This window comes from Megalopta genalis, chromosome 12 (genome assembly GCF_051020955.1).
Source record: "Megalopta genalis isolate 19385.01 chromosome 12, iyMegGena1_principal, whole genome shotgun sequence".
NCBI lineage: Eukaryota > Metazoa > Arthropoda > Insecta > Hymenoptera > Halictidae > Megalopta > Megalopta genalis.
The window spans coordinates 6,363,749-6,435,505 of NC_135024.1; the positions used below are offsets into that span (position 1 = coordinate 6,363,749).

General features: G+C 47.0%; 3 protein-coding genes, 1 long non-coding RNA gene and 1 other non-coding gene across 12 annotated transcripts in view; 4 read left to right on the forward strand and 1 right to left on the reverse strand.

Moving 5' to 3' along the window:
* The first annotated feature begins 8,629 nt into the window (after positions 1–8,629).
* Positions 8,630–21,684, forward strand: LOC117217476 (BTB/POZ domain-containing protein 9). 5 transcript variants are annotated; one of them, XM_033465103.2, is made up of 10 exons: positions 8,630–9,106; positions 11,029–11,249; positions 16,265–16,385; positions 17,113–17,278; positions 19,530–19,723; positions 19,935–20,152; positions 20,215–20,397; positions 20,464–20,542; positions 20,625–20,803; positions 21,180–21,684. In XM_033465103.2, the coding sequence occupies exons 2-10, from the start codon at positions 11,053–11,055 to the stop codon at positions 21,379–21,381; spliced, it is 1,539 nt and encodes a 512-aa protein (XP_033320994.1). In that variant the 5' UTR covers positions 8,630–9,106; positions 11,029–11,052; the 3' UTR covers positions 21,382–21,684. The 5 variants fall into 5 exon arrangements, with proteins under 5 accessions (XP_033320994.1, XP_033320996.1, XP_033320992.1 ...); XM_033465105.2 differs by having other exon boundaries at positions 11,046–11,249; XM_033465101.2 differs by lacking the exon at positions 8,630–9,106 and adding an exon at positions 9,234–9,629 and having other exon boundaries at positions 11,046–11,249.
* On the forward strand, positions 18,443–19,341 carry LOC117217477 (Small ribonucleoprotein particle protein SmE). Its single transcript, XM_033465107.2, has one exon. The coding sequence runs from the start codon at positions 18,536–18,538 to the stop codon at positions 18,818–18,820; it is 285 nt and encodes a 94-aa protein (XP_033320998.1). The 5' UTR covers positions 18,443–18,535; the 3' UTR covers positions 18,821–19,341.
* A 1,600-nt stretch (positions 21,685–23,284) lies between the features above and the next one.
* LOC117217470 (knirps-related protein) lies at positions 23,285–51,742 on the reverse strand. Of its 4 annotated transcripts, none has more exons than XM_033465095.2 (3): positions 51,492–51,742; positions 31,244–31,321; positions 23,285–27,099 (listed from the first exon to the last, which is right to left on the reverse strand). In XM_033465095.2, exons 2-3 carry the CDS (start codon positions 31,319–31,321, stop codon positions 25,903–25,905), a joined length of 1,275 nt encoding a protein of 424 aa, XP_033320986.2. In that variant the 5' UTR covers positions 51,492–51,742; the 3' UTR covers positions 23,285–25,902. The 4 variants fall into 4 exon arrangements, with proteins under 4 accessions (XP_033320986.2, XP_033320987.2, XP_033320989.2 ...); XM_033465096.2 differs by lacking the exon at positions 51,492–51,742 and adding an exon at positions 36,264–37,075; XM_033465098.2 differs by lacking the exon at positions 51,492–51,742 and adding an exon at positions 34,525–35,691.
* On the forward strand, positions 40,870–40,941 carry TRNAP-CGG (transfer RNA proline (anticodon CGG)). Its single transcript has one exon. It is a non-coding gene; the product is annotated as a tRNA-Pro (tRNA).
* Positions 51,743–68,283: 16,541 nt separating the features above from the next.
* Positions 68,284–71,757, forward strand: part of LOC143260392 (uncharacterized) — a 5,007-nt gene continuing 1,533 nt past the window's right edge. Inside the window, exon 1 of the long non-coding RNA XR_013034538.1 lies at positions 68,284–68,821. This is a non-coding gene — a long non-coding RNA (uncharacterized LOC143260392). The remainder of the gene's footprint in view (positions 68,822–71,757) is intronic.

A 71,757-nucleotide genomic window follows, 5' to 3' on the forward strand; every position in this document is an offset into this window, starting at 1 on the left:
TCACTAACAAACGATATTATTACACGATACAATACAAAACCATGTTATGCTTACGATAAAATCAAGTCCTGTTACCGTCGACGTATGTACAATTCATCGCGTTACAGAACGACTGTTTCGTTCTTTTTGTCTGGTTCAGAAACAACAAAGCGCGATCAATAAATTGACCCGCAAACCAGCTTGTGTGCAACGCTCCACACGCGAACAGAAAGCACGAACAGAACAATCGTGTCAATAGCATCTGTATCTTCGCTGCTACGATATCACGGAGCAGGTTACGTAACATCGATAAAACATCAGATATTTCAACAAATCCAATAAAAGTCCTAATAGCTGCAGACGGGGCTGTACATTTGTTAACCGTGAAGGACGATGGTAGATAGAGAGAATCGGGCGGAAGACTGCTACGGCGGGGAGGGGGAGGGGAGGGGGCGGCCGAGGCTCGGCAGGGGTGAGTTAAGCTACTTTTCTGATGGCGGACGATGCACGGCACACGGTCCGCCCGTGGAAACGGCACAAAGTGGACGGTTTCTGAAAAGATAATGGAGCGGACGGGATACGTGAATGTAAGTGGAGTTGCAGGAAAGCGTGTCGAGCATTGTTCCGCGTATTACACATTCCCTGTGTCGCGTCTTTAGAAAAAAAAACCCTCCGCCTGCGTTTCTCCGTAAGGCAGAGATAGGTTGTGTACACGACGGAAGGTCCGCAATACACGCCTTTTTTCCCTATCTCTCCGCCGTGACGCGAGTTTTGTGTTTACACCACGCAAAAACTGTTGGGGGAATGATGCTGTCGGGTGCCGCGCGCGTTCACAAGGTGAATAGGAAGCGACGAGTTCCTCCTGGTTCGACTGCCGTGCAACTGCTCCAAAGAAAAACTGCCCTAAGCAACGTCCGCGGATCCAATTCATCGCGTAAAATCGTGATAGCGAATCTCTGCCGACCGGCCGGGAAACGGCACCCTCTGCCGCGCGTCGATGTTGCCAGTGAGACGAAAAGAAAAAAAAGAAAACACAACCCTAACGGTCCTACAGAAGTTCCGACAGCAGCGACACCCGGGGATTACTAAGCAATTTTGGTCGAAACCGGCTCAGAGATGCTTGCGAAAAGTCACTGCATCCGCGTTGATACAAATGAAAAGCGATGGTTCGGATAATAGAGATTAAGTAGGGAAACCGAGGGTTGAGTCGGTCTATCTGTGCCCGCGTCCGATAGGGCGGTAGTCCGGATAAAAGAGGCTACAGTATCATTCGCGTTTTCTACAGCGTGTGCGCGATGAAACCTTTCGCTGTGCCAGATGGTAAATGAAATAGAGATCGACGCGAAAGACGAAAGTTTCTCGAAGAGATCTTGTTGAAGATATCCTTTTTAACCGCCTTGCTTCTCGTCCAAGGCGGTGCAACCGGGTTGACGAGTGTAAATCGAAAACTGTGCCTTCCACTTTCAGCAAACCGTTTCAGGAAGTAACGTTTTCTCTTTGCGTCTTTCACGAGGCGAGGCAAAGCGCGGCAGGGCCGGGTAAAAAAGATATACACCCCTTTAAAATCTAAATTGCTTCTGATATTGCCGAGAGATGAGAAACTAAAGAAACATTTTCTGAATGCTGTTACGTCCCCGGGGAAACGAGATACCGAGTCGTGGGCTTTCTGTAATGCCAATTCAATTTATTATAGAAGTGGACAAGAAATTGCCGGTGAAAATACGTAAGACGCGAGGCGAATTCTATTAGGGGTTGTTTACGGGGCTTCATGCACCTAGCTCGTTTCAGAATACGTATCTTTCCCTGCGTGCGGAACTGTCAAATACGAGCGGAGTAACGGAGCCGGTTATTCTGGACATGATTTGTTCTCGCGCATAATTAGCTTCATATTTGTCGAATAGAATAAATCAATCGAATTTATGCAAATTTTATTCAGAAGTGAACGAAATATCTACAGTAATTTCTCCCTAATTCGCGCCCAGATTGCGCACGAAAGTGGACAATATTGAAAGAGAAGATGAGCCTCGCGGCTCGATTTTATAGTTACTGACTATAAAACAACTATAAAAACGAGACGCGAGGCACGAATAATCGTATGCGTCGTGACAACAAAATGGATTGTTCGTTTTAGAAACAGACGTATAATCTGTTCAACGGTGTCCTTTGCAGTGGCGCCCCAATCAATTCCACATTGTCTACAACGATGAGCTAATCAAAACCAAGAAAGGATCGAACGTTCAACCGCTTCAGTGTCATTGAGAGATCAAGCGATAAATTTAACGGCACGTTGGCTGCCGACGCGTCAAGTGGCGCGCGGTTTAAGCGGCAGCTGAAGGGAGCACTGTTGATCAACGTGACACCCGAGGAATTTAAATGATCCCAGTAATTAAGGAACCTCGATCGGCAGTTCGCGAGCCGGAATTATTTGCTGGCGTCGCGCGATTTCTTCAGCCGTGGGGTGCCGTGACTGGCCGATTATTAAGCTCGCCTCTAGTCAACGACAATGGCGTCACTAATAATTACTGTTCACAATTGATATTGAGCAGCGCGCGTCAATGTGCCCGCGACTCGCGGACCGTGCAGTTTTCCATAGATCCGCGCGAGCTCCTTTCAAGCCGAAGCCATGGCGGACGGGCACAAAAGAGACGGAATGAAAGTAGTTTACAGAAATGCTGGCTTCCTCAGGGTCAATTTACGCGAAACAGCGACGGAACGGTGTAGCCCGTGCCTCGCTCCCCCTCCTGTCCCGGGACCAAGCCTTTTATTCATAGTCGGCGAAATGAGATTCGCTCGAAGGAAATTCTTCCGTCTGTGACACCGTTGCGCGAATAAGAACCCCCCCGATTCACTCGTCCGCGTTAATTAAATGCTCATTTTATCCGACGATAATTAATCCGTGCCTTCTCGCGATCCCGTCACCGTATTGTACACGCGACACCATTATCTCCGCTCACGAAATCGTGTGGGCGAGCCTCGGGAATCGTTACACGCCTTTCCTGAGGTTCAGCAGCGTAACATCAATCGACAAACATTCTGTTAGGTGTACAAATTAATTCTCGTTTCTTTATAAATAATCAAATTACTGTTCAATCGCCGAAATAATCAGCATCGATAAATCTCCGTCAGTTTTCAGACAGTCGACGAATCCTCTTCAACAGTTTGAAGAAAGACGATGGTTTTGCTTTAATAAACTCGGCAACGCTTTCTTCGGCGTCTTCAGATGTTTGAAAGTGGGAATCGACCAAGAATTCGGAACAAATAGAGACATAATTGAAACTAGAAAATTAAAGTTGATCATATTGGATGGTATTTTAACTCTTCTTCAATCTGAACTCTCGAAAATTCATTCAAATATCGACTGTTGTCGCGCTTGTTTAGAATTGTACAAAACGAAACTATTTCGATAATTTTCTATTTATAAAGGGATACATATCAGTTCAACGCGATCGTTGTAATTAATTCGTGTTGCCGGTGTTAAAATGGTAGGGAAGTGAAGCGTAGAGACATCATAAAAATCGAAGAAACAGAAATATAAAACTTTGATACGCTTTCGTGTTTATAACGAAGCAGGAAGGGATGCAAACTCCGATAAGGTGACATTCGGAACTTCGCTAACTTCGAACTAAAAGTTCCAGACGTGCACGCGCACGCAACGAGGTGCAAATAATTTTTGAGATCGGTCACGAATAAACGCGTTCGCTGCCGCTTAGAATAAACAAAAATTTCATAGACGGAGCCCGTTGGCAGCCGGATTTACGCGAAACTGGGGCTTTCGAAGTGGCCGCAGGGCGCAGAGGCGTAATTTTCGTGTCGCCGTGCGAAATGTTACAAAAACTTGTCAATGTTCCCCCAGTTTACAGCAGTTTCCCGTCCGTCGATCCGAGAAAACCCGGCGGAGCGACACGGCACGGTGTCCGCGATTTCGCCGGCCGACAGGACTGTTTTTGACGCGTCCCATCGCGACGGACTTTTCGTTCCTGGAAATACGATTTCGCGCGGTGAAACGCGTCGCGTCGAATTATACCGCGCGACGGTGCGCACCGTGCGCATCGACGTCGCTATCGATCATCCCCCGTGGTTCCCGTTCCAATCGCGGGGAGAGAGGGGGGGGCCCGGCGATCGATGTTTTTTCCATCGGCGACAATTTGTAAGATTGCCCGTTCCGCCGCGCCGGGCAACATTTTGCGAGCGGACCGATTGAAAATTCGCGAAGGCAATTTCGACGTGTTTGGCCCCGGACAGAGGTGAGGACCGGGGCGGGGGGGGTCGAAAGGGATGTTTGCAGTGGTCGACTGCGAAATTTCAATTACGCGTGTACCCGGGCTGATTCGATTATCGGGACCGGCTTGATTACCGATTCAATTGTTGCAACGAGTGCACCGAGGAATTTGTTCCTGTTTGCACTAAAGCGCGGCCGGCTGCATCTATTATGCAGCGCGATCCTCGGCCCTGCTTGTTCGCACTCGCTGACACCTTTCCCCGTATTATAGCGTCGCGTCACACCGCTCTATCACACGGACATCCCGTGTAATTTTCTCTTCCCCGGGCATTCCGTGTCTCTCTCCACCACCGCCGACTTCTCGCTCGCTCTTTCTCTATCAAACACACTCTCTCTTTCTCTCTCTCTTTCTCACTCTCTCTCTCTCTCTCTCTCTCTCTCTCCTCCCGCTGCCTACTATTGCACCACCGCCGTGCTAGGCAGAACCGTTCTCCTCCACCTCCTCCCCTTCCTCCTCCGCCGCCGACCAACTTTTATTCTCTCCCGTTCACGATGCGTCGTATTTCCGAGGGCGTTAAACGACATAATGCGGCAATTTTGTTAGGCGCTGCCAGCGGATTCGCGGAGGTGCGAATAGCGGCGGTGGCTCTTATCCTAAAGGGCCATTAAGTGATCTTTCCCCGATTATTACTGTCGGCCGGGAGATTCCATTTCAGCCGACGGTGAAAAACTGGCCGGATAATGACGCCCAGGAAATTCGCGACTCACCGCCCGGAAGAGACACTTCACCATGCTAATGTGTGCCATATTATATGGGATTGTGTACAATCCGAAGTAACAGCGAATTTTCCGCGGCATCGCGCCGCCGCTGCGGAAACATTTGCCGCGACACGATCGTTCCGGTGGGACGAGTAAGCGCAGGAAATTTCGCCGACCGCTGCAGCCGAATGAGATGCAGTCCTGCTGCTGCCTTGATAATGGACTCGTGCCGCTCGAAAACTCGAGATAACTCGCGATAATTAATCGACCTTGTTATTGCAACAATATTCCCGACTCGTTTTACCTATCCGCGGTTTATAGAAGCCTTTATAAAACCGTGTACACTTGAAACTAATAGGATTTTGATACCGGTGCAGCGCTAACGATACGATACCAAAATCGTTGCAGCACCGAAATGTATGAATTCCAATACTGAAATAAACACCGGTATTTTTGGTGATACGACAGATGTTAATAAAATGATGGATTTTAATTAATACGTTTATTCGCGACTTCGTCGCTCGTAAACATGGTACATACGATCATGAACATGCTGGTAATTACTCTGTCTTCGATATCATAGCAATCGTGGTAACGTATGGCATTTTCAGTATTCGTTAACGTGAAGTCGATAATAAAATAATACTAATTCTAGAATACTTAACAATGTATTCTAATATTCTAGAATCATTTGTTAAGTATTCTAGAACTAGCATTATTTTGTTATCGACGTTATAATAAACGTAACGTCGATAATAAAATAATACTGGTTCTAGAATACTTAACAAATGGTTCTAGGATACTAGAATACATTGTTAAGTATTCTAGAACCAGTATTATTTTATTATGACTTTCGAAGTATTATTTTATTATCGACGTTATAATAAACGTAACGTCGATAATAAAATAATTCTAATTCTAGAATACTTAACAATGTATTCTAATATTCTAGAACCATTTGTTAAGTATTGTAGAACCAGTATTATTTTATTATCGACGTTACGTTAACGAATACTGAAAATGCCATACAGTACCACGTATAATACTTAAGAATACTGGTTCTAGAATACTTAACAATGTCGCTAATTACCTAGCAGTAGATGCGACGTTAAACCAGAAAACAAAAAGAAATATACTTAACAATATTTGGGAATTATAATGACGTAAAAAAGCCACAAAAATTACCGATAAATACCGGTCATTTATTTTGTTATCAACTATTCTTTACAACGTAAAATATACCACATACTATTGAGTTGAAAAAGCGACCAATTTGCAGTAAATATCTGAAAACATTTTCATATTCTAATGATTTTCACTAGAATATTTTTCAGTCCGGAAAAGAGAAGTTTAAATCTTTAGTTGCGTCACTGAGTTTTATTTTGCGAATCGACGTGTTTGAATTTAAAAGACAACGGTCACTAAAACGGGCGTAATTAATGATCGTTAGACAAGATCGAATTTATCGACGTGCGCGTTATCGTTCGATCGATACGACGATCGTTCCACCGTCGATCGATACTACAGCGGAGGAGCAGAGCGCGTCTGCATTACCATCAACCGAGCGTTCAGGAAGTTTTACCGTGGATCAATAAATCTTGAGCCGGGCTGCCGACGCGCGCGGCCGTAATTTATCATTTCCGCCGCGGAACGTAGCAATACCATAAGAACAAGTTAAATGAGAAACATAGAAAGTTAAGGCGCGTCGCTGCGGAATGGCGACGGGCATTACAAATTCCGCGCAGACCCCGGCCAGATTCCAAGATAATTGTGCCGGAACACCGGCGTGCTACCGTCCGGGCGGAAATGATAATTTCAGCGAAATTTCGGCCGTTTAAAGCCGGGAGATTCTCGGTTTCGGAGCAATCTGCGATCTAGAACAGACCGCGGGGCCGGCCGGTCCGATACTTTCGAAGTAAAAATTCACGAAACGACGCGCGCACACAACACCGATGGACTCCCGGCTCCGTCTGGAGATGAGCCCTTATTGGGTGCATTGTTTCCGCGGCGAGAGCCGGCTGGAATACGCCACGGCCATCGCCATGAAATTGAACCGAAAATACAATCTGCCAGCAGCAGTAACGGAAGCCGGAGTTCAAGCGTCTAAATCGCGACGTGATCCGGTGAAACTCCCGGAGAAATCACGTCGGATCCGGTCGCGGGAAGGGTGAGCAAGAGGCTGAGCGTGCACAGCGACGCAAATAAAAGGACGATCTCATTTTGCCGGGGAAAACTAGGGAGGCACTGCATTGCGGCAATATCGCGCGACCGAGCAAACCCACGACGGGGTCCCGGCGTGTCTCGAAAAACAAGGGTAGGTGCGGCCAACTGCGTGGCCGGGGAGGGGGGGAAGGTAAGAGATAAAGACGCGGAGAGGCAGGGAGAGAAAGGTAGCAGCAAGTGGGTCTTGCCGTTGATGCGATTTACGGGAGAACACCACCCTGACGATTCGAAAAAATCGATCCTTTTTCATCTTCTTAACCCTCTGCACTCGAGTGGTGACTCTGAAGCACCGCTAAAATTTGTTACGTCACGTTCTAAGATAATTTTCATATCAACGAAGTTTGGATTTAAAACGTTGTTAAGAGTGTAATTGTTGCGCGACTCCCAAGAGTCAATTTCATATGCATAAAATGCATTTTGTCGTATAAAATAAAAACACTATAAGTTAGAAAAATGATTTTATATTTACAGTTAAAATAGCTTCGAGTGCAAAGGGTTAATGTTGCAAGAGTGTAGAGTGTTATGTCAATGCGATATGACGAAATTCGAACATTTCGCGATCGAAGATAGAGTTTTAAAAAAATCTCACTTCATCTCGGAGGTAAAAGTTACCTCAAAACTTTTTTTATGTGCGTCAGAATTATTTCATATTTTACGTAGATCTTCTTTATAGAGTATTTTGCAATGCACCGGACGATCTTTTTGATATAACTATTTGATTTTTTATAAACAGTTGAAATTTTGTTTTCTGGAATAAAGACAACTTGTTCTTCGAACTGCGACCATTTCTACGATAATAAAATTTTTCGAAAACCCGTACGCTACATTTCATATAATAGTTTCCCGTTTATGAATCAATAATATATTTTCTTAATTCGGACAATAATTTTATAATTCAATCAACGATTTACGAGAAGGGGTTTCGTCAACGACGAATATCTTCGGCACATCGTACAATTTTTAATTGAAAAAAATTGGGAAACAAAGCTGAAGCTAAATCTTTCATTTAACAATCATCTATAAACAAAATTCGCAAGCTTCGCCGATCTCTCAACACCACAGGGTCGCGTCCCCGTTTAAGATGAACAAAGGGTGGAATGTGGATAAACAGAGACGGGCGGGGAAAAAAGTCGAAAGGATCTTCGTCGATCACGAGAGGCAAGGAGACGGACGCAGAGAAGCGTCCGTTGCTAGCTGGAATGAGGCAGCGGCGGCCGTGTATCCTTTTTGATCGTGCGATCGGTGCTCCAGAGAGGATCTGGCAACAACGGCTGGAGGGGGAGTGATCTTGCAGGAGCATTGGCCACGCGAGAACGCGAAGAAAGGACGGAATCGCCGTAGGTGGAACGAGGGCCGAGAACACCTGAGCTCACGGGAGGGAATGAGAGACAAGGAGGGAAAGGGTCTTGGCGTGGTTGCGGCGCGGCGGAGGCGCGGAGCGGAGCGGCGACGGGACAGGAGGCAGGCCTGGGTCCAGCTCTCGTAAAACTCGTCTCGTACTCGAGAAATAGCTCGCGGTGAACTTGGAAACTTCCGGGCCGAAACCGAGCATCCCGGCTTTTCCTCCGGTTTCGGTGCTTTTGTTTCTCTTTTTCTCTCTCCCTTCCCCCCCTCTCTCTCTCTCTCACTGTTCTCCCGGCCCGGCGAGGATCCGTCGTCTCTCCTCCGATGTGTGCTCGCGGTGGATCTCGCGGGAGTACGTTTGTGTTGTAGAACAACGACGAGGGACGCCTGGCGAGAGCGTGCGACGACACAGGGAACTTTGAGGAAACAATGTCTCGCCCCGTGGGAGCGCAGGACTCGGCGTGGATCGGCTGAAAATGCAGTGTGTCGACCGCGAAAATAATACTCGTCCACGTGTGTTTCGGCTCGCTTAGTCACCGGTCTCTCGAGGGCGTATCACGGCTCGTTCGTAAGCTTCGCCAGGTGAGAAATCCGGCCGTGGATGCTGTACCGTAGTTTCTCGCGCACCTCTCGAGGCCGTGTCGTCCGCGACTCCGCCGGCGTCGACCGTTGAAACGCGGTTCCAGTTGCGACGGGCCACCACCGGTCGTTGCCGAAACTCGGCGTGCCCGTGCACGCGGCGGCCGTGTTTGTTGTTTATTCGGGAGACGATATTGAACGCGGCGGACGCCAATCGACCACGCAAATCCAAAACAAACCGGGAGAGCCAGTCGCGGTCGAGATTCGTGCGCGGTAGCTGCGCGGATAATTTTTCGAGGTCGAAACACACGCCGGTGCCTCGTACACAGTGGTTCTCGTTGTTACGTATTCGACATCGCGATATGGAAGTGGCGTGAAACCGGTCCAGTGGAATTATAATATATCCGTTCGAGTGAGAAACGAATTCGGCGCGGCGCGAATTCGCGGCCACGACGTCACGGGAACGCGTCCGCGGATTTTTAACTGGCGACCTGCTCAGCCAGCGGATGGACAAACAAAACCTTCGGTCGGTGGATGGCTTTTTAATCGAATCACTGCGTCGGAATGCGAGATGCGACGGGGCAAATGACCGGCCGCCGATCGGCTCCATCCCTCTGCCTCCGCCTCTAGCCCCCGCGCGCGATTCGCGCGCGTCGCAATCGGCGCGTGACGCGCTCGAAAACTACAAAACCCGAACTAATTAAAAGGGAATCAGCCAGCCGCCGTGACACAAAATCTACGGCATCGATCGGTGCGACCGCGGGGCCGCGGGAAGCGTGTGGGGGAGGGCGGGCCGAGGGAGAGACAGAGGTCGTGTCGCGACGCCGCGCAAATCAAATATTAATCGCGCAATTAGCGCCGATTGTACGTTAATCGGTTTTGCTTTTTTTCCGCGCCCTCGCGCTCTCGCGTGGTCGCGCCTCGCCTATCGCGCGCACACGGCCACCCGGAAAATGTTCGAGACGATGACACGCGTCCGCCATTCACCGGCCCTGTCATCAGTCATGGGCTTGCTTCTGTTCGCGGCCTCGTTAATATCGGATTAACGCCCGTTGCTTCGGCTACCAAACCAACTAGCCGACTGTCGTTCGATGGCGGTCTGCCTATTAGAAAATGAAAAGAGCCTTTGCGCGCGGGATTGTCCCGACTCAATTGCCTGGCTCAGTGCGCGAGGGATCGTGATTTATGTTGGCATACCGGTGGAAATCGTTTTCAGACCATTGTACTATTGATTAGAGATTTTCATAGTCGCTTGAACAACTGGGAAAAATGAAAGCTTTCTTAACCCTTAACTATCGCATTTGTTAAAAACTTGTGTAACCGCTGTTAGCGGTCCCACCGACCGCTGATGTTTATTCCGTTATTATTGACACCGAAGTGTTGGATAAAAACGTTAAAATCTATTGTTCTTACATCATGTAGAGCTTCGAGTTCGATCTAGTAGAAGCAAGTGTTTTAGAAACGTTCTCTTTTTTACGTTGTTTCTTCCAATTCTGGATAAGAATTCTGAATAAGAATGGATAAGTAATTAGTAGCGGTCTCGCAGACCGGCGATATTAATCAAGCGTTAAGGGTTAGCTATGCTCGTTGTTAGACAAATTAAAGACAACTGTGCATATTTTGATTTCAAAGCCGCCATCGAAAAATCAGTTGAAACTCGAGAAACTAGAACGACAGAAACTCTCATGTGGCGTTATTCCGATTTTTATTATTGCTGGAACTGCGGATTTCGTGCGTCGATAACAAAAATTAGTGACTATGGGATGTGTGAAGATGTTAGAAAGAATTTAAGAAACAATTGTATGTAACTTCTTCTCCTGACGATCGATTCGAAGTACACTTTGCACAAGGATCCGCAGTTCGCTAATCCGTAAACGGTGTTCGAAGCTTGCCCGAATTAATGAGCTGTTTCGCATTGAATACAGTTGGTGATTTCCGATAGAAACACTATGGGAACCAGGGCCGTCGCAGTGGGAGCGGCGCCAGGTGCAGCGGGGGTGTCTGGCGAGGCTGGTTTAGCCGGCGTACCCAGACTCCTGGAGGACCTGGCTCGTCTATCGGAGGACAAAGATACAGCTGACATCGTCTTTCTGCTTGGACGGGACGAGACGCCGGTCTACGCTCACAGAATTATACTACAAGCGAGGTCAGTATTCGCCGGTTCGAAATTGTTCCGCCGGCAGTCGTCTTGTACCTCGGGCCAACGCAAATTAATTATGTGATATTTACGCGTGGACGTTTTCTCTCGGCGAGAGAACAAGCGCGATTCTCTTTTTCCCAACCGATATCTCTCGGCGTCTCCGGGGAGACAGGTACGTACAACGTCGTCGGGAACGGGACAAGCAACCGCGGAAATTTTATTAAACGAATCCGTTTGGGATCACCGTGGAACCGGATTAATTGTTAATCGCAATATTGATTAAAACAGCCGGCATCGTTCACGCGTCGCCGTGCCTCGGAGGCACGGAGCGAATCCGAGAAAGCGCGAGAAATCACGCGGAAGATTAATGCCCGGGATGTTCTTGTGTTTCCGGGCGGAGAGAATAGCCGAGATAGTAGCGGCGAAAAAAATAAATTTGCGAGAGAGACGGAGGGAGGGGGAGAAAGACAATGGGTGTCGGCACTTCCGGAAAATGGAGAATTAACGCAGGCACGTGGAATATTTACGCGGTCTTATCGCGATAGTTTTTCTTTCTTCCGGGGCGAATGCGGGATGAAGCTCGCGGACGTGCAACGAACCGCGAGCGTACACGTTCGAAAATATCTTTCGGCCCGGCAAGAAAACCGCGGGCTCGCTTAAAAATCCCGGCGAGTTTGCTCCGCGGCGTAACCGCGTTACGAAACTTTTCTCTCGTAGCCGGCACGGCGGAAAGGGCTGCGGTTAACTTTCCCCGGGTAATTGCGGGCCGGAGCTCGACGGAAGGGAAATGATAACTTCGTTAAAATCTTGAAGTCACCGGCACACCTATACATAATTCACCTGGCTTGGTAGCGGCTCGGGGCCGGAGGGTCGTTACGGAAGAACGAAGCCCGCGACTCGAAGCGGACTAGCTGATTTCCGCGAAACAATGTTCGACCCGGCGAGCCAGATACGAAAACCGTTGCTCGAACGGGCACGAGCGGACGCGAGCGGAGATCGCGCGGAGTCATCGAAGTTTCTTGCGTGCGGAAGGGGCGGCCGGGCTCGTGGTACCGATGAATTTTAATTAAGAGGCTCCGAGGATTGTTACGTCGAAATGAATCGATCGAACCTTCTAATTAGTTGGACAATAAGGGGGGAGTGGCGCGCGGTCGCGTCCCGGGAGCAATTTTCGCCGGGTGAATTCTAATTGTTGTAAGAAGGGAGGCCTCGGCCGGCATTAGGAGGGGGGGGGGGCAACAGCGTCGAAGCAGCGGCGACATTCCAACGGGACAGGCCGATGCTAATTGTAAAGTCAATTACGATATTCCCGTGAAACCCTTTTGATATCGGCGCGGGAGGGAACACGCCCGGTCCTTTTGTCGTCAGGCCGCTCTCTTTCCCTCTCCATCTCGGCCCCGTCGGCACCCGGCCTCGGAAAATTAAGTTACGCATGCTCGTGACAGGCGTCCGCAGGAGAAACGAATGGACAATACGCGACCGCACTCAAAACTCTACGCGGCGCTCTCCGGTCCGGTGAAAATCCTGACAAAGAGTCGCTAGCCCCCCCTCTTCGCAGCCCCTTATCCCCTTGTAATCCTTGTCATTTCGAAACGCCGCGGAAACGAGAACGACGCCGTTCAACGGCAGAAAGAAATTGAAAAACAAGCCCGTGCTTCGACCATTCGATGGCACTCCGAGCTAAATCCCAAAGCTGCGGGGCTGTCCTCCTAGCGACGCATTCGCTTTGCTTCCTGTGTTCGCGAATTCGCGATCCCCCGCGTGCCAGGTCTTTGTGCAACTTGCATACTTTCTTTTTTTTTTCTCGGTTCCAATGGTAGATGTCAAAGCAATGGTGTGTTCTCGCGATCCTAATGTGCTTCCGACCATTTCTACTTCTACTATCGTTGTTTTGCTTAACCCTCGGACGATACTCATTCTCATAACTGATGCAATTGTCGCTGTTTATGACCGTTCTCGGCATTATTCTTTTGTTCCTAATTTATTTCATTTAATTGCCAAAATGCAGTGATGATGTAAATACTTTGATGTAACTGCAATCCGAAGGTTACAGTAAAAGATGGATAATATTTATTATATGTTTATATTCTTATATAATTATTTTTCGTACATGATAAATAATGTGGCGGCTACCTCCAGACCCGCCAGCAGATGGCTGTTGTTAGAGAAAAGGAGGAGGGATGACGTTTCTTCCGCGGCCCGCTAGAGAACTCATCAGTAAGGCTATCCTTAGCGAGCCCTTGCTTAGACGTTGGGATATCGGTAGGAAGGACGAAGTCTGCATGTATACGAATCGAGGAGGATCGTTGCTTGCGGGAAGGTCTGCTGGCGGGTCTGGAGGTAGCCGCCACAATAAGATGGATATACATGAATTATCGGAACTTCAATTTGTACAGAACAATTTGTATAAAAGCAACAAGTGTAAAGTAATTCTTGAAAGGTAGTCCTACAGAAAGCGTCCAAATATTTATGGATACATAGTACTGCGTTTCTTCAGCTGCCCTTCAGCCGAAGACCACCCTTAGAGTTAGAGCAATTGAACAAAGTCCCTATAGAATTTCTATTCGTCACTTCATACTGTTCGCCGTTCTCAGCTGCGACCTGCAACCCCTCGACCATTAAATAGCCTTCGTAAAACTCGAATAAATTATTCCATCTTCGTACTGTGATCAGAAGCCAGGCCGCGATAGATGATTTGGTGGTTGCAAAGTCCTTCGGAGAATTTTTCGAGATTGCTTTCGGGGTGGCGGGCGCAGCTTCAGTTTCCCCTTAGCCAGGAGCCGATAATGGAGCATGGTGAGTGCCGGGCGTTTCAAAGTCACGGGAAACAAGGAGGCGTGACGCGAATTTGAGTCTCGTGCACCGGAAGCGAAGGCGGTTTTTGCGCGGAAATCGACGGAGCCGCTATATAATCGCACGCTTGGTCGTTAGTAGCGCAGCCTGCGGCGACATTCAACCCTTGCCGCCGTGAAACCAAGCAGCCGCGACCCTCGTTTTCCTGCGCCACTAGCCCCCTTCCCCTAACATCCTCTTTCCGCGTCGAGCTCGTGAACCTACGTTACCACCCCCGTGACACCTCGTCGTCACACCAGACGCGAGCGCCATGCCCTATTCTTTCCTCGGCGTCGCTCGTTGATATTTGGTTTTCTTTGATTCCGCGGCGGGCGTTCGCCTGTGATTAGGGAAAAGCTCCTCTCACTCTGCTTTCCTTCGGTTTCCTCGTTTTCCTTTCTCCCGTCTTCCTTTTTTCTTTTTTTTTTGTTTCACCGCGATCCTTTTCCGTCCGCCGACTTCTTGCGCGCCTCGCCCCTGCCCCCGCCGCATTATCACGACGAGGCACACGCCGCGTCTTTATCTCTCTACTTAAAATCTGCTCCGCGGGGTGCCGGGCGTTTCCTTTTTCTCCGGTCGAACCGCCCCGAAACGAACCCCGCGAGTTCAAAGATAAATTTTCACGAGCAATCGTTTGAAGTTCACGGCGGAGATTACGTTTCGCGGTGCCCGAACGTTTCCCGGCCTCTAATTTGTAGAAATCAACACGGTGAACTATAGCTTTGATATTATGCGCCGCAGCCCGCATCGTTACCAAACTGCACGCGAGAGCGTAAAAGTCGAGCTGTTTCGGTCTGTTAAAGGTGGAGCCCCGCAACCGCACCTCTGTGTAAATACACGCCGCGCCACGTTTCTGTGTGCGCGCGGTGCTGGTGTTTTTAATTTTTTTGAGCACTAGTTTTCCTCTGTCGACTCGGCAACCATGTTTCGGTAGCTCGGGCCACGATTTTCCGACTTTCCCCTCGCACGCCTCACTCTCTCTCTCTCTCTCTCTCGCTCGTACTCGTACTCGTACTCGCTCTTTCTTTCACTCTTTCTTCCTCTCTGTCGATGAAGCCGAGCGTTTGTTAACGCGTCGGTTATAATATCAAAGCAGCACAGGTTGCATGCCTTTTCCATTTGCGCCTGCTCTTTGACGGATTTTCTTTTGATTCGATACGAAACCCCACCCGGGCTGCACGGGTACGCTTTCGACTTTCCTGGCGACTCTCAGTTTTCAGCATCGCGGAATCTTTTCGCCACGGTCGTCGTGGTTAGTGGTATTAGAAACCATTGTCGTTTTATGCTGGCGGCCTCTGTGAGCGAGAAAGAATCCGTTTAAGGGCTTGTCCGCGTTTCCCGCCCTCAACCCTGCTTCTTCAAACCGCCCCCCTTTTGTTTCTTTCCGCTCGCGAACCGCAACGGCGTTTCTTTCCTCGCGCAAGCGAGTTTTGATATTTCACCCAGAATCCGATCTTGTGTGCGCACCGTTTCCCTCTTGCTTCTGAGCGGTCTCGACGGTGTTCCGCGGCGCGCGCCGGAAGGCAGTGGGTATGTGGGATATTTTTTAAGTAATTTCCGCGGACGCACGATGAAAAGTGTATTCCGAAGAGTGCATCGCGCGTGCGGCAGGCGCGCGGAAAGAGCTTGCATTCGTTCCACGAGAGACTTGTCGATGATGAAAGCCGCCCCCACCCCACCCCCGCTTTGTGTACCTAGTGGCGCAAGGTAGAGAATGGCTGCGGCCGGAAGAGAGGCGAGATCGAATGTTCTCCCAATGGGTCATGGGGGATCCGTTTCCAGCTCGAGGTGCCAGAAAAGATTCGCTCCGGCGGGTGTGCCGCCCGGCTCGCCGTAGGGAGTGAGGGTGCGAAGTGACTTTTTTTTCGAAGGTCGCCATTAAGCTTCTAGAGGAGAACGAAAACCAAAGCCTGGCCGCGCACGCAGCGAGTACGCTCTCGGTGGCAACGGAGCTTCCTGACGAAGTCAATTAAGCCCTTTTGTAACAAGAAACACTGGCAGAAGTGGGAGCGCTGCTGACGAAAGGCGAAGTGGTGGGTGTTCGTTAGAAGTGCCACGCAGCCACGCCAGGATCCTATAGCACGCTATTATACGCGACGAGCCTCTCTTACTTTATTTCTCTCGCGTTCTTCGCCGTCATGGTAATTAATGCTTTTTCAAAGTCGATGTCTTGCCATTGATTTTCCTAGGTGCAAGAACTTTACGGCGGCAAAGAGGATCGGCACGCCCGGAAACCCCACACCTGTACGCATGCCACACGCCCATCCAGAAACATTCCGACAGTTCATACATTACATTTACACCGGCAAGGTAAATAATTCAGTCGGAAAGGGTCCCGGCAAGTATTACCGTCGTTTGTATCTTCGAGACCGAGAGTCTAGTGGTCGGGAGAAGAATCATTCCGGAAGCTTTATGGGGGTTGAAATACGACGACCCGCCCATTCTTGGGAATCATTTTCACTAGTCTTCATTATAGTCCTGCGATGTTTTATTAACACGTTGCATGCCGTGTCAGTCGCACACGGGCGACACTAATTTTTAACAGGGTTTTCAAATTCATTTTTATTGTAATATATTGTACGTTTCTATAACGCAAAAGAGTTCAACTAATAATTTCCTGTAATAAATTTGAGCTTTCTAGTCTCGGTTTCGTTAATTAAATGACTTTAATATCGTAGAATTTTTGGATTTGAAATTTATCGCTCTTAACGTATTAATATAGTCTTATTTGAATCAGTGTCACATCTATTGTTAGAGAAAAATAGTTGTAGCGTCGTTGTCTATGCTTTGGTTCTGGTTCAGCTGTATGTCTTTGTCTATTGGTAGAGCACAAGTTTTCCTGTAAATCTTGAGAGTCGCTCGATTAACCTTTGACGCTTCTCGCAGCTTCCAGCGAATAAATTTTTCTCCCACTCAGGCTTTGAAGATATTAAATGTAGCTATGGTTATCGCCCCGCCATGAATAAGAGATCGCGAAAGTTTCGCGTAGCACTAAAGACACGACACGACCGAGATTCAACCAGTAACTTTTCTATAGATCATGCTACAGGACAGTGGCATCTTCGAGATGCTGTGCCTCGCCCAAGAGCTCGGAGTCGAGGAACTTTGGAGAAGTTGCGAGGAACACGTCTCCGCCACTCTCAGCCCCGGAAACGCGTGTGCTCTTTTGACTGCAGCCCTGGATGCTCAAGAACGGGTCCCTGGTAAGTTATTCATGGTATCCTGTTAAAAGTTCAAGCATCAAACAATTCCCATTGTCGAAGTTGCCGATTCGACTCCCTTTGGAGAACGTGACGCGAGGAACTTAAACTATTTGCTGCGGACTACGTTTAATGCCTCGAATTTTCGAGTGCGAAACGGTCGAACTTCTTAAGTGTTAAATCACCATTGTTTTTGAATGTGCCAACGTTTGAAGCGGTTGCGCGAATCTTCGCGTGTTTCTTTGTCGTTTCGTTGAAAATATTTATAATGCTGGAGCTGAAGAGTTTCTTGGTTTAAAAATCTTATTTTTCTTGGTAAATGCAGGACAGTTAAATAAGTTAAATATTTAATTTATTTACAAAGATTCTGTACGCGCATACGGTAAGTTATCGACTATAAGCTGCTCATGTTTGGCACGTTTACCACCAAAGCAGCACGTTATAGGAAAATACGGGGATAGTAAAATAATTTATATTGCTCTTCCCTTCCGGATTTTCTTCAATTTTACAACATGCTTCTGTTTTTGAGATTTGACGAAAAGTAGATGCATTTATATCCAGTCGAAAAAATGATTTTATTCATTTATAGTTAACGATCTAGTTTATATATCGAACATTAGTTGATTGTTTCGCAATTGAACAGTTCCTTTCTGTAATTTTACTGTTCAACCAATGTTGCATTATGTTTAAAGTAATCGCAAAGAATAATAATAACGAGTTACAGTAACCAGTTGTGATTTCATATACATCGTAATTATTAGTGCATTTTTATCTACGTAAATGTTTGCACATTCTGTTTCATCAAAATTAATGGTTAATTATTTACGTTAAATTAATATATTTCATTACCACTCTGGACTCTACTTTATCCATGGAGTTCTGGTGGTTAATGCAAAACGAGCATACAGATAGCGCTGTTTCCCTACTAGGGAAATTTTACAACGTCAGTGATAGCAATACTCAAACATTTGTTCCTGGAAACTTATATAGATATTTTGTTAAATTTTATCAAGGAGAAAATTTCCTTTCCGATCCCACCGAGTTCTAGTCTCAGTCCACGTTTAATTTTTCGGTTCGGAATGAACTTTTCGACATTAAAATACTTCTTAATTTTGAGAAAAATCTCCATAAGTGACTAGAGAGTGGTAACAACTGACAGCAGTTGGTAGGACCGTGACGCTACATCTTCCGGCGTCCGGCATTTACGAAGCACGCGTTTATCAAGCGTTGCCTGATATTTTTTGAAAAACCATAACAAAAATGTCGTACAAGGGACCGCAGAAAGTCCAGAAGGTGATGGTACAACCCATCAACCTTATATTTCGATATTTGCAAAACCGTTCGCGTGTGCAAGTTTGGCTGTTCGAGAATGTGAACCTTCGTATCGAGGGTCATATAGTTGGCTTCGACGAGTACATGAATTTGGTATTGGACGATGCTGAGGAGTACCATATGAAAACGAAGAACAGAAAACCGCTGGGACGCATTATGCTGAAGGGCGACAACATAACATTAATACAGAATACTAATCCAGGGGCGAATTAATTACCGAAGGATGACCTAACCTCGAAGGACATCTCCGGATAAACACAAGCGCATTATCTTGATCCCAGCGAGGATCTCGTGTGTGAATTGTATACACATGCAAAAAGTGATATTTGTTGGACACTATGCGAAGACATTGTTGACACTTCGAACACTAAACGTGGCGCGTAACTGAAGACGATTAGAATTAGATAATGACAAATTGATTAGTACAAATTGTCACCGGATATCACTGTCATCTTGGAATGGCAATATCGTACCCGAATAGAAAACTACCTTTTTGTAACGATTTCATACCTTTCAAGGAATCTAGAACATTTGTACGTTAAGAACTGTGCCCGCAGGGTATGTTTCTTCCAATAAAAACACTACGATCTGCGTTTTGCTCATATACAGAACTGTACTTTGTTTTATACTATTGATTTTCCTCAACAACTATGGATGTAAATATTACGCGATGAAACAGTTACTGTACCAAATATGGAATTGACTTATCCTTAATAAATATTTTTGAATCACAACGTTATTGGTAGCAATTTAATGTAGATCCTACGTAGTTGCTCCGATCGTCTGTACGTACTATTGCAACCCTTAGTACATACATCTCTTAATAAATATTCATTTCTCCATAGTCCGCATTATAGAAATTATCTCTAGTTTAGAATTCAATATACAATTTTGTAATAAAAATATATTTTATTTACTATAGGTGGTAAAGGAGCATGCTCATCTTTTATTGAGAGGTGCTTTGCTTTCATCGGAGAGAATGCAGTAGATACGGTGAAAACGACAGCATTCTGCAATCTGCCAAAGGATGCGCTGGTTAAACTCATATCTTCGGACTACTTGGGCCTGGAGGAAGAGGACGTTTGGAGAGCTGTTCTAAATTGGGCTAAATATCAGGTTCTTTCTCCTTCAGAATTCTATTCCATCTCTGAGTACATTGAATCCCTCGAGTTCCAAGAAGACTTGATGCTCTGAGCATGTGTATGTTGTGCAAGGTCACCGACCTTATGTCGCATACGATTACCGGGTCCTTGGGTCCTTAGGTTCTTGGATCAGAATTTAGAATAACGAGTTAAGAAACGCTTAACCGTGCGGACCACGCTCCTAGGCAGGGGTGACGCAGCCTACTCAGCACTGGACAGAGGAGGAGCGCGTGAGGGTTTGCCAGCACTTGTCAGGGGTGATTAATCACGTTCGACTGCTGCTGATCGACAGCCAGGTGTTCGCCGAGGAAGTAGAGCCAACCGGAGCTGTGCCAATAGAGCTATCCTTGGAGAGGTACGAATTTTTCAATCCCGATCGCTCAAGTGGCTCGAAATTCCTAAGGTACGGTTTGCCGGGAAATCTTGTCTTCCTCGGAGGCTTTCGATTTTTACGCTATGTTTTAGGTATAGATATGCAGCGTTGCCGAATAAGTACGCAGAGATCTGCGCGGACAAGCGGCTACAACCGAGAGTAAGTCCGTTCCTTTTCCCTGGATCGCAAATTCTCTCCCGGGACAAGATGGGCTTCCAGCGTCTTCTGAATCAGTGGTACGGATCACCGAAACAGAGCTGGCGTCTGGTGTACCGGTATGTTCACTTTGCACCTGATATTTGTGCGCGCATTACGATATTCTAAACGTTAATCTGTTTCAGAGCATCTAGTCATGGTTACTCGGCGACATCGTTTCACCGACACTGCGATGGTGTTTGTCCAACATATGTGATCGTATTGGTAAATAGTTCTACTTTTTGAATCGTTCCTTTTTGCAATATGAAGTTTGTACGATTTATTGATATTCTTGTTGATGATACAGGGTACTCGGGGAGAAATTTGTGGGGGTTTCAGTGATGCTCCATGGGGCAAGACAAATGCTAAGGGACATTACATTTTCTCTCAAAAAGCCTTTCTCTTTACTTTAACGAACAACCAAGACGTGCCTCCCACGAAATATGATATTGTGAAGAGACCATTCGCCATTTGCTATCATCCAGAGTGAGAATCATTGTCTCAGTGATCAGTCTGAGTAGAATACAGGGTGTCCTAAAATTATGGTATTTCCGGAAAATGAGGGGTTTCTGACGTCATTTAAAGCAACTTTTTCCTTAGCGAAAAACAGTGACCAATGAAAAGCGAGATCAGTTGGCGCGTGACGGGCGAGCCAATGAATGGAACCGAGCTCGCTTCTCATTGGTCAGTGTTTATTCGTTAATAACTCGTTAACGATACCTCGAAGAACATTTTTGTAAAGGAAAAAGTTACTTCAAATGATCTCAGGAACCCCACATTTCCCGGAAATACCATAATTTTGGGACACACTGTATAATCTAACAGATTTCTAGAACATTCCTAATCTGCTTTTTTCTTTCAGCATTGGACCAATTTTTGGAGCAGGAGCCGATCTGCTCATCTCCAGCAATTGCAATGTGAACATGGAGAGCTACAGTAATCTTCCTCACAGTTACGATGGAGAACATGCCTCCACCACTGTCCTCATGGGAGAGTACCATTTCTCTGTAGTAGACTACGAGGTCTTCACTCCTAATCATCCGGTCGACAAATCCGGTCATTAAGAAACATATAGGCCCTTCCTTTCATAGATTTGTGCATAGATATATTTGCATGTGTACAACGTGACATGGAAATGTACTGTTAAAATTGAACATGCAAAAGTGGAATTTCTTGTTCAGTTTAGAGACGAATTTAAACTTCAATGTTCACAAAGCATAATTAGCGAGAATATAATTTTTATACTTATCGGATACAGATATAAAATGCTATACTATACATGTATCTCTGGTTATTAATTTTACTTGTTTATACGATAAAATTTTATCGAACTGATGGGAAATAAATATTACATGATCTTTCGAGTATGTGGATTACTGTAGAACATTATATCGGGCCGTCTTGTTAATTAATCGAATTTACCATTTTCTAAGGAACTAATTCACAATCGATTGTGAATTCGCGAGCGAGGCGATCGTTAAATTGGTTATGTATGCGTTAACAAGCGAACGATCGAAATCGACCGATATTGGCTTGCAATTAAGGATTTGGCTCTGAACGGGATTAAAGTATGCCAAACAATCGTTCGTGTTCCGCATAGCAAGCGGACGAGGATGCTTGGTTACACAGACCGGTTCCCAAGGGGCTTGTTAAATCATGCGTTAAATTGTGAACAGATGTCTTGGAAATCTAATCTGTATTACAACGGCGCGCTCGAAAGTAAACGTGAAATGTGAAAATCTACGGAAAAATGCGAACTGCTGAATACGCATTAGGGGCTATCAAAGGCGCCGGTGACACGGATGTACGTTCGGTAAGTAAGATCGTGCTTGTTCCATGCACCGTTAGCCAAAAATTTCAACCTGTGTAGTCGGAGAGCCGTGTAACCACGCGCTCTGCGTACACTAATTAAGTGTTTCGAACAGAAATCTAGGAAAATCGAGAGGAACGATCGTCCCACGCTTTCTTTTAAAATCGTTCGAGTAAAATTCTCCCTTACCTTCTTGCCGCCATGTTCTCCTGATACGTCCAGATACTTATCCGCCAGTTTAAGCGATTATCCAAGAATGCAGCCCTCGAAACAGTCCACGCGATTATCTTAACACGTTGAATGCCACGGGGGTCACCGGTGACCGGCACTTAACTTGGCGGTGACGCCATGGGGGCCACCGGTGACCGGCGCGCCTAAATTAATAGAAATATATATAATTTAAAACAAATATGAATATCTAAAATTTGGTATTATTACCATCGTCAATTCAAACAGTGACCCCTGCCGCAATTAACATGTCAAACATGATTATACACTGTAACTTATCTATTGCAGATAATATTTCAACATTATGTGTATCGCATAAAAGAAAATTCATCGTGGCGCCACGGACTATTTCTGTAAAACCGGCGTGGCATTCAACGTGTTAATCACGCTCACCCTTTGTTTCGTACACTTTTTACGACGACTACTTATCGAATAAATAAAAATACTAAGCAAACCGCAGATGGTAACGTGTCGCATTGCAACCGTTGAACAGCTCATTTAGATTCGACTTTAATCGTAGTACGATAAGCGTGCACTTTTAGAAAATGCGAAAAAATTTTGAACTCGAGTAATTAGTGGATAAACGAATATCGCTTAAACGGGCGAGAGTTAAGTAAATAACGGATCTTTTTGTAAAAAATCTGGAGCCGCGGTGCAATGCGCTACGAACCGGATGCGCGCATGCATCTGCGCATATATCTTTCGAAAGATCTGCACATCGAATTGAATCTGAATTTGAATTTCGTGGCGCGCTTGATAGATGATTTTCTCGAAAAGATTACTATGTTTACACGCGTGTAATATTATATTTGTTTTCCTATATCATCTGCTCACTGCTTCCATTCGTATTCCTTCATGTGTATTTCAAAATGATTATAAAACTCCTGTCGAAACTTAATGGTATTTATTATTGAAAATGTATCTAAGACTTCGTATAAACATTAACATCTTTATTTCACTTTTCATTTCCAATTGTTATTAATCGTCTACTTAAAATTAATGGAGTACTGCAAGCGTTTGAAACGTAATCGTCCTGAAACATAAAATTTTAAAATTATACATCGAATCTCGAATCAGTTGCATATATCGACAAATGTTTCTTTTTTTCAATTGGCTTTTCTTCGTTGTTTGTACAAAACTGACGACAGCGCGTTTGGTCGTCCTAGTTTCGCGCGTTTAAGTAGTTCAACGTGGCAGTGTGTTGGCTTCCGTATCTCTAATGAATCGCTAATTCTACGATTTAATGGTCGACGCGTTTGCAAGTCGGTTTCTCGGCTAGCCTGAACGTCACCAAAAGCAGCGATACATCGAAACACGGGTTATTTTCCCTAATGAAAGTTTCCGAGTAGATTACTTTTTTTTTATTACCGAGTATTTACAAGTATAGGGCCCAGGGATTGGTGGATTTGTACTTTACTTGTAAAACAACAGCATGGCTTCGTAATTGGCCTAACAGTCTAGAGATTAGTTGTAGTAACGTGTGAACGCCGAGAGATTTAAATTAAAGGTATAATAATATATTTATATTTTAAAAACTCGCAATAGTGCCGCGGTCGATTTACAAAGTTATTTTAAACAACGAAATTATACTGTTCAGGATAATTCGAGGATCGTTCGCTCGAACATGGTAACAAATGATCGACAAAATTTACAATGATCGATATAAACTTAACATAACCTTAACATAACTTCGACATAACAACTTCGACATCGCTTCGACAAAATCTAATGTTCTCATACGCAATATCCTCCGCTTCGTTCGAAGATCATTCAATTACTCTGAACAGTGTAATTCGTTAGTTCATGTACAAGTAAGTACTGGCCCGGGTCCCATTCGCGTCTCATCTACACACTTTCATACCCTTCTTAATCGCTAATTGAGATACTTCGGTACGAATCAAGGGTCCTACAGTGTCCTCACGCGCCGCCCGTGGGACTTAATTAAATACCATACATCTACAATTGCACGTGTCCGAAATCAGTGTCTAAGATGCGATTAACAACATTCAACCAAAACATAAAATACTGGCCATTTATTGACTACCTGGATAATCCTTGATAACAAGTAGCTAACGAAGCATATGTGTATAGAAAGTCGTTAATAAAATCGTCGTTGCGTTGTGTCGTTGACAATAAAGAGACGTTCTCGTTCAACGTCATTAATGAATAAAATACTTTCGGGAAAACATTAACTGCCTACGTATGTACAAAATCTATATACAGGATCGTAAATACCATTACATGACAAAGCTCTACGACCGTTAATCTCACGAACATCGCCACAAAAACGTCTCACGTTTCATCAGAATCGAAGTTCATCGTCAATCATTCAACAAAACAAACAACAAAATCGGTTCCCTCGGAGCGAGGTTCCCGATTCCAAAACAAAAGGAGACGGAGCTAAACGCACATCAAATTCTCTATCATCTCGGGATCATCCCTGTTCCTTTCCCACGTGTGAGATCGCTCGGTATATTCTTAGTCATGGGACATTCTTCAGAAGTCCCCCGTCTCGTCGCCAACCGATCGGCGCTAACATTTTAGGGCCGGCGAGGCGTCATCGGGTTGGCGCGGACCGCGGCAGGTCCTGAAGCCGTGCTAAAAGCAAATCTGTGTTCGACGAGTCTAGGCTCGTCGGCGCGGACCAAGGAGGCGGGAAAAGTATCGTCCGCGCGGCTGGCAAAGCGGATTGCCGGGGTGGTTGCCGGCGAGTACAGGAATTTTACCGAAATTCCCGCGCCACACGGGTATTTCTCCGTGACGGACCCCGCGGATCTTCTCCCGCCGAGAACGGTCCTCGTATCGGCGAAGATTCTTCGCGGCGAGCGCGAATAGGCTTGGGACAACGGCAGAGAAGAGGCGGCGCGGAGCGGTGGCGACGGAGGCGTTTACATTGGCAGGCGTCGAACGCTTGTAAGATAAAGCGGTTGGCAACGTTCTACACGTGTACGCCGGTTTGTAACGCACGTTCCGAACACGTGCACCCCGCAGTTTGACGTGTTTATCAACCGATGCACCGGCTCCGTCGCTCTCCCGCTTCTGCGAACGCGTCACACGCCGCGCCGCGCCACGCCGCGCCGCGCGCTGCCATCTCGCTCCATCGCACGATTACCGCGGCCCGGGAACGAGCGCGCGCTCGTTAATTAAACCGGAGGACTCTCGTTAAAGTCGATTGGCTTTTGCGCAACCAGCCATCGATCGGCGACTAGCGATCCTCACCGTGATTACCCGGAATTGAGACGTTAATCCTTCATTCTTCCCTCGAGCCATGCCGAGTCGCGACGCTGTTTACGCGGATCGCGCGATTCCCGCGAGACCATTCGGGCGCGAACGATTTGTCCTTCGAACGCGCGATTCCTTTACCCTGGCACCCTAGAATCGGGCCAATACCAGCTGAAGCGTTCTATTCGGAATCGATACAACTGCTTCCAACTCTCGACACGCCGATCGCTTTCCGTCATTGCGTAAACAAACATCGGCTCGAAGCTTATTACACCGGCCTAACCGGGCTAACCGGGTCGTAGAGCTCGACCTGAAAGTCTTATCTCTATGATCTCGTTGTCAGGTCAATCGGTTTCCCCTTTTTCAGCGGCGGACTGCTCCGATCGCTCACGCTCCCCATATCGATTTCGTCGGCTTCCTCCGTCTTGTTCTTCATGGTCGTGGCCTTCATGGACAGGTCCATGGGATCGTCTTGTGGTGGCGTGCAGTCCGCTTCCGGTTCCGGGGAGCCGGTAGGCGAAGCGTCCTCGGAACCCTTGATAGGCAGCGGGGAGTTTCCCGGCTGCGTTCGTTGTCTTTTCAACACCGCGTCCAAGTAAAATCTCTTCGTGTACGTTTCTCCGGTGTCTATGTTTGGCGAAGAAGTTTGCCTGGACGCCAGCACGTTGTGATTGTGGGCGTATCTGTCGTTGTTGTTGTTATTATACTCGCAAACCTCCTTGCCGTCGACGTCGACCGTGCTGGTGGTGGTGGTCGTTGTGGCGGAGACAGCGTTCGTGATGTCCTCGATCGCAGGCGAGTGTCGAAGGAGATTCGAGGAATGGTTGGGTACAAGAGGGTGGGACGCGCCGTGTGAAGCGTACAAATGGTACGGAGAGAACATTGTGAGGCTTTGGGGCGGCAGGAAGGCAGGAGGTATCAGAGACATTCCGCTCAGATGGAAACCCAACGGCAAGGTCATCATTTCCTTGCTCAGCGCCGACAGATCGGCCACTGAGGGTTGCAGGTGCGAGTGCAACGGCCGGAAACCAGGGTGTCCCGAGAATGCGGCCCGCCGCTCGGATATCTCCACGGAGCTGTCGCTGTTATGCGACTCCGGGGAACTTATGCTCGGCGAACTCGAGTTCTTGTAGTCGTCTAGGCCGAGCATGAGCACATCGTCTTTCCGCTGCGCCGCGTGGATGCCGATGGGTGGGCTCATGGGTTTCCCCTGTTGATGAGCCAAGGATTGATTCGGCAGAGTTTGCTGGAAGTGGTGTTGCTGTTGCTGTTGTTGTTGTTGCTGCTGCTGCTGTTGTTGTTGTTGCTGTTGTTGTTGTTGTTCCTGTAGCAGACAGTGGATTTTGAACCAGTTCGACCTACGACCGTATCGCGAGCCGGACTTCGACATGCCGACCATGATGCATTTGCGCAGACGACATGCCTTGCAGGCGGTCCGATTCTTCTTGTTGATCACGCACTTGCCGCCGTTTTTGCACTCGGTGATGCTGCTTAGGTTGTTGTACGATCGACCGAAGAAGGACTGCAACAAATCGAGAACACGGTTCGTTACTGCTAATACGGTAATTAAGGTGACATCGTTCCATCCCGGCGGACGGAGAAGGACAGCGCGCGCGATTTACATGCAAATTGAGAGCTCAAACATTTAGCGAAAGATGAGCGACCGTTCGCGCGACTGCAGCGAAACGCGTAATGAGCACAGGGGAGTCGTCGCCGGATGGTAATAGCGTGCTGCTCTCGTTGTCTCATTCATGGCTATGCCACGGGGAACGGACCGGTGTAGGCGCGTGCGGCCTACTGTGCTCGTGCTAATTGCCCAAATGGTGCAATTCCGTGATTCCGACACCGACGCAGCGCGACGGCGGCGGCGGCAGCGGCTTTCGTGTTTCCAGCTAGATAGTTCCCTTTCATTCGCATAAATTCCCACGTCATTTCTTTCTGATTTGCCTAAGCGCGAGCCCGCGCCCCTTCGCGCCCCTCTCTCGCCCGTTCTACGCTCCGCGCGTCGTCTTCGCGTTCCACTTCGAATCGATTCTATCTGCACCGAAAAATACCGCTCGTTCCGTCGGACGGTATTGCGATCGCCGCGTTATCCTAAATAGACGAAGCGAGAAATCCCGACGAACGCGCGTTACGAAACCCCGGCCGATTTAAGACCTCGTTCTTTATAACAGCCATCGAGCGCCGATCGGCCTCGTGGCCCGCAGCGCACCGTGCATTTAAGCCGGTGCACCGAAACACCTACAGCTTCCTGTGCAACCCGCTAGAAAATTCTGCCCTTCGCGCGGCTAATGATCGGCTTTTAAAGGAGAGACACGACGCGACGCGGCGCGCGACGTCCCATCCACTTTCGCTTTTTCTGCTCGTACGCACGGCTATATTATTAATCGTTTCTGGTTCGTTTGTCCTGAAAACGAGCTCTTCCTGCGGCCCAGTGGTCCCGATGCGCGGGCTGCGTCGCCGGGGTCCGCCGTGTTCCACTTGTCTCAGTCATCGTCGTCGTCATCATCGTTGTCGTTGTCGTTGTCCTTATCGTCGTCGTCGTTGTTGTGCTCGTACTCGTCCTCGGTCACGTCGTTCGGTCTCGTCTCCCAACATCGACCGGGTCGACGAGGCGAGGGGAGGCCGGAGCCGGAGCGCGCGACGCTTCAGGAGCGATGACACAATCGAGAAAATGCTACCGTTATTACGTGCCTCGGATGGTACCTCCTCTCCTTCCTCTCTTTGGTCGCGGCACACGCTCCGGGATTATGCAAACGGCACGGCACGGCACTTTGAAACCCGCCGCAACGCCGCGCCGGCTGCCTTTTCATCGTCGAACCTTCCAGCGCGATTGTTACGGTTTCCTTTCGAAAACTCTGACCCGCCGATAAATAGACCGGCTAATTACGCCACGGTGAACTTTCCTAGCGCAAAGAAACGTATCTGTCTCTCTCTCTCTCTCTCTCTCACTCTCTTTCTATGTGTGTGACTCACGCCGCGTTGCGGGACGAGAAAAATAGAAACGAATGCGAAAAAACGGACAGCCTGAAATCCCCCCCCCCCCAACTAACGGATAACGAACCGTTGTCCTGCCGTTCCCATTGGTTTTTACGCGATTAACCGCGGAATCGGTCACCCGGTTCGGTTGCCGGACCCCGCCAAGGACCCGTCGCGCAGCGGATTCGCGTTCCTTGAGTTTCACCTTTGCGCGCAGCTAATCGTGGGACAGATCTACGGAAAGACATTGCTCGAGCAGCACGTGTGCGCGCGTTTCGTCAATTCGGCCGTTCGGGGAGCCTGGCTTCGAGGCGGTGCTTCCGGCGCTTCGCACTTGCCTGCCACAATTGTTTCCGCCCTAGTTCACCATTACGTCACCTCGACATTGTTTCGTTTCGTTATTTTCGTTTTCAGGCCCATCGTAGCATGTCAGCTCCCCCTCGCTCGTCTCGCCGCCCCCCGCCGACCGACGACTCCGTTCCCCTTTATGCTCGCATCGCGGCCCGCACGAGATACGGAATACCAACAATGCTGCTACCAATTCGACCGCGAATACAGCTCCGAATATGTACATACGCCGGTATTAATTGCTCGGCATCTGTCCCTTTCGATGTCTCAAGTTCATCCGTGATACAATTTCTATTATCTGCGTGACGCGATCACGCGCGTTATCGAGCTACAGAACTACGTTACACTCGCTCGTGTCGCGGTTTTGGCTGTTGTGTGTTAATTGAGTGGTAAATAATTGAGTGTTCACTCTGGGGAACTGTCAAAGGGTCTTACCTATAGTCTTACTTATAGTCTACTAGACTTACTTATAGTCTATAGAACTAGACTATAGTCTTATCTATAGTCTATAGAACTAGACTGTAGTCTTACCTATAGTCCATAGAACTAGACTATAGCCTTACCTATAGTCCATAGAACTAGACTATAGTCTTACCTATAGTCTAGAGAACTAGATTATAGTCTTACCTATAGTCTATAGAACTAGATTATAGTCTTACCTATAGTCTATAGAACTAGACTATAGTCTATAGAACTAGTCTATAGAACTAGACTATAGTCTATAGAACTAGTCTATAGAACTAGACTATAGTCTATAGAACTAGTCTATAGTCTTACCTATAGTCTATAGAACTAGACTATAGTCTTACCTATAGTCTATAGAACTATACTATAGTCTTACCTATAGTCTATAGAACTAGACTATAGTCTTATTTATAGTCTACAGGGTGTCCCAAGAATGTTTCTCAATCCGGAAATGGCAGGTTCCTCGGATCATTTGAAGCAACTTCTTTCTTTACAAAAATTTTCTCCGAGGCACCGTTAACGAGTTATTAACGAAAAACAGTAACCAATAAGAATCGAGTACGGCTCACTCCGAGGCGAGGCGGTCCAGCCAACCAGCGCACGATGCCCGGTTCCGCTCATTGGTTCGGTCGTCTTGCGCCAGCCGAGCTCGCCTCTCATTGGTCACTGTTTTTCGTTAATAACTCGTTAACGGTGCCTCGGAGAAAATTTCTGTAAAGGAGAAAGTTGCTTCAAATGACCCGAGGAACCCGCCACTTCCGGATTACGAGACATTGTTGGGATCAAGTATCAGGTATAGAAGGTATAGGTAAAACTATACCTTCAGGTTCTGGCTGTTGTGTGTTAATTGAGGTTAAATAATTGAGTGTTCACTCTGAGAAACTAGAAAAAAGCTCATAAGCTACCTTCTCAGGTATAGAAGGTATAAACTCTTTGACAGTTCCAGAGAGAGAGAGAGAGAGAGAGAGAGAGAGAGAGAGAGAGAGAGAGAGAGAGAGAGAGAGAAGAGGGAGAGAGTGAACACTCAATTATTACTTATATCTACACCTTCAGGTATATAAGGTATAGGTAAGACAGTTCCCCACAGTAAACACTCAATTATTAACTTCAGGTATAGGTAACTAGGGTACTCGTAACTAGAGGTACTATACCTTCAGCTAATAAAACTTTCTCGAAATCTCAATAAATACTTTGCTGTTCACTGGATGAATTCTTAAGCAGACCACTTATTTTCCGATAAGTTCCTTGTAAAATATCAATTATAGTCATTATTACTCCTCGGATTCACCGTTAAGTCTGTCAGTGTGATTTCTTCGTACAATAAAATTAAACACACTTTGATCGCCGGCAGTTCCAGCGTTAACCTGCAAGTAGCAACTTGCAACAAAAGACTAACAGTGGCGCGTTGGAACGATTTCGAGCAATTACGTCACGTCGCAGGATCAGGATCGTACATCTATTAGAACTGTATGTCGCTATACTTTCAAATTCGTGGACACCGATGCCTGGCTAGCTTCTCGCAATAATTGTCCATCGTTCCAACTAAACGCGATTGCTTTCGGAAGTTCGGTTGACACGCATGCCTAGTCAAACGTTTAACCTCGGCCACGAAGCATTTCGTGAAAGCGTTCAGTGTTTCTCAGCTTTACGAAACTGCGGAAAAGGCCGCCTCTGGCAACCAGCGAACACGCGGAAAAAGTGACACAAAGAAGGGGAGATATTCGTTCGAGAACATTTTCCAATGGATCTCGACGCGTTCCTCCCGAACGACCGCGCCACTTCGCAGAAAGTGGCGCTTCGTTCACCGAAATCCGCGCGTTCGTTTGATCGAATGTACCTTTCCGTTGGTAGGATCAAGCACGAGGGGAACTCACCTTGCAACCCTCGCAGGTGAACGCGCCGAAGTGGAAGCCGGCCGCGGGCTCGCCGCACACCTTGCACTGTTGGTTCATCTGCAACAGAAGATAATGGCTTTGTTTGAATTCGTTCTGCGGCGATATTAGGCTCGTTATCTGGGATTCGTGTCGGCGGCGTTCTCCAAGGATTCGTCATTCGCCGGGACGATTATGAGCTTCCGTTCCGGTGAGTGACGAAACCGAGGGAAAAGAAAAATGCGCATGCGCGCGCGCGCGCGACGTCGCGTAACGTCCAGGCATATTTCTACGGTTCGACAGAATCACAATGCAGGCGTTATCGTGCGGCCAGAACACCGATCGCGTGATTGGGAAAGAGAAGAAGCCCGTTGTGCAATGCCGGCGGTACGCGCGAATCGCTGGATCGTGGCAAAGCGGTGCGTGTTACGTTCAACGAGCGGAAAACCCTCGGTGCACTTGCTTCGTCCCTCTCTTTCCGACCGATTCCTTTCGCCTTCTTTGGCCGCTCGTCCGGAAAACGGATCGCGTTCTCGTTTTCACACCTTGCCGATTCCATTCCGCCCTCCTTGTTACGTGCTACAAAGATCTCGAGCATCGGGGAAGGGAAGATAGGGCGGCCGCGCAGCGCAGCGTCGCGCCGCGCCGGCGACGCGGAGGTCCGATCGCTCGTGAAACTACTCGACGATACAGTTTTTACGACCGCCTCTGCATCGAGAATTCTAATGAAGCCCGGGAATATGGGACAATAGTACTGACCCACATACATAGCCCGAGGGTACGCCGTGTCACCTGCGGCGACTTTCATACATGACGGACTGTCGCTAAATGGGAAAGTAAATCTCAGCTAATGGAAGAGACATCGATTGTTTGATCAACGGAGTCTCTCTTTCCTGACCTACACCCCACAGTCGTTGACTCTTCTCATTCGCGGACGCTCCGTGCCTCGGCGTGCCTACGCATACTTTTAATTCCACGTTCGATTCTTTTTTCCCTAAGCGGCCTCCCCTTTCCCCCGCCGCTCTTCGGGTTCGCGGCCGCTTATGGCGGCACCATGCCGTAGCCGACGAAATTTCTTACTCTATATTCGCTTATTCAATAACGCACAGTGGTACAATGAACAGTTTATACATGGTTACTCGATGGAGTGTTTATCATTGGGTCACATCTGAAGATATTAGAAAACAATGCATCACACTAACGGGAAGATTCCCAAGAGGAGAAGTTTAATTCGACGTTGATTCGGATCTACGAATCCTACCGTACCTCTATATTTCCTTTGCAAACAGTAAAACTCTGATGTTTTGCGAGTAAAGTAAATTATCAACTCCTTTTTATATTCTTATGAAAATACTCGTAACAGAGTTGCGACGAATATTTCGTAATATTCCAAGTTCAATCGAGTAATGTACAGGTTGTTGTCTTCGAATCATAAGATTTGCGATCAACGTAATACTTTAGTAAAGATAAAAACATCTTACTGAAATTGCATCTGCTACAGAGATATCATCGTTGCTTAGAAAATTGTCCAAGGTGTTGAAAACGCTGCATCCGTCAAAGTCCGACGATCCTCGAAGAAGAAGAAGACTCGAATTCTTCGAGCAGAAAGAACTTTGCTCCGGAGTACGTCCAGGTTAGAATTGATTGTCTAAACCTGTCGGTGACTTCTCCGTGCACGTAGAAGTCGCCGCCGAGCGAGCAACGCTCCTCGACTTCCTGTCGCAGACTTTCATGTCCGCGTGGCATTAGGCGAATCGTAAACAGACCGGGTAACGCGTCGAAATTTTCGTTGGTCGTTCCGGGCGAAGATGAGGAAAGTCGAGCGGGATTATGCCAGAGCGTTATTGCTTCAACGTTCTTTTCGAATCCAGCGGAAAAACTGGCGTATCCGTGGCGATGTGGCAATCGTCGCGGTTTGCTTGGTGGACCTCGACGATTGCTCCGACGCGGCGCGAAATCGAGCGAGCAAGCCGAGCGAGCAAGCCGAGCGAGCAAGCTTATTGTGCGCGAGCGAGCGAGCGAGGCGACCAGCTTCGGAGGAAAGAGAGAGCGCGCCGGTTAATTGAATTTAAATGACGACGTATTCTCGTTAAATACTGCCTGCGGGCCCGGTTGATATTTGAAGTGGGGGAGAGAGGATCGGAGCGCGTCTCTCCCTGTTGCGTCTGGTTTGGGCTCGGCCCAGAGGGATTGTTCTGCGCTATTAATTACCGATAGATGCTGGCGAATCAATAGTCACTGGTAACGCTCGACGCTCGACGCTCGACGCTCGACGCTCGACGCTCGACGGCGACGAGGACGAAGATGACGACGCGATGGTGCGCGCCCGAGGTATCGCAACCTGCACTGATTGCAGGTGTGCATCCGGTGAGCCATTCAGGGGGTGCCTGCATACTCGAGCGTTTCACGTCGATGCACGGTTGCAACGTGCTTTAAGCCATATTGTTACGGTTGCGTGTCGCAACGGCCCCGCGACCGTTGATACCGGCGAGTTTACCGGCTTAATAGAATCGACGACGCGCAAAAGAATGATAGATGATTCAATGTTCCCCGCTAATAAATGACTTTTAATTACGGCCTCTCCGCGGGCACAATAAAACGGTTGATTAATTAACCCCGCGCCGCGCTCGTTCGCGCCGACGGACCGTGTTTAGGAGTTACTTAACGGAGTCGCTGCCTCCGCGGGGTCGCTAATGATCGTAAAATATTGGGACGATAATTATTTCTAATAAATCCCGCGATTCCTGCGACTATTCCGCCGATCGATCATCGAGGAAGAAAAGTGAATACCCCGTGGAGAAAGTCGCGGATCCTCCGGGCAAACGTCTCGATTCCGATCGCGCCTCACCGCCACGAAAGCTGAACAATAATCACCGGGGACCCGATACATTTGCCTAGGATTTCCGCGCTAACAACAAGCCGGGGAAACGGTCTAGCTAACAATCATCGTCGCCAAGACCGCCGTGAGGATCGACCGCCGGATTATCAACGGGCTCGCGCGATTGTTGCGATCGTTGCGATTGTTGCGCTAGCCGGTCGGAACCGTGTGAATCGTAACGACTCCCTGCTAACGGCTCGTTACTTTCGATCGCGCCGATCGGCAATCCCCCGCCGACACTCTTCGATCATCGTCGATTCCACGGAAAGACACTCGGCGGGACGCGAAGGTGCAACCGGCGAGCACGTTCCACCGTTCAAAGGGATCAATCCGAGTTCCTACGTTCCCGCTCGACGCGGCGATTGTCCTCCTTTCTAGAGCTGACCTTCTCGATAAAGACACTTACCGCTCTTGATCTTCCGCTTTCAGAAAAGAATGGCACCGATCGGCGATGATCCCGTGCCGCGCTGAACTGTGTTCCCCACGAGACACCCGTGAACGTTAACTTCGGAGAGGCACCCGCGCGTCGAATTAGCGGATTCTTTCTTCGTTTGCATGCGCGTGAAAGTCGCGCGTTTCGTCTCTCACGGCGGAACTATTTTAAATGACCGACGCCTCGTTACTTTCGTCGCGGCACCGGGAAAACAAGACGCCACTAGAATTATTCCCTCGCGACGTTTTTTTTTCCTTTTTTTTCTTCTTTTTCGCCTAGCGACTTATTTACGCCCGCGGAATCGTCACTGCTTCCGCTTTTCGTTTACGACTGAACGCTAACCGCCGTTCACGGGACTCTTCTGCCGGGGGTTGTTAAAAAGTGCCATTCAGTTTTTTCGCCAATCAAGCTCTCCGATTTTTAACGGGGACGCCCCCGAGACCAGATTGTAAAGTAAGAAAGGTCTTCTTCACCGAGCTTAGCACAACACCGTTACGCACCTTTCTATCGGTGAAAATAGCTCTCTGTATACTTCGAGAGCAGTAAAGCTCTGGACGTTCCCGGTTCGATCGGATCGGCAGGGTATGCCGTGCACGGTCAACTTTTTTAGTGCCTGTTGCCAGCTGCAATTACGGGGATAGTTCGTAGGAAAAAGTGGTGGTGGTGGTCGTCTGGGCAATATTCCAGATGTTATATTGCTTTGACACCTCGACCAAAACGTGGGAACAAAACATCGGGGATGCCCGTCGTTGCGAAGGCAAATAAATTTTTTAAAACGAGGCCCGCACCAGTCCGAGCACCCGGCACCCTTCGTGGGGCTCATCTTCGCAAAGTAACCGCGATCCAGTTAGCAGAGAGCAGCTTCCGCTCTTTCGAAACGGAGCGCCGTTCCGCAACGCGCACTCCGGCGATCGGCCTTCGCGCGATACAACGTGGACCGTTTGTTTCCGATGCTATTATTCCATCGCTCCTCGATAACCCGATTCAGATTCGTATCTAACGATCGCGCAACGCGTCGAACACGCTCGAAATGGGAACGCGACGGCTGCGTTTCCCGCACAGCCGATCCACATATTCACGCATGTTCAGGTTGGAAAAATCGCGTCACGCTGCGTTTTCCAACGGATCGTTTATTCGCCTCGGCATCGAATGCAAATCTGCGCGCCGCGGAATCCATTTCGCAACGGATTCACGCCGCTGCATCATCTCGTCGCGTCGCCGACAATATTCTGTCCGTTATCGTCGCGATCGCGACAGATACGGGTCTGCGCCGATCGGTGCCAATTATATTAAATAATTAAGCCTAGTCACGACGACGGCCGTAGAGGTAAGCGAAAGTCGCAGCGTTATCGCGGATTTCTGAACGATATCGTCAGAATCTTTGGACGCACTGCGACGCGTTTCGCTTCGCGACACGACCAACGACAAAGAAATCGGTCGGCTAGACGCGCTCAAATTACGAAACGCACGCGTCCTTCGCCGCTTCTGCTCGCTCGTAGGTGTGCACAGCGAATCAGCTCTGTTTAGTCGACGTAACGAACGTTGCACGACGGAGAGGCTGGTGCCGATGATAAATGCATTATCAGTCGCGGTTAACGCACTATCACTTAACGACGAACGACACCGCGTTACTTAATTCGCGACGCGATGCGACGTTAATTGACAAATTGAATCGCGAAAAATTCTGAGACCGTCTTAAATCTCGGGCGTACCTTGACAGTAAGAACGTTCACGTTTCCCGGGCAGTCCTCAACGGCGGTATCAATGGTGGTCGGTATACATCAAAAGCGGCACACTATCCAACACTTCGTCACCATATTGTGTTTCGTAACTGTCGCATCCAGATTCGTGACACACTGATCGATCGGCCCCAGCCACCGTAGCGTCGGCTGCCAATTTTTGGGAAGTCCGCGCGAGATCGAGCGATCACTGACGAACGGTAATCACGATCACTTGGTCCCAATCACAAATCTCCGGCGAGCGTTTTCACTGTTCGGCGCGTGGCACGAGGCTCGGCATGGCGCTGCGCGGGAAAATCGGCGGTGCGGTTTCTGGCGGTGCACCGATTCTGGATCGCTTTGCGAACGAAACCGAACCCGCACCCGTTGTCTCTTTGGTATCCTTGGAAGAGAAGCAACCGGGCGGTCCGAACGCTTTTGTCAGCTGTTTAAAGAACACTAACCGGGAAAAGTCCAACGATATTTCTCGACTCCGACCGGATAACGGAAGCAGATGTGACAGAAGAAGCGAAACATGGAGAAGATTCTTGACGCCACGATGACCGTTAGGTGAATGACTTTGGAAGGCGAGGGTGTCCACGTCGATTCTTGAATCAGCCCCCACCTCTCCGATTATTTTCTGCGGTCCCACTTCGTTCGTTCGCTCGATCGGTCGGTCGCGCGTTCGTTCGTTCGTTCGTTCGCTCGTTCGCTCGCCAGCTAGGCTCGCGCGCTCTCGTAAGTATACTTCGAATGGGCCTTATGGGCACACTGTGCGTCGGATCAGCGGAGAAGCGTGCAGGGTCCATCCGCGGCACAGGTGGGCTGTGGGTCCTGTCGTACCTTTGGTGGGGGGTCCTGCCGGACGGCCAGAGGGATCCTCGCGGGCCCCGAGGAAGGGGTACAAGGGAGGGGCCTGAACACGGTACCCTCTCTTCGCCTCTCGGCCTCCTCCTCTGCCCGGACCTCCTACCCTCGACGATCTCGTGGACCTACGAGACACGGGTTTGCACGCTGACGGTGTCGATAAGGATCCTGCGGTTTCGAGGACCTTTTCTTTACCCCCCTCCTGGCAGCCACAAGCTAACGCTGCCCCGAATCGACGGTAGGATCTTTGTGCGGTAGCAAGTATCCAATACTTTTTTATGATCGTACCCGATTCAAGAATCGCTTACGATTCTTTTCGACGGGATTAGTCGGAACATGGAAAGACCCGAGGTGCATCGGCCGGGCCTCTTTGTATGGACCACGGCTAATCTCTGTTTCTGTTCTTTCAAGCACTGGTAAAATAGTGGTCTGGAGAGGATAACAGAAGCTATGGGGTGCGCAATTCCTGAGAAGTGTTTGACTTAAAGGAGATTTTCATGAACGATACACTTGGATACAAGAAATTACACCGTGTCCGCTGTTTGCGGAGACGGACTCTTTATTGTTGCATTGCATAATGAGACAACGATTGTTATAAATAGAAACCAGAGAGAAATTTTATCCGATTTTGCAAATTATAAAATCTTTCAACGTAGATAATTTAGTTACTAATTTAACCATAACTGACTCATAGTAACCCGATGGTATGATCCACAAACCCTTTTCATTTTGCTTAAATACTTGTACAAGGTAAAGGTTTTTACACAACGTACAAGGTTTTTTCGGGTAGGGTACCATGATGGATTTTATTGCAACCTAAAGGTGTTGCGGATGCCAACTGTTTCACAAATCGGGTCAATGAGAAAATTGAAGTACACGCGTATTTTTTTTTTTACAACCGGCTGTTACGTAACAGTGTTTGTACAAGTATCTTTGCATCTGTTTAATACTGTATCTTTGTATCTGTTTTTTTTAGTGCATTGTTTGTGCTACTGTTCCAAGTCGGGTACACAATCGAGCGGTGTTGCATAATAGGTACATTTACCTTGCATTCCGTTATTGAAACCATTTTCCTCGTAGATAGATCAAGATAGCGGAGGCCTGGTCACCAAATTTGTTCCGGGCAATTGCATTCCGTAAGTACAAAAGGAATTAAACCCAATAATCGATCAATCTCGCGTGCTCGCGCGCCATCGGCGATCAGGCTTTTCGCTAAGTACGGATTGTTTAGTATTACTCACAGCACAGATCAGTGCTAAAATTAGTTTAAAGAAATATACCCCATACTTGTGCCGAGTAACACAGTTCTCGCTGCGTGTCCTTGAAGATCCAACCACGGCTGCTCGTAGATCATAGAGATCTTAATGATCGATAACAGCTTTGGGGTTTGTGTTGGTGATATATGAAAGCATGTTCCAGGCATTCCTCGTAGCCTTTCATTTATTCTATTTTAGCTACACGAAATGTAGCTAGAGTTCCATGATGAATGGAAATGTACGTGTTTCGAAAATCGGAGTTATCGACGGGCGTGCCGTAGCCAGAAGACATTTTCGGCCGGGGCCAATTAGTGACCGCGCGCGCGTTCGGTTCGGCACGCGGTAAAACCGCATTGAACAAAACACGCATAATAAAACGATAATCGTGGCTCTTTGCATTCGTGCTGGTCATTAATGTCGTACCTAATTTTATTTCACCTAACGATTACACGTTAACTTCTGCGCAGCTTATTTTTCTAACGTTTGCGAAAATTTCCGAAATAATTTCATAACATAGAAAATGATATCGTAGAATTTAGACACGAACACGGTAACGGTGTTCCAGGTTAAATTTGTCTGCACACCGATCTCTTCTTGCGCGTTGCAAGGTAATCGCGAACAAAAAATTTCGATAAAAAAGTGTTTCAGTAAATTTTGTACGGAATGTTGCAAGGATCCCAGCGTGACACCTCGCGGCCGAAGGAAACTGGACACCGTCGCGTTGTTGATTAACATATCCCGTATTTACGAGCACCCGGGACATATCAATTGGCAACATTGTTTTTACACGTAGAGTTATGCACATTTCGAACACGCATATGTGTAGTTCATGGCCGGGGCGCGTTATCGTTGAAACATAATTTAAACACATCGTTCTGCCGAGATTAATGCTCGCTGCAAGCTTCGGAACGGATTGTAATATACTCTTTTAAAACCGCCTTTAATGACATATGAGAGTTTAATAAAAACCATACAGGTAGGAGCTGGTAACAGAGCCGTGGCCGGCTATTGTGTCGGGAACAAAACGACATATGATCTTAATCGTTCCCGGGAATGTTTCGTTGCGATTTCAAGAAAAACTCATCGCACAACTCATTAGTGAAGATTCTTTACGATTGTGGATCGAAGGCATATGCTGCGTTGTTGAAAGAGGTAATGAACAATGCTTTGACGACAATAACTGAGCATTAGTGTGTCTGGTAATGAAGAGGACATCGTACAATGACAATAGTGGTCGTCGAATCGCTTAACCAGGCCCTGGGCCTTTTATGAATGAACTTAAACGTTTAGGGACTTTGATCTCTGGATCTGACTGAAGATAGTGTAAAGATGCACCGTTATAAGCTATATCGCAAGCTTTATAAGATTATCACGAGCATTGTATCCCATGTTTGCGACACGTCATATACCGACCAATTTAACCAAGTGGTCGGCATTAACGAATCAAGTGTCGCATAAGAAAACTGCAGGAAGAGTGAAGGAAACAGATTTACGCATAGATACAACGCGTAGATACAATGGGTCGGTCAAAAGATATTCATGGTTTCGTCCTCGCAATGGGGAAAAGTAGAATAATATGGTTGCACTGGTTGCGAGCGTGTCGTGTAGCGTTTTATCACGAATAACAATGTCTATCAACGTTAGCACGGCACCGATTCCGCGTGAAAAATCGCGGATCACGCTTTCATTTCACCGGCCAGATACATCTTCCAGTAGGAAAGAGGACTGTTAGCCTCGAGGGGGGTAATTAGCCCCTATCCTAATTCGTTTGGATCGTCGAGGGATCGTATAAACGGCGATGCACGCGAGAAGCTGAGACCTCGGCCGTGTCAGGCCGGCCGTAATCACGCCGTTGCGATGAAAAGTAATTGCGATCTTGCCGACCTCTCCTGCAACTTTGTACCGAGGGGGGGCCCCCCCGGACGATCCCGACCCGGAGGAGGATCCATCCTGCTGGCGGAGCAGAGAGATTCATGCGGGAGAGCCGCGCTAATCACGAATGCAACGTTTGTCCCACAGGTGGCGCCACGTGCACCAACTCCGAACTGATCGCGATCCCCGGCCCCCATTCAAACGAGCTAATTAACGCTTTTTCTTTCTGTCGGGCCGATCGGGTTTCTTCCCAGGCTCCCGGGGAATTCTCAATGGCGGGACAAAAACCGTGACGTCGATACGCCGTCGAGAGCCGATCAATTATAGCCTAAACGAGCCTCCCGCCGCAGCGCTTTCGCGCTTTTTTACTGCTGTCGAACTTTCGCGTCCTGGGTTCGATCGGTTAATCGATCGTGCGATTATTTTCGTACGGTTTCGACCGCGCTCGTTTGTATCGATCCGCGGATTTATTTCGCGAGCGATACGCTTATCGGCTGAATAGATAATGCTTTTAAAAAATATTGCAATTAACGAGCGACGATAAGCTATCGCGGATTAATGCGATCGGTCGATTTCTGCAAACTTAAGGAAGACTTCAACAAGTCGGCTCGTTGGTCTAGGGGTATGATTCTCGCTTCGGGTGCGAGAGGTCCCGGGTTCAAATCCCGGACGAGCCCGTGGAATTTCCTTTACTTTTACTTTTTACACGCGCACACTTTCACGCAACCGAAATTTCGACTGCCCTGACTGCGATGCCAAGGTTCTCGAAGATCGAGGCTCCTCTATGTTGTTCCTAACGGTACACATTCGTTGTTATGTTGACCTCTCTGATCATCGTCCTCATCGTTCGCTTTTTTTTACTTTCGTTTGGACAATTACGACACGCCGAAAACTTCTTTCTTCCACTGAATCGTCTCGCTCGATAACGCGGTCTAACATTGGCGGGTATTTCGGTCGCTGTGAAGGTTACTTCGTATGATTAATCTGAGAGTAATACCTTGTTTTGGAAGCGTCGAACACGTAGGTCTCGAGACTGTAACAATTGAGCTCCTCGATCGACGGATGGCAGAAGCCCAAAATTACGAAACATGGATTTTCTGTAGAAATGTGAAGTATAGGGAATTCTTGTTTTATTTAACACATTATCTTGTGTTTACCTTCTTTAATGTTAACACAAAATAAGAGTTAATTTTACAGCATAAATAAAGCGGCTATGAAAATATCTTATGGTGGCATAAGTCCAATTTTTATTCGATAGACCGTGCGGACTTATTCTACTAATATGTTCGACTGTATTGAACAAGATTGTAATATATAGATAGCGTTGCCTCTGTTAAAATTAGTTCAAATTGATGATATCATAGCGGAGGTTATAGAACTAAATAAAGCAACTATGAAAATATCTTATGGTGGCATAAGTCCAATTTCTATACTGCAGACCGTGTGGACTTATTCTACTGATATATTCGACTGTATTGAACAAGACTGTAATATATAGATAGCGTTACCTCTGTTAAAATTAGTTCAAACTGATGATATCATAGCGGAGGTTATAGAACTAAATAAAGCAACTATGAAAATATCTTATGGTGGCATAAGTCCAATTTCTATACTGCAGACCGTGCGGACTTATTCTACTGATATGTTCGACTGTATTGAACAAGATTGTAATATATAGATAGCGTTGCCTCTGTTAAAATTAGTTCAAATTGATGATATCATAGCGGAGGTTATAGAACTAAATAAAGCAACTATGAAAATATCTTATGGTGGCATAAGTCCAATTTCTATACTGCAGACCGTGTGGACTTATTCTACTGATATATTCGACTGTATTGAACAAGACTGTAATATATAGATAGCGTTACCTCTGTTAAAATTAGTTCAAACTGATGATATTATAGCGGAGGTTATAGAACTAAATAAAGCAACTACGAAAATATCTTATAGTGGCATAAGTCCAATTTTTATTCGACAGACCATGTCGACTTATTCTACTGATATATTCGACTATATTGGACAAAACTGTAATATATAAATAATAGCGTTGCCTCTGTTAAAATTAGTTCAAATTGATAATATTGTAGCGGAGGTTATAGAACTAAATAAAGCAACTATGAAAATATCTTATGGTGGCATAAGTTCAATTTCTATTGTACAGGCCATGTCGACTTATTCTACTGATATATTCGACTGTACTACACAAAATCGTAATATATAAATAGCGTTGCAACATATATTTGTACATATAGTTTACAGTAATCTTGTAGTATATTCTTGAAAATAACTTTTGCGTGACTTATGTTTATTGATATATTATTTGACGTGTGGCGTAAGTAATATTTTTTACAAAGAAATGATACCACATTTCAGTGCAACAGTGGCCCTTCAAATCGCTACAGTACATAAATTGTTAAAAACTGTATCGACCACTGTGTCAATGATATCAGAAAACACGCGAGAACAGCTGTTCACCAAAACGCAAAATCATTTTGAAAAAAACACCACTCGGGCAGAGGGCAAACGAAGAAATCATCAGCACCTTTTAATCATTAAACTACAAGCAACGTCTTCCGCAGGTTCGGACGCGGTGCAGGACAATGGGTGGACGGTGCTGAAAGTGTAGGTCATACGTAGAGAAAAATAAATTAACGACCTGGCCCTAATTGCACGTTCAAAATTTTATGGCCGACCCGTCGTACACACACGTGAAGCCTACAGGAGTACGAACAGGCTGCTGGAGGGAGGCGCGGGGAGGTGGGGCTGTAATTGCTTCGAACGTGTTCTCGTCCTCGATAAAAAATCAGACCGAAATGGTGCCTTTATTAATTACGTATTACTTAATCACCCGGCCGAAAAACAGGCGTAAAGAATGAAAGCGCATCCTGGTTTCTTCCGTCGGTGTTTCGCTCGGTCGACGAAAGAGCGAACGAGCATCGTCTGGGCCGCGATTGTAAACGACGCGTGTCATGGCCCCGATTGTCCCATACATTTTTGGCCAAACGTTCACTTTTAGAAGCGACGATGGCAACTTTTACCGCGCGCACTTTATACGTCTGCGTTGCGTAAACGCGCGCGCGGACGTTTTTTCTCCGCGCGTCTGCCTGTCAAATGTCGAAACATTTTCGCCCCGAATTAACTACGATTGTAAGGATTCGCGGGGTCTACGGTGCACAATAGCGACGGCTTCGAGGCTGTTCTCCGAGAATTGTTTATACAGCAAATAAAACTGGGGAACCGTGGATCGTTACAAAAGGCACGTTGCAAAATCATGCACGGACTCTCCATTATGTTGCCATCGATGGCCGTGCCCTCTTATCTCACGCAACGACCGCGCGCGCCAAGTTTATCGTTCGGTCGAAGAAGAGTTAAACGGGAATTAGATCTTTCTTTTTTTTGCAGTGGTAGCTTAGTGCCCGTGTTTCTCGTAAAACCTCGATCTCGCCGATTTTATCGTCGCGCCGGTGTTTACCGGCCGCCGAATCGACGGTCATAATGGACCGACCTTCATAAAAATCCTTCGATCTTTGCTCGTATACGGCAATAAAACGAGTTTCGGGGACGCTGTACGTTTATTTCCGTCACTACGTCAGAGAAAGGATCGTCCCGATGGACACGCACCGGGACGCCGCGCGTTGATTATCTCGTGGACATCTGACACGCGATCGAGCCCAATCGGGATGGCAGATCGCGATGATTTTAGAACTCGCGTCATCGTTAACGGGTCTGCGGCCGATCACCGTCACGTTGCCTTAGCTCGCCTTTACGTCATTACCATTTTCCATGTACGTATTCCGAGAATACGTCTCTCGTATCTGTTACCAACGCTTTCCTTCACCCCCTACTTTGATACGAAGCCGGGCTAGCAAACATTCCAAACTGGATTTCAATGATTCACAATCGAAACATTTTATATGATACTTCTTTTTTTAACCGAATCAGTATTGATAACGAAGCAATTTATACAACCAAGGGTTAAAGAAGTTTGCTTCGTCCAACTCGAGAAATTAGAATTCAGAGTTTATTTTACACACTTCTCTCGTCCGTTCTTAATGATTATTATTCATAAAGGAAAGTAAAATGCAAAAAAACGTGCATACCGATGAAAATGATTTGTGCTGGGTGGCCACTGAATAACTGAATGATATAAAACGGAAATAACTTTCGCATACGCATGTTTTTTTTAATTTTTAGTACGTGTGAAAAATAACAACCCTAAAATGACCACGATTTCCCTCATTACAAATGTTAGAAATAAAAAAGATCAAAAATGAATTTGTTGTGACTTTTTCGAACTCTTTAGTGTTTCAGTTAGCCACCCTGTATTATTGTTGACCGTAAGGAACTTTTTAGTCTATATGAGGCACTATTCCCTCCTTTACACATTTAGAAAATGTTTATAGAAAATTCGAATTTGCACAAAAATCCGTAGTTTGCCAACGACAGTCAGGACAAACATTTTGAATCGTGACAAACACAAATATTATTTATTTCGCGAAATTCGAATACCTCCTCAACAATTTTTCCACTTGTGTAAAAAATGTGTCATCAATGACGTGAACGATAAAGCAAGGGGTTAAGGAAGTCACTGTCTAAATCGTGGATAGCTTCAATTTAAACTGCTTACGGTAGAGATTGGAAGAAATAAATAAGGATTGCAGTTTGAGATTTGCATTCGCGCTCGTATATCAATTAAGGTAGGGATTCCAACTTTGATGATTGATCGTCGCTGTTGGGAAGACGCACAGTGTCATTTCTCACTTCATTGTGTCCAAGTGATTCCTAGAGCTCTCTGCATAGAGCTCCTAGGATTCAAGGGAAAAATCCAAGCACGACCGCATGCTCATTATTACATGTGCTCGGGGAACTGCAGGTGCATCTGCACCTACGTGCGAGGGAGCCGCTTGTGGTCACTCAGTCGCTTCGCGGCCACCTCTTTCAATTACCCGGGTCAGCTCGAGGTCGATGTCGTTTATGCGCTTTTGAAGGCCCGGCAACTGGCGAGCAGATTATGCAGCGATAAAATATTGACGCGTTTACGTTAAACGTTTTTTCTTTTTTACCGACGCGAAAGCCTCCCTTTATCATGCTGCTGGAAACTGCGGCTCGCAGATTAACGTTCGGTCGCGGACCTAAGTGTTTCAGGTGTTCTAAAATTCCTGCGAAAATTTTTCGCCGATAACGAAATCTGTTTCCGTGTCATAAAATTGTCCGGTCACCTAATTGTCCGGACCATTTGAAAGAGAAATTTGTGAATTAATCTCAAGTGTCGTCTAACGTCATCAAATAACACAGAATCGAATTTTTTGAATACGTTCTGTATCAGCGTCATTGTAGGACTAAAATTGGCTTTAAAAACCTCAAACTTAATTAACGCTCTAAATGACGATGCATCGTTGTTGGCTACACTCGAAAAAATGTTGTTTCCCTAATGTTTCTATTAAATATCAGTTTTATTTCTTCTCTCCCTTTTGAAATTTTCTAATGATCAGGTTTTACAATATTTTCAGAATTTCTTTCCTCAACTTCTTACCTAAAATAAAACCGTCTTACCTAAACTGCATTAGTACACATATTTCGCTTGAGTATATACGACCTTTTTTACCGGCATTAAGACGACCCAGGCAATTTGGGTTGACCGATTCATTGCACAAAAGAACCGGCAAAAAAACGGTAGCCCATCACGAAAATTGAAAACCGCATTTTCACCGCTCCCATACAGATAAGCGGCCGCTTTTAGGAACCGACGGCGGCGGCTACTTTCATTATTTAGTGAGGCGGTCTCGCTAATCAGTACAGTCAACGTAGCACTCTAGTTTTTTGAATTTCTCGGCGTATACCGGGCGGTCGGCAAACAGGAAGCGTGGGTTGAAAGAAGCCGGCACAAGAAAAAAATGGTAAGAGGACGAGGTCGCGGATCGTTTCGCCAGATAACCGTTTCCTCGCGTTACTTTCACCCCGGGTCCTTCGCGGGCATTCCTCCGAGCAATATTGTGTCAGGAGTTTAATTAAAGATGGTTCAGGGAAAAGGATTCCCGTGGAAGTATCCGCGGGACGTAGCATAAAGGCCCATTCGCAGGTGAGCCTGCACGCTGGCCAGCCTCTAGAATCGCTTTGCGCAGGAACAGATTTTTCTCTGCTCGGATCCTGCACTGATCCTGTGCCGATCCCGCGCTCGCCACGAACTCGTTACGTTCGCTGCGTAAACGGACGTTAAAGCCCGCGTGTAATCACGCTCGCGAAAATTTCTCCGCTCGCTGCGAACCGGTCAAAGGAGCACCGACACCGACGTCGAGCAGGATGTTCGTTAAGCGAAATGTCCACGGGCGATCGACGGGAAACAAACACGAGCGAGAGCTAATTTGGCGGGCTCGCGATGTCCCGGGGGTAATCCGGCCGGGGTTCACATTCGCGGAAAGCCACCATCTGTCGATCTCGTTGATTTGTTTAACGCTAGGTCATTGCACCGAGTAGCGTCGCGGAGGTTTCACTTGGATATCGGTGTTTACGAAAATGTTCGCGAATTGTTCGCGATAATTCTTCTGAACAGCTTATTCTATTTGTTAAAGAGAGAGAGAGAGAGAGAGAGAGAGAGAGAGAGAGAGAGCTCAATATCATATATGTTAATTTTGTCATTTTTATTTTATCAACATTTGGACGGTCTTCGTATAAAGTAACGTTAAAAGTTTTCATGCTCGCTTTTGAATGTTTCCATGGAATGGAAAGAAATTATTCGGAATAAGCACGGCTAGTCATTAATATTTATTTACCTCTTGCCGTACTGTTTTCTCCACGGTTATAATGATTAGAACTTTTTCGATTCTAATCATTTCTTAGAAGTAAGAGGAATGTTTATTGCGCGTTAGATTTACTTGAATGCTTAAATATTGACGACGAGAGAACAGAATTTTATTTCGACCTAAAAGGGATAGAATAATATTCATACTCAACAGGTTATTACTAAAAATCTTCGTTACGAGTCCGACAAGGGGTTAATTGGTTCAATTATAATTTTAGGAAACTATTTTTGAATATTTTGGTCATCTTCGAATTCTAATTAATCGTTTTAATGAATGATGGAGACCTATAATGTATCAATTCACAAATCACGTAAAATCAAAACGATTTACTTAATGATGTTACAATAAAAGTCAATTTATTACAGCTAGATTGTAGATTTTATGCACTTGCGACAAAAATAAACAAATACAATATAACCAAAAAATGAACTAAAAAAATATAGGATCATCAATGTCATATTCTCAGCTCATTAAAATAACTCAAAAAAAGAGATTTCTATACGATACCTGTTCCATGAAATTGATGTGAACAACCTTTATTTCGTACAAAGATCCGCAGTAAAATCATAGCAATATAAAAATTGACTTTCGGGTTTGTCGTTAACACGGCCGACGCGCCGATCCAAGTATAAAATAAATCGCTACGATTTCCCGGATGTTTTTGGGGCCGTTCGACCAGTCGAAGCCGTTAAAGAACGAACAAGTTTCCGTTACCGATTCGATAAAAACTGTCGGGATAATTGTTATTTTCCGTGGTTTCTCCTTATCCTAGCGCGGAGGTGCGTGGACGAGGTAATGTGGGAGAGGTCGGCGTAGGTCGGCTGGGGTCGCGCGCGAGCCACGCATGCCGGAATACAGGGTGCTCGTAAAGTCCCGATTAGAGGAGGCCGGAGGAGGCTGGCCGGCTCGTTCCTCGGTTTGCACGGTGTATGCATCCAGCCACCAACAGTCGATAGGATTCTCGGAGTTCCAGGTAATATCGAAGCGTCCGTCTTGGTACGCAGCGGAGGATCACGGTAACCGAGAGGATCGATACGCGGCCGGGGTTTCCAGCGTGGCGGGGACCCCGGGGTTAAACGTCGAACGTATCTCAACACCGGCCAGCCGAGTCGACGAACGCGCCTGTAATAAGTGTACGGGCCCTGGGACGACCGGCCAGTTTCGTGATTTACGCAAAGTAATCCCATTACGGGTCGCGTCGCTCGTTAACGTCACTCGACCGTCCCTTGGAGGTTCGACGTCGCTCGCGGGGTGAACGCACGTTATCCGAAACGAAATCTTGGCCAATCATACGAACAGACGTAACCAGTCAGGACGAATCACGGGAAAGCTCGAGTTATTTCCGAGTCGACTTTCTGTCTGCGAATTTCAGCAAACCCGACGTTCGTAATTGAGCAGTTGCTTGGACACCGTGTAGCTTGGGGTTTAGATAGAGCCCTTAAAAGTGAGCATAAAAGAGAGCGTTCAAGGACTGTTTTCATGTTTTCAACGCGGATAGCCGATAAAGAAATACGCGTTTTTCGGAAAATTACTTTCCACAAGTGTTTCGTCAAAATCGATGTATCTGGATTCGATATGTTCCTTTTTGTCAGGTTTTGCATTATACACTGAATTTAACGGTAATTAAATTGAAAGAATTTGCATATATTTTTTAAGCTCGTCGATATACATTCAAGACCATTATTCATCTAAAATCATTAAAATTTTCAACATAAATGCGGCACAGGTTTCTATTTTTCGATTGTTTCGAAATTTTACACACCACATTTTCTCACCAATTGTCACAATTTAAGAGAAGGGGGGGGGGTGTAATATAGAAAGAAAAATAAGAGATCGAAGAAGGAGTATCACCCTAAGGTACAATCAGCATTACGACAATCCGACATTTTTGATTTCTTCAAAAGGTCGTAGCCATTTCTTTTCTTATTTTATCATCGATGGGAGAATCAATTTCTTCTGGCAAATTCACCCTCGGAATCATCGATAATAATCATTGAGCCACACCACAGAAAGTAGCTTTGACTTAAGAAGGGTTGGAATTGAGAGGTGGTAGCAGATTATCGCAGCATCTTTTCCGTGCGCGTCGATATATGGTATGGCAACTCGCAGTGGCGCCTATGTGTCCGCCGTTCAAGTGCAAGAAGTTCAGTTTCTATTCTGGAATTAGCCGCAGCCTAAAGAAGGATATTTAAATGTATCGTAAACCACCTGAGACCAATTAAGGGATGACTTCCACGCCAGAGGATTGCACCGTGCGAAGAAAAAACGAGCTGTTAGAAAGAAATGGTACGGCACTTCCAGAAGCGATAAATCTCGCGATCTTCGCTGACACTCCGCGTTCCCGAACGACACCGGGCGAAAGCGGTCGAAAAAAAAACTGCTAGCTAGGTGGCCGAAGAGCGACCGCGCAGTATTAATTTGTACTTTCTTTCCCATAATTGTCGAACGATTCGAATACATTCGACAAGCCCGACATTATTGAACGGCATAGAGCAAATCGATTTTTCTTGCGCAACCGCAGCATGCAACGCGAACGATGCGGAACTGTTCGACTCGGGTGGTCGAGGGAACGAGGTCGTACCAACGAGGTCGTACGAACGAGGTCGTAGAACCCTCTTCTGAAATTCGAGCGATGATTGAATAACGTTAATAACAGCTTCGGCAGCTGTAACCTGGGCCGGTCGGCCCTCGCACACCTCGTAACTTAGAACAAGGAGAATCGGCTGGACGCGAAGTCCACGCTCACGATCGTTTTTACACCTTCGTGCTGCGACGTGGCATCCATTCGCGCGCTAGACCGCGCCGGGAACAGGTGGCACTCCCTCTAATCGCGATAAAAATGTACACGTCGTAACGATTCAACCGAGAAAAATCGCGGAGATACGGCGGAGCGTGTTGTCAACGTTGGGAGGTTTAACAGCAGTATCTTCCCGTTTAATTTGCCGCGCGCACGGATACGCGTTACAATGTTATACTCGGGGTTCAGGAGTTTACGGGGAGAACCATGTACACGGTGGCTGCGAATTCGTCGTCGTAGATTCTGCTCTATCGATCCGAACGATATTCGCGGAATCTCAGCAAATTCTGATCATCGAATTTCTAACGAGCTTCTTATCTCGCTATTTTATTCTTTGTCGACGTCTCGGTTCTCCATTTTGGAGTATATTGATCTGAACTCCTTTCTGAACTTGTATGAAGTAGGCACAAGATGATGTTTCTTATAGAACTTCGTTGTCAAGACTCGCGCGGATTTCGTTCCAACCACGATTGCCTCGTATTCGGCGAGAACTCATTTTCACGAGCATACATTAGCAGTCTCCGTTTAATAAATAGGTGTGGAAGGTGTGCCATCGTGTTCTCCAGATGTTATCGGGAATTTCTAAGCGTACGACCGAGAGGAAATCGCGACCACCCTGTAGGTGCAATGGGAAAGCCGTCGCCGCCTGAGTTTTCAGGCGGCAACGTTTGGTAATGGTCATGAGGCGCGACAGCCGGGAAAAGCGTCTCTGTCACGTAGGTTAATATTTAGCCAGGCATCTGGGAAAACAAAGTGAAAGGAGTACGCACCATCATCATCATCCTTCGGCGATCTTATACGACGACGCTAGGAGCCTGTGCACACAGTTATATGGCCTATGAATCACGGAGCCGCGAGTGCCCACGGTTCAGCCTGTGAGAGCTAATTGAAACTTTTATTCGTAATTACGCTTCTCCGACGGTTTTTTCTTAACACGCTTCACGGCTTATCCTTGGCGGTAATCCCCGCCCGGCCGCTGTGTATTTCATCGGTTTGCAAAATACCGTCCGCGCGTCCGAGATGGTTCTCGCCTTAAAATAAAACGTCTGACACGACCGCCGGTATCTACACTCCGGAATTACTTCGTACACTTTACTGGCACTTTTGCCGGCGAATAATGAGTATTCGCTCACGCGCGTCAATGGCCGCGTGTCGCGCAAGTATACCCGATCTAACAGCTTCGGAACGCCGAAAGCCGGCGACGATTAGATCGAGCGCGATTAGCACCGGGATTTTTCAACGGCGGACGGTTTTCCATCCGTGTCTCTCGGGCTAACCGTACACACGGGTCTTCCTTCTATCGGGATCGTGCATAACGCGGCTCGTTTCGCGCCTCCGTCTCTCGATTCACGCCGTTTGAGTAACTGTTTACAACCGCGTCGATTTTAAATCAATTTCACGCGCGTCTTCGCCGGCCACCGACGATAAACGGCAGCCCGCGCGATTAATCGAGTGATTAATTAATATGCCGCGGAGTCGTTCCGGAGTCGTTCGGTTAACAGACGCGTCGAGTGTCAATCTCGGCTCGATTAGTTGCGATCTTTCACCGGTCGATTCCGTACGGGCAGCCATGAAATAATAATCTCGCGAGAAGAAAGCAATTGGAACAAGACATAACAATACTACTTACTATTCCTGTTGCCACGGGAGTTACGAAACGAATGATCTTCGGTTAACTAGCACGCAATGTGTATTATATCACGTACACAGGGTAAACATTTGTTCATTATAACAGGTACATAGGGTAAACAGTTGTTCACTGACGACGAAATGCTTTACAGATACCCGCTGCAACTAAAGAAAATCGTAGAAAAATTGGGGATACTGGCTTTACAGATTAACGTTGACAACGTACGAAGTTCCCTTCGACACTAAATCCTTATTCGACGCTCGCCATAAGGAAGGTAACAGTATTTATGTTTACATCAACATCTTACGATCTTATGACGCGAAACAGGAATAATCTCGTTTCTGTTTCCCAAATTGTCCATCACTGTGCTCACCATAACTATGCGTACGTAAGAGCTATGATAATTTTAAACTGTTCTAAATGAATTAGTATAATTACGGAAACGTAAATAAATTGTACGATGCAGACGGATCTTTTGGAATGAAAGAATGGAGCCAATTAGGACCACGTGGATTCTGACCACGTGGGTTTCGGAGGAAGTAATCGAAATTTCATTTGGAACGGAGTGCGTTAATAAAAAAAAAACATTTCCCGACCAAACAGGATTCTGCTTGCCAAGTTCTTGATTATATTAGCTGTGTTTTCGCACATTGGCCGTTACGAGGGTTCCCTCGGCGGCGTCCAGGATGAGAGAGATATACATCAAGCGCGGTCAAGGCTGGCCGTGCTACCCCTGGTGAGGTCTTCATCGGCTACCGCGACATTGAGGAATACTCGCCTCTGCACCTATCCGGTAGACCAGTTGAGGGATGGCCAGGCCGTAAAGCGAATCAGAGCCGATGCTAATCACTCGGCGTGCTCGCGCGTTGCCGCGCGCGGTCAGCCAAAGTTACATTATCCGCGTGAAAAATAAAAGCAGCTTGGTTGCGCGGCTACTCCGCCGGCCTTCATTAGCATACGCCGGGGCTAGCGCGGACCCCCTGTTCGTGCGTATGCTCGTCATTAGCCTGAGACGCGATTAATAATTGCCCGGGACGGTTAAGAGTCGATGCTTACTTCTTCATCCGTGCGTGTACGCGGGGCCTCCCCCGTTCCTCCATCGCGCATCGGCGCGTCGTGTTGCGGCCCCGGCGCGTTAGTTAGTCCCGCGAATAATCGCCGGTAATTAGACCGTGGAATCCAGGCATCTTTATCACCCACGACGAGATTATATCCCGGTCGTTTAGCGTCCCGCCGGTCTTTTTGTTCCGGCCGACATTTTCATTACGGCTGACATTATATTTCACTCGGGGAACCGGCCGCGTAATACCAATTGAGATGGATCGGCCGCGCTAGCAGCCTGTAAACGCTTTTGTAACGTGATTGATGCGTTCCGAGCGTTTCTCGGAAAGCCGTTCCGTGTTATTAGACGGGCCCGATGCACAATGGGAGGGGAATTATCGGCGCGAACCAACGCCGGCACACAAGGCCCGATCGATGCTGACGCTGCTGTGGCTGACGCCGCGACGGACTTACGTCCGGGATAATTAATAAATTCACGCGGACGAAAAACACCGGTGCTCGCGGGATTACATCAGCCCTGGGGGTCTATCGTTGGTGGGGCGGTCCGGGGGTCAGAGGGGGAGGAAGGGAGACGCGATCGATCCGGCGTCGGGAATTACGTCGCCGTCGAGCGTACGCGCGTTTGATCATCGCCGGAACCATATTATTATTATTAAGCTCTTCGATACGATACGCCGCCGTGTCGACGAGGTAGCGCTTTGTAAAGGCGTCTGGTTTCTCAATTACCCGGTTGCGCAACTCTTAATTACGATGCCGCTCGGCCCGCGATAATTCGTTACAATGTGTGCTCGCCGCTTGATGCAACTGCCACTTACGTACACGCTAACACGCGCGCCGGGCCCGACGAATTTCGTCGAGGACCTTTGTGCGCCATCCTTGGCACGTCACAAGGACGAACGAGTCTAGACGGCTTTATTCGGGTCAACTTATTCGTAGAATAAAATACGGGCGGCCGAACGGATACCGACCGTCACGTGAAACTCGATTCGCTGCGTCAACGACTGGCACTGTACTTTTGGCACATGCTGGGTTCGGATAAGCATCGAATCGCTGTACTCGGAATTCTATCAATAACTTCGCACGGTGAACGCGAGGCTGCGAAGAACCGAGGCTGTCGGACTACTATAGGCTGCAAGGATGTTCTTATTGGTTCACTATAACGTTGTGCAGTCGGTATTTGCAGAGATAGATCATTAGACTTGGTTTTTCCAGGCTTGTGGAATTTTACTTCTAAGTGGTTTGATTCAGATCTGCTCTAAACGTTTGTACGAACTTCTTGACGACATTGATAGAAGGCCGGGTCAGATTTGAGATAGATATCGGTTCGATGTGTTACAGAAATAAGCGAATACAAATTATTGTTAACGCTAAAACTGCTCAACCGATCGAAATGACTCGGCTCCGTTCTTTTCTTTTACGATTACTAAAACTATAAAAACCTTTGCAAGAGAAACCGTTTGACAGAAATCGTAGAAGAGAGGAATAATTATACAGGGTGTCCCAGGTTTTAATGTTCAAACTTTGTCAGTGTATTCTATGGCACAAACTAAGAAACAAATATTACGTAAACATTAGTCATATAGAGCTTTATTAATAAGTTATAACAAAAATTCAGAATAAGAATAGTAATCAACTTGCTGTTACTGTGAGGATTGGCTTGAATAGATCAGCACATGCCGTGTGTTTATGTAAGCTGTGTTTATTAATACATTTCGAATTGTGTCTACCGTTGTTGACAATACATGATTGACATCGGTCGAAGATCGAATTTGTGAACGTGCGAATTTCGTTTCTATACTCTTTCATTTCATTGAACGCATTATTAATCCTATCCTGAATTTTTGTTATAACTTCTTAATAAAGCTCTATACGACCTATGTTTACATAACATTTTTTTCTTACTTTGTGCCATAGAATATACTGACAAAGTTTGAACATTGAAACCTGGGACAGCCTGTATAAGAAATAAAGGACTTGAATAAATGCAATCTTGTCGCTCTTACGAAACAATTAGCTGCGATTAGGGCTCGGTAGTTCTACTGTCAATCCTATGAAATTTTACATACTTTCCAATGTACTGTGTTTCATGCTAACTCTAAACAAGTTGCTCGACGGCGTTGAGATCAATGATTAAAAGCACGTCGGACAGCCATTGACTCCATAAAGTCTCTCCGCCCTGAGAAATAATCCACAACCTTCTAAACATGATCACAGGCATAAATAACGCCTCGATTCTTCGGGAAGCCTAGTTGCTCAAGGATCTCTCGGCGATCCTGCGAACGTATTGCACGTCCGTCATGATTACGGCGATGCCCGGCTCTCGCGCGGACCCGACTGTACATCGAGAATTCATAAATTACTCCGGCGAACGCGCGTTTATTAAATTCCCGGCGAGCATATTTTATCTGTATCATCGTCGCGACGCGGCTCGGTGCCCCGCGGAACAGGTACGCGGTGATATAATATCGTCGTCCACACGAAAAGGTTCATCCGTTGAACCGTTAGCAGATAGGCGCGGCAGCGGCTTTATAAACGCGACTCGTCTCGCCTTTCTCCTCCGCGAAACGGCGTTTTAATTATTACCCGGCGCATTAACCCTCGCGAACCCGTGGTCACGCACCTGCATCGACGCGCGTGCCCCCTTTGCGTGGGCGTGCGCGAATCTCCGCCGGGAAGATGACTCTCCGGAGATTTCACTCGGCACAATTTCCGTGGCGAGATTTTATCGGCGTGCACGCTATCGCCGGCGATGGACGGAGGATGCTCGCCCCGGACGTTTCTTTCTTAATTACTATCGCAAAAGTCGCTGTTTATCGCGCGGTGTGCGTTATCATTTCCCTGATAAATTATGAAAAGCTTCGCCGTGGATCCAGCTTCACCGGCGCCTTACATTTTCACCGAAACGTACGCACCCGTTCATGAGTATGTGGACACTTTTTTTTAACGAAGATAGTTGTCTAGGAGTCGCGAGATCGTTAATGAATATTCTTGTGATTTTTGTAATGCGAGACAAAGAAACCTCGACAAACTGCCGCATGCAACGTAACACATGCAATCTTAATCTGTCGTCTAAACTATCAATTCTTTTTTTTTTTGCTCAAGGGATGTAAATAATTAAATCACTCTGTTTAATACTACTACATATTACTGAATATTGTATATCCGAAATAGAATTTGTCGACATAACAACGTTTGATAAACATTCATTCATGTTTTTATATTACTTATGCATTGAAAACGACAAGTGTTCGCGCATTTAAGCACGGGCGTACACGTGTTTTCAAATACTTCAAGGTCGTCAACCATTTTGTTACAAACGAGACGATGCATTTTGATTAAAACACGTTTAAATATAAAACACTGGAATATTAAAAAAAGAAGTCGTTGCAAGTCTGTATAAAATCGTTGAAAGAAGGAACAATTAAATTCGGACGATATATATATATATATATATATAGTTAATGAAAAAGACGAATTCAATTCCTCAAAGAGAGCACGATACGCGAAGACGTTCGTGTTCGGGTGAGAATGTTAGGTGGCTCACCCTGTGCACTTCATTACGAGGATAATTGTCAATTACGAGGGACGGCTCGGTCTTCCGGAAACGAATCTCGCAGAAGGAACGCCGAGCATCCTCCCGGCGGACGGCAATAAAGTTACAATTTAAACCGCTCTCGAATTACAGCGCGATTCTTATCCGCCCGGAGCGAATAAAAGATCTCCGCCGCGGTTTCCAAACTCCCCGTCTTACGTCGTAACGGCGGCTCTCGGGCTCGAGGAAGGCGAGTTTCATGTAACGTGACGAGGCAACCGTCCGGTTTCCTGCCGGCAATTACACGATCATTGAATCCACTAACCGTCGACTATGTTAAACAGGTCTCGAATAAACGCCCACGCGGTTGCGAATCGCGGCTTGCGTATACGATCGACGACACCTTCCGAATCGCGTCGTTCCTGTTACGAGCCTAGAAGGCCGATAAGTAAGTAGGCAGGCGGCTAGCGGTCGGATAATAGAGGTATGCGAGTACTTGAATTTCGCGCCGAGAAACGAGCGATCTTTCGAGCTGAGCGTTCGACTTTTTCCAGTTACTTGAAGTCGACGATCCGTTTGTGCGTTGCACAAAAATATTCGAGCTGCTCGAATTACTCGAACATTTACATAATGTATCGTGTGTAGGACTGTCAAGGATTATACGACATTCTAATTTAATTAAAACGCTTTATTTTTTAATTTTCGCGAATAGTACGCTCGGCAGTGGCACTTTTGCGATCGATTTTCCCGCTATATCGTGATATATCATTTAATTTTTTATAATGTATATTAATCATAAATTCGGTAAAATTGCATCTTATTTTATATAACTTCAGTTTCATTTCTTCTTAATTTCTTCTTAATTTGTTCACACGGGATAATTACGATCACGTTTACTCGTTTCACAAACGATTATAGTTTCGGACCACAACTTCTTACGCAAGTAATTATAATCGTAATTATATCGTGTTTTGTACTAGTGTAATCAAACAAACGAGATGGATACGATAGTAAAAGTTTCACTAACGAAAGACCAGAAATAAAGAATATTGATTTCGGGATTTAGAAGGCTGAGCTCGCGCGAGTCCTTTAATGTCTGCCGAACGCTTCGGCGATGCAGTATCTCTACGATAACTGTCACTCGGTAGTCCCGAATTTGTGACAGTAATTGAGCGAATACCGTACTCGCACGTCTCTATCGGATAAGCAGGCGGATTCGAGGAACGGTAGTCGGCGGCGAAGTAGCTTCGATTCGACGCCGGTGTGCCGTTTATTCGGGTTCCCTTTTTTCCACGCGGATAATCGTCCGCCGTGAGAAGAGATACCGGGTCCCGACCCGGCCCGACCCGAAAGGTGCAGCTTGGAAATGGTAGCGGCTGAATGGAGGCGCTCGCCGGACATGAGCTTGTTCGTTCCCGAAAGAAGTCCGCGGCCGCAGAACACGGTGGTCCGTGCCGATGCAAATGCAAATGAGCCACGTCGGCCCATATAGCGGGCGTGCATAGTGGGTCACATTAATCACCCCAGGGCCCGCCGGCCAAATCACTCGCTTTTTAGCCCCCCTCCTCTTTAACCTATCCGCTTTTGCCGGGCCGGCCTCCACCGGAGTGTCGCAAATATTATCGCGAACCCGGGATTCTGCACGACCGGTTCTGCCATCCCTTTTTCGAGATAATGGCAACGAGCTTAAAACGATGGGCCCCGGGGACCGAAGCCCGTACCACGGCTCTGTTCGTCTCCACGAAAATACTTTGTCTTCCGTCCCCCGGCTGTTTTGTAACTATTTGTTTCGGCCCCGTTCCCGAATTCCTGTTACCTCCCCGCCGGGATTCCGCTGGAAATACTTCACCAGCGATCTGCCTGGTTCTTGTCAACCCTAGAATGCCCAGGGATCTTTATGCCTCGCCGAAGTCCCCTAACCAGCGTGACTTTCACCATTAATTATTCGCGGGCGATGTCGTTATGATCTGAAACCTTTTGGGAACGTTTGTTCCCGATGTTTAGTCGTCCATTGTTCTTAGGAACCGAAGGTGCGGATTTATGTACTTCGGTGCTTCATATTTTATAATTTACACCTGTTCTGCAATACTCGCGCTAATTTGTCCGGCGATTTTACCTGCCCGGAAGTCCGCCACGTAGCATTACGCATCAACGATTCGATCGGATCGGTCTTCTTTAGTTATCGCGGGGAATCCCCTGCGAATTTATCAGCTCGAGAGCAATTTGTAACAAATTATTAGGCTGCGGATGCCTGCGGTTTCCTTTTTTTTCTCCTGGCTACTGTTTGTTTCTATTTCAAGTACTATTCAATGCTAATTTCAAGGCCTTGAACGCGCCGCAAGGAAAACGAAATTCCATGAAAGCTGAGATGACTATAAACTTTTAAATATATTTCTTCGATCCGTAACTGCGGGCTTTCGAATTTGTGGCAACTATTCGCTAAAATATATTGTTTATAAGGTGAATATGATATATTAATTTATACATTGCACAGGGAGACGGAGACGGTAAGGGGAGACGGTAAGGGAAAGGAGAGGGGAAGATACACGAGGTAATAACTTTTAAATCTATTTAAGGCAGAAGCAATAAACAGTAATATTTTTACAGTGGTTAATAATATTTACCGTAGTTAAGGGTTAACTTAACCAATCAGAAATAAAGTTGCTTGTTCGTAGATGGAGCAGTGTCGAGGAATATTTCTGGAGGATGCATATCGGCCCCATTAACTGGAGCAAAAGATTTAAAGTTCGCTGTAATTAGCTCGGCATTGTTTCGGAATATTTTACAATGGCTGTTCAGCTGATTGTCATCGCGTGAGAAGGGGACGCTATAATCAGTCTCGAGTTTCTAGGTCGGTGAGCCGACTCGGACTACGAGTGGTGTTCTATTCTTGAACCTCGTCCGTGGTTGCACCTAGAAGACCGTATTCGGCGCCACTTAAGAGCCGACAAACTTATCCGTAACTACAACCGCGGCCGATCGGGCTCTCTCTTTAACTTTTCGCGGTGCCGGCCGGCCCGGGGAGCAACGTATCGAGAGCAAACGGGCTCTTCCGCAACGGCTTATATGGCAGAGAGTTAAGTACGGACTCGAACAGTCGGGAATAACTCTCGGGAATGGGCCCTCGGGTAGGTACGTATCGTGAAGGCAAGGCGACTCTGCCCAGTGGAAATCAGGAGAGAGGAAAATGACGCTTTAACGAAGCAATAACGTAAGTAAAGAAAGGGTTATAGACTCGTAAGTGGCCACTTAAGACAGCAAATGAGAGCTCCTCTCCGGATAACGGTTCGTTTCGAGTTCACAATTGCTGAATCGGAAAATGATCCCGCGCCGATAATTCCGGCATCGGACGAGCCGGTACAACCTAGCCGTCCGAATAGCTCTTTAGACAGTTTTATTTAGATTTACAGAGCCAGAGCTATTTGTCAGTCGCAATTTCCCCCGGTCGCATGGCGACTATTAAATGTCCGGCAGGGCTGCAATTCTCCTGAAAGAAGAAACGAAACGCATCGAGACGCGGCAAGAAAATGTTCAATCGACGCAACAGTCTATTCTTTCGACGTAAAACAATTGAAACCGCAAGATCGTACGTTCGCAATCGATACCAGCCGATTTTACCTCTGAACCCTCGCAGTCTTCGAACCTTTCTTTCTGTTAGAGATTGTAAATTGCAACAGCAAAATCGTATCGATAAGGTAGGAATAGATCACCACGATATCTGTATAATTACCTTTGTACCGCGCTTGATACTTTTTTACTTTTTTTAATTTGCTGTGTTTGACGAGTATACTCGTCACGTGGCAGTATCTTGTGTCATGACGAGTGTACTCGTCGTGCGCAAAAAGTAGCGACCATTGGCTATTTAAATTGTAATTTTAGTGAAAACAAAAACACATTCTCAAATTTCAAAATATTTAAAATCTTTGGAGGCCAATCCTACACGAAGGTGTTTACAAAAATGTTATAAAAATGAGATTAGAAAAGAATCACGTGCCACTTTGCCGAATACCACTCTACAGCTTTAATTTGAATTTTCAACTTTTACAAGTATTTGATTTTTCCGGCGTTTTTCGTTTATTACATGTGCATATATCAATGCCAAGTGAATAAGTAAATATTCGTAATAAAATTGTTAATTTTATAAAATAGAACCGTCATTTTGATCGAATATTTTAACAGCGACACTTACTCTGTGCTCGACGAGTATACTCGTCGCCGCTTGATTTTCGCAACAAATATAGATTCGCTCTCTGAAAAGAAGGCGCCACAGCTAACTGGTTAAGAATCACTGTCACTGCTAGATTTTACCTTTGGAATAACAGTTACCAAGATGCTGCGCAAGGTCAGTTGCTGCGCAACTTCGTGGTTACCAGTCCTTCCAATTTGTTCGACACATGTGGAAGATTCCGCAGAATTTTTCGAGTCTCCCGGGATGATTTACAAGTCAAGGTCACCCAAGGTCACCGAAGATTGCGCCCACAGAGGAATTAAGGTCTCGAAAAATGCCGCTAATGTTCCCACTTACCGGGGACGCGAAGAGATTATGGGATTTTTCCGTGGCAGCATTAAAGGCATGGGCGACGTTGATGATGGTCCGATCAGTGGGGTGCCAGCGATCATCCTGCACGCGGCGTTTGAACCCGTGTCTGCGGTGCACATTGTCCGCGGTCGTGGTTGTCGATTACAACATCCCATCTTTCATTAGTCGAATAGGATATTGTGAAACCGTGATTGAAACGATGCCGGCACAAAACGGATGAACAAATATGATTAAGATAACATTCGTCGGCCCCGCTCACGTTTATTAGATTCCCCGTTCCCTCCCCCCTCCCCGACCCTCCCCGAATAGAATAAAGTAAACAGACGTAATGCTTCTGTACGTTGAATTACGATTACGCGCGCGGAGTTTCCCAAGAGGATGATGATTAGACGCCGGAGGAGAAGGCAGCGCGCTTGATTGAATTTGTCCGTCGGTACATTGATACGGAGGATCTTGGCCGTAGGAGCTAGAAAGGCTCAATTTCGTGCCGTGTCCTTGAGGGATCGTAATCCGGCGGGCTGACGATCTATCGGCGCGAAAACGGATCGGCCGGGTGACCGTCACGGTCGAAAGTGCCGCGCGAATCCAGCAAAAAAAGTCACGGGTTTACCGGACTTCCTACCGAGAACGCCCACGCCGATTAAAGGAGACCGTGCGCGCATATCTAACACCCGGATGCCACGTAATGCCGATCGCGTTACGCAACCTTGACATCTTTGCTCGGGAAAAGAGCTGTCGGCTGATCGACGAAACGCTTTGAAATACCGCAAGTTTGAGCATATTAATATTCTTCAGTCATTCGCATACGCAGGCGGAATAATCCGAGCGCGACGATTGTCAATTATCACTAATTCCCGAGTCCGCGTGATATTATCTACGCGCCGATAGCTAACCGATCTGGTAACCGATCATTAAAAGATAGTTGGATATTTGATTAATGGCAAATGGGTTAACATACCGAGAAAAATGCAGCTATTTGCACTCGACTGCCGGCAAATAATTTTGACTCGACTTTTGTTAAATTCGTTTGTATTTAACACTAGATTTACGAAATCCCTCGAAATGATGGGTCATTAATTTTTTAATTTACGATTATTCATATCGTAAAGATACATTTACGAATTATTTATTCAATTTATATGATACTCACGGTAAACGTTACAATGACACCTGTTAAAAATCAGAATAAACGACTTATTGTTACTTTTATAAACTAATATAAAACAGCTATTTTTTTTGTGCTCCGTAAATCTAACGTTAAAGAACGGTTAAATGAAACTCGAATCATTCTAAGCAAGACATTCCGAAGATACGTTCTAAATCAATCGAATCTCGTCAATTATTGTAAAGCGGTATACCCAGGAATGTTTAGGGGTGTTGGTTACGATATGGTAATTCATGTAAAGCAATCTCGATAGCCGAATCCTTCAAATTAATTTGGGCCTGGCCCGGGAGCCTCTCGTTCATTCGAGGAATACGAAATGAGCATTTTTCACCGGCGATTTCGTCCGATCTCGAATCCTTGGGCCTCGAGTTAAACGTAATATATTAGCTCGGATAACAGCCACGGTGATAAATGTTACGGTATGTCGTCTTCATCGCGATGGAAGATGGTTTAATAATTTAAAGACTAGTCACGGACATCGGCGTCGCAATAACGATTGCGTAAGATGACGGCCGCGTCGTCGTTCGACTCTCTGTATTTATTGACGGAGCTGTGGCAGAAGTGTCATTACGAGGAGGTATCAGGTTCGCGGAGGTAACAAGTGAACCTGCTCATTCAAGGGATGTTTATTGCTCGCGTAATAAACTACTATTTTGAATTAGTTTGTCGGCGCACGGAACTCGCCTCCACTCGCTTCGGCTCGTAACGTTGCAGGAAGTATTATATACGCGTAACATAATGTATAATATACATATTATATGTACGCTTTTCAGATTACCGAAATTCTTCGATTAATTAATTCGCGAACGTTCGCAACGAAGCTGAACGGTTGCCGATTAAATTGGATTTTTCAAATATTTTCTACGAGCCACTCAGTGTTCTGTCGTACAGGCTATATATTTAGACGGGAACAACGAATTAAACGTTGGACTGACTTTTTTTTTAATAGGAAAGTATAAACGGCTAGAAGCTAGTGAAAGTAAATAAAATTACGTTTATATCACTGGCTCGTTGATCGTGACGCATTTATGTGCGAATGGTAAAACAGAAAGGAATGCCGATATTAAACAAAACTAATTTTTATTCTCGTTTTCCAAAGTACCGTCCGGTAGGTGAACCGTGTACTAATTTTGTCTTTCGTAAAACAGCCCGTAAAACTGGAATTCGCATAAGAACAGAAAACATATAACATTCAACGTGCAAAATTAGCATACGCGATGATTTTAACTAATGGCAAATATTACAGGAAGAAATAAATACTTATCAACTTATCTCCTGTTTCCTGCAATCTTCGATCGAACGTATAAAAATGAACGGTCTATGGCTGCGCGAATTACCGTGACTTTAGAGAAAGGACGCGGATGGGAATCGATCGTCGGCTAAAAACTTTGCATTTGAAGGGGGTTAAAGAGCGCACAAGTCCTGCCGAACTTTTTACCGAACGCGGACCTATTACCATCGGTAATGGACGGCCATAACCCGAACAATGACAGCGGCGTGGTACAAATTCTTTCGAAGCGGAAAAAACCGAAACGCCCTGGGGGAATATAGACCGGCACAGTTGCACGGCGCTGCGAACGGGAAAAGAAATCGGGTATCCCGTGAAAGAGGATCTCTTCTAGCTGGTCGGACAGAGAGGACGGGGAAGGTGGAGCGCAATGGAGACGAAGGTGAAGAGAAAGATGAGGAGAAGAAGAAGAAGAAGAAGAAGAAGATGAAGAAGAAGAAGAAGAAGAAGAGAATGAGGAGGAGGAGGAGGAGGAGGAGGAGGCAGAAGCGCGGTCGCGGTAGCAATCGACAGACCCGTCATTAAAAATCAGTTAACCTCGCAATTACCGTGCGAGTCCGAGCCTATTAAGTGCGCGTAATCGGAAGAGACTTTTTTGGAATAATCGTTAGCAGCGAGCGAAAGAGCGCGGAGAAACGAGCTTGTAGGACTCGCAATCAGATCTGAGACTATTAAGGGGGAAAGGAGCGCTTTGTTTCGCTGCGAGGCGAATGGGAATAATGGGGACGGTGCTACGGATTCTTTAGGGAAAGGACACCGAAGAAATATGTGCGATACCGCGCGTCCTGAATGGGAAGCAGTGAACTTCGGCAGCCCCGGCGACTGCCTCGAGACCGCGTATCAGCAACGGCAACGGCAACGTAACGTAACGCCGCGCCGGCATCGGCGCGTTTATGGAGCTAAAAGATGGGAATGGAAACTAATAGCGGCCGGGGCAATCGATTTTGTACTCTTTTATTGCCGTTTTATGGTAATCTTTTTTTCTGTAAAAGGCACGGCGAAATTATATAATCGGTTCGGTTTCACAACAGCAGAATTAAACGAACGCGCGCTCGCGCGCGCACGCGTGCGCCGGTCTAAAATCGTTTGATACTCATTTCCCCGGGTTGCAATAAAGATCCCGGCTCGTGACGAGAATTTAATCTTTTCGAATACCGACCGTTGCGTGCGCGCCGCATCAAAATTCAAGGTCCACGATGATCACCGTTCTGGAAAACCGAACGGATGAGCGGCAGCCGTCTAATGTTTATTACAAAACTCGGCCGAGCCGAATGCAAAGAAGAAAGCGGAGAACACCTCCGTGTGATTTAATATCGCGGCGCAACCGTCTAGCCACTTTACCTAAACAGGACGTCGTCATAAATGTCCGTGGCTTCGAACGCGCTCTAAGAATTGTCCGCCAAAAATGGCCACGCGGCACGTAACGCAACGGGTTTCAGATAACCAAAAGTGGCTCCGCGGGTCGACATACGTCTTCGCCGTGTGATAAATAAGATTGCGAAGCGTTTAAATTATTAGGTGTACGAGTCGATAGTTCTCGGCTTTTTTTTACCAAGACGAGTGTCCATTTATAAATAATCAACTTGCTTTCCTCGAGTCCCCAATGCGGCGGATATAAAGATTTCGTTCGAATCGAAGCAACGACCGATTCGATTCAAGGGTCGAGGATTAATTTGTACACTTAATACATGATTTTCGTCGTACGTAGAAGCTACCGGACGATTCCCGAGACCGTGGTACCAGGTGATGCTCCTCATCGACGCGCGATCCATCCCGTATTCGCGGTTTCGCGTCACGTGTGGGCACGACAATCGCACCGGAAATGATTCGCGACTTTTTGCAGTCCCGGCTGAGAGATTTTCGCGTCGCTTGTTATCCGCGCGCGGTCCGCGCTCGCGCGCCAAATCCTCGCGCGGAGAAACACGCGCAACAATGCAACGGAAATCGCTCCTAATACGTTGACACCCATACACGTTATTACCTTAATGTCCGTCGTTGGCCGCAGTTCCGAGGGTCCGTGTTTCTGTTCCAATGGGCCATTCACGGGCCGGAGGAGAAGCCCGAAATCCGGTCGCCGGAATGAGCCATTGTGTCGCCACAGAGCGCTCGCGTCTGCTCACAAAAGAGTCGCCCGCTGCTACCGTGCGAATGTTGCAACACGACAATCGTTGCAACGATGCAGCGGCAGCGCCGTGACGCAAAGTAGAGCCGAAAAATGGTGCGCGTTAGGGAAGCAACCCTTGTTTCGCACCTCTGCAGACATGCAAAGTTGCCGGAGCCGAATTTTGCGACCCTCCGTCGGGCTACCTGTTTGCTAGGAGATTGTTTGGACGGGTCCGAGTAGAAACAATCGAACGATTTGCGCGCGTCGTCGCTCCACAAAGTTGAAAAGGTAGCAAGCTGGGCGACTGCACAGGGGCGACTTGTCGGTTTGCTAAGTAGCTTGTCGCTGCATTGACCGGATTTGGTGTCGCAGATGGGGGGTTCGCCGAGCTTCGACGGCGCGGAGTCACCGCGTGTTTACGTTCCCTTTTTGTTTCGGGAAAATGACACCGCGGCGGCTTCCAGGAGCGTGCGACAGCTTTTAGAAAACCGGCGAACGCTGTACCGCGGCGATCGCGGCCGGCCGAACGAGGAACGACGCCATCGGCCGGGTAAAAGAATCCGGCATGACGTGCCGGAGCGCGATTAATAAGCGCCGCGACAACCGGCGTCCGGTAAAAATCGGTACTTTACGGGATGTCCCGCGGGTGTCCCCGCGAGCTGTACATTCTCGCGAGATGCGTCAAGTTTGCACGGAGACGGCCGGTTCTTGGGGAAACGCGAAAGAGCAGGGACGGCCGGCCGGCCGGCCGCGTTATTAACGTCGGTACACAGGCCCGGCAATAAAACGAATTTCGTACACACGTACGTCAGAGTCAGCCGGCGGTATGCAAATGCCGGATGGGAGGTATAAAGCCGGCGAACGATAAAATAAATCGTTCGGGGCGCACGCGATTCGGTGCGGCTCGGTGCACCGCGGCGCAGATCGTTGCAGTGCGGCGCTCCGACTATGCGGCGTGCCACGGCAGGACAGGACGAGCGGGGCCGAGCGGAGCCGAGCGGAGCCACGCGGTTCGATATACATTTAAACGACATAGTAGTCGCACGATGAAACTTTATGGACGCTATTAAGCGGCGGGCACCGGCCGGAGGGAAGAGGCAGAGAGAGAGATCGGGGCCGATAAAGACGTTGTCAGGAGGCAGCTAGCCAGCGGGCTACCCTCTCCCCTCTTTCGGGATCGGTTTTCGAGGGTCGACCTCGAAGGACTTATATGCCCTGGACCATCATCGTGGCGTCCTAGCGCCTCGGCCTCGAGCGGCTCGCGCGCGCGTTAGTCAGGATTAGAAGGGCTCCGGGGGCCACCGACACGAAATTCGTTAGCGCGAGGATGTATTCACCACCACCCGGGGGGAGAAAAGGAAAGGGAACGAACGGCGGGAATAGAATGGCAGGAGTGAGAGACCGGAGGCCGGCTCTCGTCTCGTGAAAAGACCAACGAAAGGACGCGGCGCATTCCGAGAGATCGAAAGGAAGCCGCGAGGAGAAATATTTAGGGCTCGTCAGTATAATCACGCCGTTGGAAGATATATTTTATTGCCTACTCCCGGAGTACCGTACGGCCGCCGAGAACTAGCTGCTGGCAGATGCGACCGGTGCTCTCTGAACCTGCAACCATACGCCGGATAAAAACGTGTGATTCTCTCGATCCTCGATGATCTATGTCTCTTCGACGATGGAAAACTCCCGAACCCGGAACTATCGTACAAAGAGAGAGCAAGAGAGAAAGAGAGAGAGAGAGATAGATAGATAGAGTGAGAGAGAGAGAGGGGGGGATAAAGATTATTGACACGTCGTACGAGTTGTCGGTGGCTCAAAAGAATATCGCGGCTGACAGAATTGGGAATGTAATTAAGACGACCGGTTCGGGTAAGATTAATGAGGATGAAAGTATCTCCGTCGGAGATCCCGAAGCTAGTCTCGGGATGCCTTTTTTCGGGCGTTCACGGTTGTGTCACCCACCTAAGCAATCCATTTTTCGAATGTCCAACGAGCTTGCGAACTATTCGTTCAGTTCAATTCATATTTTCATAAAATATGACCGAAGGATTCGATTATTTTTCAAGAAGATGTTCGGAGACATTTCGTCGATTTGACGTTAAACGGAGCTTAAAGGTACTCGTTCAGGGTAAATCGTTGTGAAGTCTGATTAAGGAATCTTTATGCCGGAGCAAAAGGTCGCAGAGGAGTTTTTTGCGGGGCACGGAACGCATTCGTTCGTGCTTCGGCGCAGAATTAATGTCCTCCGAAGGATTTTCAGTGCACCGTGCGTTCTTTATTTTGACAGAGAGGTATTTATAACTATATCTCCGGTCTGGCCGTAATCCCTCACGTTAAATCCGATTCAGGTCACTTTATGCAAAGAAGGTTTTGCATAGCATTTGACGCGACGACATGCATAAGGACGACGGGACACGAGACGGTAATTCGTACGTGACGAATCGTTCGAATACCGATTTTTATCGTCAACTAGCAGTTACACGTTATTCTTTCACGCACACAGATGCGCAGCCTCGTCGGAACACCTCGAAGCGGCTAGGCGAACGAAACTGCGCACGTAATGCAATTTTATCATTATTACCGATCCGTGGACTCGTCTGCCAAAAGCACAGAGATGTTAGTAATTCTACGATACGTAGACGCATGCTTTATTTCGGATTAAATCTTAACGATCCGAAAACGATAACACCGTCTTTGGAATGCCACGCGTGTTTTTACCATTCCGCGTCGTCCGATCCACACATTTCGGTCGTGATCGTAAAAAAATCCGCGCACCAGCCGTATTATGCATAAGAGTCTCCATTTCTTTCCCCGCGTCGCGGGCGCCCATTATCCGACAATGGCGTAATAAAGTCGGATCATCGTTATTATTAAAATTAAAAGATACCGTAAATCTATGGGACCGAAAGATGCTGAAAAAGGAGTTCGTTTACAAGCGTCTGGCAAACATGCAATCACAGCCTTTTTCGTAGATCGTAAATATCCTCGGAATCCACTTTACTCGGGGCATTAAAGACCGCGATGATTAATGTCAGGCTTTTTCCAATAATATTATAATAACAGTATTACATCCTATTCAATGGCCACCGGACGCGGATTGATGACGCTATTCGATTACACATCGCGAAACGTTGTAATTACTCGGCGCGGTGCACGCGGCGCAGGGAATCGGTTGTTCATCAATCTATCGGTGAGAATCTATTAGCTCGCGGACGTCGTATTTGCATGTGGAATAAGCTGGGGTCGCGCGTGGTCGTCGCTCGTTGCGGCCGCTTGAGAAAGTCGAAAACCGAGGGGCCGGTAGGTCCGCGGCAAGCGGACGGCGGCACGACCGTTTCCCGAAGAAGGAGGATCGCCAGACAAGTGCGACGGAATCCTGGCACTGCTAGATGACCGGTTAAAGGTCTAGATCCTCGCGGCAGAGAAAGATGGACGGAGAAGGAGACCGGAGAAACTAGTTTCGTCCGCTTTGTCCCTTTCGGTTTCACGGCCACCCTCCACGAGATACGGCACGGCCGCGACGCGCCGCGGCACCGCTCGCTCGGCACCGCTCGGCACCGCTCCGGGTCTCACAGGCGTTAGGCACCGCTTTCGACCGCAAAACTCGTCCCGGACTTTGCCGCCGCTAATCGACTTAGCTCGGTAAGTATATCCCGTGAGTAATATCACCACATTAACCCCTGGGCCCGTCGGTTGCACGCATAAATAGAATCGTCTTTGGCCGGCGAGCGCGGATCCCCGAGCGCAAAGGGGCCCCATATAAATGCGTGTGCGCGAGAGGGGTCAAGTCCCTAACGCTAGATTGATACTTTACGCGATCGTGCCTAGGCACCGTGAACACGCGGGCCCGCCGCGGCGCGTGTGGTCCCCGCGGAAAACACGGGGATCGTTAGAGACCCCTTCCGCGACGGGGTACGCGTTACCCATACGCCCCGCCGATGAGTAATTGATTTTAAAGCGCGCGACACTTTATGCTTGATTCGCGAATTACACGCTATTCACGGCCCATGCACGCGAGACCGGCCCGGTAAACGGAGATTTATCGAATCGCGTCCGGTGAGAGAGGCTGCTCCTTTCGTTCTTCAACCCCGAATGCTTGCCGATCATAGAATTTCTAGCGATTTCCTTTTTTTTTTTTAGCACCTCCGTCTGTACGAACAACAACGTTATAATCTTGATAATATCAACGTTATGGCATTAATTATATGACATTAACATAACTCTATTATCATATAAATGCGATAATAAAAAGTTGTACGGTATTATTTATTATTACATGGTATAGTTGCGATAAATTACTTCGGGCACAATTAGATTTCCTTATACGGTGCCGGCGTCGGGGGTTAATAGATCTACGGTTTTATGTAGAGCCGCGATGTAAAATATCGCGGGCGATCAACAATTTTATGAGGATTCGATCATAAAACTTAAATTTCATGTTTTATCAAATTACTTGTATGTAGCGTGAGTTCTTTAACACTTTGACTGCCAGGCCGGCCATCGCAAAATATCATAACGTTGGAGTATTTTTTTTAATCGAATTAGAATATTGAACGGTTAGGTTGTATGACATTTTTAATATTCTTACGTTTTACGGATCGCGATCGAATTTGGAAGATCAGTGTACAAATTCATTTTCAAATCTGAGTAAATAATTTTGTTAATCACGCATCGGTGTCGTGACAGTCGAGTCAAAAAAATGTTATGACTATGCACTTTAATCCTAAACCTATCGAGCTGGTCAAAACGACGTGTTTCATGTTTTTTTATTTTAATGTTGTTGGAATTACAAAGACTTTTTCACAGAAGAGGAAACGTTTAAATAAAGTCTAAATTCATTCTTGACATTTTTACGAAGCGATACAAGCTTTGAGTTCTCCTGCTTGGTAGCACGAAAATGAGTATGAATAATCATAACATAATCGAATCCTTAAATTCTTCTCAAAATGTTCTGCAGTTTAATTATGACTTTAACAAAACCGTGGCTGTTTTTTGTCTTCGCCGCAACAGTTTTCAAACAGGCAAATTAATTTCTAGAAAAACAAAGTTCTCTTTTTTCTTATCATACGGTCAACCGTTCAAAATCATCATTACCACAGAGATCTAAATAAAACTATCGCTCATACGAATTCGTCGAACTACGAAGCATATTCCAAAGGGTTTGCGAAGGTGGCTGGAGGAGCAAGGGGTTTCTCGAAGACATTGTTTGGAAGAACGAAGCGAGCTCGTCAGTGCCCCGGCACGAAACGAACATCGTTATTATTTAAGCATACCATTAGAAAGTCCAGAGCGTCCCGGAGCGGCGCATTCGTTCGGACGCATTCAAATAATTCGCCGCCGCATGGGGCACGTCTCAATTACGGGTACCGCGCGCGGGCCCCGGTCGGGGTTCCAGCGGGGCTGGGACCACCTTGAAGACGTCATTAGGAAATGTCACAAATTGGTCTAATTAGCGGTGCCATTTGACCGGTAACGAGGACGGGTCCGTCGCGCAATTAGCTTTTTAGTGGAGAAGCGAGCGTACAAGCGAAGTGAAAATGAAAAACGGCGCGACAATTAGCAACGTAAAAGAGAATCCGCTGGCCGGCGCGGGACACGTCGATCGCGGAAAAACGTCGACGATTAGAGCCGTTAGAAAGGCGAGGTGGTCCGTGAGCTAAATGGCAACCGGCCGGTCGCTTTCGTCGGAAGTTGATTAGCGGAATTTTAGGATTTGAGGCACGTAGCCGGCCGACGTTTGTGCACCTATTTACCTGCGCCGCGTGTTTCCTTGAGGTCAGCCTTTTACGTAATCCTCCCACGCGGGAAACTGGCGCGAATCGGCGCAAACGAGTTTCGGTGTGGACTCTTGGCGCGGCGTGGCGGGCAGATGTGTCCGAGGATTGTTTGCCCCATGTGTATCACTGCCTCGGCCGGATGATTCATAGATTTCTTACTGGCTGGCTGGCTGGCTGGCTGGTGAGTTGCTGGCTTTCCTGCCGGTCGTCCCACATCCGTATCCACCACGCGCGGATGTAAAATTGCGCGCGGAGGAAACAGTGTGGCAATCGGGCACCTTCGCCGGGATTACCTCGCGCGACTGCCGACCCTGCAATACCCCGCAGCTAATACGAAATACATACATCGTGTTCGCGTCTCCGTTCGACGGACCAATGTCGCCGCCGTTGCACAGTTCAGATGTACATCGATCAATATTGTTGTGTCTATCACGATACGGGACATATTTGTTTGCAGAAAGTACTTGCTAGGATGCCCATTGATACGAATACTCGTACATCGATCATTTTTGTGCGTGATACTATTATGAAATAATTATATATTAATGATTTTTACGTATAATACAATTATGAAATAATGATATATTAATGATTTTTACGCATGCTGCAATTATGCAATAATAATGTCTCGATAACTTTCATGCACGATGCAATTATTCATTTCTATCCTCAATATTTTTGAATCTGTCTAATATTTCTTATAATCGTTTATGGCTATTGGAGAAGCAATAAGAATCTAAGGATAGATCGAGATTGTTTGGAAGAACTTGAATGTGGACTAAGCGGTCATCCCTGTCTTGT

Coding starts and splice junctions, on each gene's coding strand:
- LOC117217476 (XM_033465101.2), top strand. CDS start 9,610: ATGGACAAACAAAACCTTCG. Junction 9,630..11,045: donor ATGGACAAACAAAACCTTCG/GTCGGTGGATGG, acceptor GATTTCCGATAG/AAACACTATGGGAACCAGGG. Junction 20,543..20,624: donor CAACATATGTGATCGTATTG/GTAAATAGTTCT, acceptor TTGATGATACAG/GGTACTCGGGGAGAAATTTG.
- LOC117217477 (XM_033465107.2), top strand. CDS start 18,536: ATGTCGTACAAGGGACCGCAGAAAGTCCAGAAGGTGATGGTACAACCC.
- LOC117217470 (XM_033465095.2), bottom strand. CDS start 31,321: ATGAACCAACAGTGCAAGGTGTGCGGCGAGCCCGCGGCCGGCTTCCAC. Junction 27,100..31,243: donor TCACCTGCGAGGGTTGCAAG/GTGAGTTCCCCT, acceptor GATTTGTTGCAG/TCCTTCTTCGGTCGATCGTA.